General features: G+C 36.8%; 1 protein-coding gene and 1 long non-coding RNA gene across 5 annotated transcripts; one reads left to right on the top strand and one right to left on the bottom strand.

The window, feature by feature from the left end:
- The first annotated feature begins 26,186 nt into the window (after positions 1-26,186).
- LOC149217097 (uncharacterized) lies at positions 26,187-68,204 on the top strand. Of its 3 annotated transcripts, none has more exons than XR_016251233.1 (3): positions 26,187-26,465; positions 35,740-39,248; positions 67,042-68,204. It is a non-coding gene; the product is annotated as an uncharacterized LOC149217097 (long non-coding RNA). The 3 variants fall into 3 exon arrangements; XR_016251232.1 differs by having other exon boundaries at positions 67,236-68,202; XR_016251231.1 differs by lacking the exon at positions 67,042-68,204 and having other exon boundaries at positions 35,740-39,652.
- On the bottom strand, positions 40,340-60,931 carry LOC149217098 (putative LRR receptor-like serine/threonine-protein kinase At4g36180). Of its 2 annotated transcripts, none has more exons than XM_089392943.1 (2): positions 57,244-60,931; positions 40,340-57,102 (listed from the first exon to the last, which is right to left on the bottom strand). In XM_089392943.1, exons 1-2 carry the CDS (start codon positions 57,527-57,529, stop codon positions 57,083-57,085), a joined length of 306 nt encoding a protein of 101 aa, XP_089249069.1. In that variant the 5' UTR covers positions 57,530-60,931; the 3' UTR covers positions 40,340-57,082. The 2 variants fall into 2 exon arrangements, with proteins under 2 accessions (XP_089249069.1, XP_089249070.1); XM_089392944.1 differs by having other exon boundaries at positions 57,263-60,931.
- Positions 68,205-72,089: the final 3,885 nt, after the last annotated feature.

Here is a 72,089-nt window from a genome sequence, read left to right as displayed (position 1 = left end):
CCTGACACCCTTTCCTGATACACTTTTCTATCTAAGAGGTGGTTATTGGCTGAACCTGCATGGGCCTTGAAATGCCTTGCATCTCTTGCATTTCTCCCAGCTCATCCTTGTAGCAGATGGTTTTTGTTTTACAGTTTATAATGGACCAATGTTTTTCCAACCAGTCCATGCCTATCAACACGTCATATGATCCAAGGGGAAGTATGTTTAGGTTTGCCATCAAAGGCTGACCTGCTATTTCTAGAGGGCAGTTATTGACTCTGGCCAACACTCGTCTCTTTGCCCCTGTTGCCAGCTATACTAGCCAAGGGTTTTTAAATTTAACAGACTGTAATTTACATTGTTCCACAACCTTAGGACTAACATAACTTAATGTAGCTCCAGGATCAATTAAAACAGATATGGTACGATTAAAAATCTTACCTTCAAACTCCACCATAGTCGGCTGGTATTCTACCTGATGGTCTTCGAGAGCAGCATTAATTTTTGGAATGCTCCGGGCCACATTGCCTACTGTTGATGCCTTGTGGATTTGTGAAACTTGTTCGATGCCTTTACGATGAGGACAATTTTTAACGTAATGTGGCCCCCCACATCCCCAACATTACACTGGGGGTCTCACTCTCCCTTCGTTATCAAGTCTAGCAGTTTGCTCGCTGATTCTCGATTCAGATGGTGGCTTAATTCTGAGCTGGTTTTTATGCAGATTTCTATTGTTTTGCCCCTTGGGAAACCCTTTGCTAGTGCTGCCCCGATTTCCCTTATTTCCCATAGCAATCTTATAGCCTTTCTTGTTAATACACTTCCTGCCCAAAATTTCACCCTTTTGCTTGCTTTACTGGTAGCATATCCTGGCCTTCCATATAACTTCGTCCATTGTTTTTGGGTTATCGAACTCAATTCGCTCCCTCATTGCCATGGGTAAACTACTAATAAACGATTGCCTTTTCCTCTCGTATGTAGGGTACATATCGGAGCAAAGAGGTAAATCGGATGATAAATTCATCCATGGTTTGCTATCCAAGCCACAAGTCGTGAAATTCTCTTGCTTTCTCATCATAAAATTGTTCCGTTAAATATCTCTACTTGAAGTATTTTTGGAACTTATCCCAAGTTATATTTTGTTCGCTCACCCCTCGTACAATCTTGACCTCCTCCCACCACAAGGTGGCCTCCCTTGCATTTGGAATATAGCCAATCGGGCTTTTAGATTGTGATCGTACTCATATAATTGGAAGTATTTATTCATGTTAATAAGCCAGGCTTTGACTGCTTCTTCCAACTCTCCATCGAAGAGTGGTGATTTAATTTTCCAAAACTCCCCTTGCAGTTCTATACGCTGCCTCTTTGATGTTGGGTGCTCAGAGGCATTATCTGATTTCTCTTCTTGATTCTCTTCCCCACCTACTATTCCATCATGCTCCGTGTGATAACCCTATTCTTCATACCTACGTTCCTGTTCAGGGATGGCATTGTCTGAGGCTGATTCTGCTTATCAGACAGGCTCTTCATAATTTTTTCCTGTTCCAAGGTTAAACTTGCATTGTCCTCCTGTAAGCAGGCCATCTCACTCTTTAATTCCTGAACTGTTTCCAGTATTGCAAGATTTGTGTTACGAGCCTCCTCTCCTAACTGCACCCATACTTCAGGGGCAGGCCCTAAGCCAGTCATATCCCTGTTGGCACACTGTCCGTTCTTCTTATACACTGCTATTGTCTTGTTCCTCTGTACATAACAAGTGCATAAATCAATCAACAGTTAGAAATCCAAAAGTGAAAAATAACTAATTTTACAGTTCATTTGCCAGAGGTCACAGTTTTGTAACCTTGGCTCTAATACCACATGTTATATCTATGTTTCAAATGTAATAAAAATACCAAACTAAAAAAAATTACACGTAAAACATTAACATGACTATGACTATTTCAAGCGTTCTTGACTTATCTTTACCATGGTAATAGATTGATGGATTGTTTACAATAATCGGTTCATGGAATTTTTTTACAACTAAGTTATCTCTAATTGTTTCACAGACAGTCCACTGACAGTCTATTTAATTTGTCACTCTCACCACACTAGACACCTTAGCTCACACAATGAGCTTATCAGCCACCGAATGTTTGCATTTAATTCTCTGCCATGTTGAATTAATTTGACATTGCAGCTGCGCCGGTACTCCTCGGGATCCTTCACCGCGTCAACGGTGGTGATTATGAGTTTTCAATCCCACAGTTGGGCACTCTCCAGAAGGCTTTCAGGTCTGACTTGTTGGGTTATGCAGTTCATTTGCTTCCTCCTTACTTGGCGCCATGCTCAGCTCTCTTCCACCTATTGCAGATTACTCGGCCGACAGCCTTCGAACTCCATGTTGTCGACATGCCTCAAATGCAGCTAAGGGGTTACTTATCCATGGTATCTGCGATACCTATCCGGTTACCAGGTGAAGGTTTCCCATTTTTTGTTTCTGTTTTGCTATGTTTTATCTTATTTCAGGCTTGTCTTCTGATACATTTGACCCACAACCCTCTGCAGGTTTGGTGAAGGTGGAATTGAGGGTCACGAGCTGCAACAATGGTGTGGCCTTACCTGGCTTCGCGCTCAGAAGTTTCCTGGGTAAGTTCCTCAGCATCCCTGCCTGTATTTTGTCCGAAAAGAAAGAGTTTCTCAGGTTCAAGTTTGCAGATTTAGGTTTACCAATTCTGCGAAGCTAGATCTGGCTTGTGACCTGGAACTGAAAGGAATTTCCATGTTCGCGCTACTCTCCAGTTTCCTAGTTTTCTGGTGGAGGTCTTCTCTTCTGAAAAAGTTGTAGACATTTTTCTAAAATCGATCTTGTCTATGGTTATTTAAGACTATGGCCCTGTAATTGAGACAGCGCCAGAAGTTGTTTAAGTTTGCCATGTTGCTGATTTAATGCAAAATTATCTTTTTCTTTGAAAATATAACTGTATGATCGTTTCTTTTTCTTTCCATGGCTAATAATTTCAGTTGGCTAACGACACTGCTATTTTTCAGTACTTTTGTACAGTTTTGTGAAAGTTGTTTGTTCTAAGCGCATATGTTCGCCATTTTTAATAATCATGTTTAATTATGTTATAGCAGTATTGAGCTTGAGTTTGGGTTCAATTTTACCTTTGCTGAAAGGTGTAGAGTATAGGGTTTCTTCCTCCAAAGTTATGATTCTTGAGGCTTCATGAATCTAGGCGCAAGCTTAAACAATGTTATTATGTGATACTTAGGGTCTCGATTCCTGTGTATGGGTTTCAGGAAGGTTCTACAGGGTTACAAAATTACCAAATTCGTGGTCTCTGTCTGTAAAACCGCCACCCATTCAGATTTAGGAAAAGACCCAGTTTAATTTTCGGAAGCTCGTTCTCTGTTTTCTGGTTCGAGCTTGCTAGCCATTTTATCTGATAGGATAGTTGCCCAATCCATGACAAAGGAGTTTATCGCTGCTTCTATCAATGGAACCATTTCAATAGAAAATTTGGCAGAATTGGGGCTTCCAAAGAGTCTACATTATCATAGTAGCGACATAAAAATATGGATATGCTAAGGAGTCCATAGAGTACATACCAGAAGATTCATGTTTTTGCTTGTTAGGAAAGTGTCTCCATTGCTTGATAGGGTTTGATTCTACCTGATTCTCCTTAGCGAAAGCTTCCAGGAATGATTTGTTGTAGTGTCGTTGGGGATTTGGCAAGTGATACATTCTCTTGACATCTTCAGGTTTGAATGATCCGAACATCCTTCCATCACATGTGAAGAAAGCTTTGTCCGTTATGTTAATGCACTCGATTACCCATCTCACTAGATCATTATATGGTAAAACTTTTGCACGGGCTGCTATTCGATGGAGGAAAGAGCTGGCCAAATCACTAAGCGTGTTTTTTGTTTCATCGGTTCCATTAGTTGTTTCTTCTTCTTCTATCTCCTTCGGATTTTCACTTTCAAGCAAAGAATATATACCTTTCCATGAGATCTTACTAAGGCCTTGATAGGTAGTATCTGAGATTAACACCAATTTTCCTTGTCCTTCTTCCACTCTAAGGGGAGCATTTTTCTTTCGAGATTTCTTAGACATCTTGACTAACTGCATGATTCTAGATTTACACTGCAAAATGAGAAAGAGGAGCGTGATAGGCGAAAAACTTTGAGAGCAGGTAATACAACTAATTACAGACTAAAAGCAATTATGCACATTAGATGCAAAAGATATCACATTGTACATAGTCACAAAGGATGAAATCCTTAAAGGACTGTAACCGTAACTGTGTCTTAATGCTCTACCGTAACTTCATAACGTGAAACTTTAATGCCAAATTAATACATGTCGCATCACAAGTTTTCCAACGGTCCTTTTAGAACAGGTGTCATAACTTTAGGATTTTGCGATTAGCGATTGTATTATTTTAATATTTGTGGAACCATCGCACATCGCAAATTGAGAGTTACAAGCGTTATGTTCGAAAGAATTCTTTTTATTCTTGCGATTGCGATGAATGATGAGCTGGCACGTAGAGTTGGCGGGTTCCTTTTCAAACTTAGCAAAACATGTTTTTCCTTTATAATTTATTTATCCCTATATCGCGTGTCTTCATAGTATATATTATTTGCTTTTATTGGGAGCGCGATATGCGATATGCGATCACGATAGTTGTATCGCATTACAAAGTTTCAACGGAGTGTTTTCAATGTTTTCCTATGGATCGGCGATATGCGATTGCGATAGACTTATCATATCACAAGGTTTCAACGAAATGCTAGAAGTTATTCCTTGGGATTAACGATATGCGAAATGTGATAGTTATATCACATCGTATGTTTATAAATGGATCATTCCAATTAAAAATTAGCAATGAGGGATTTGCGATCACTTTGATCGCAACACAGCTTTTCAAATGGATGTTCATTGGTCTTAAACAATTGCGATGAGCGATGAGCGGTTCCAAATACTCATAAAGCAATTTTTATATGAGAAGTATGGAAAATCTGTTTTATTCAAAAAAAATTATTGCTCTTTATATCCTAAAGGGGATCTATTTCTTATTTAGCATCTTTAGACTAAGATTAAAAATTTGAAATGGGGGGGCGGTTGTTGTATAGCACAACAATTGGCGATTCATTGGCAGATCCAGTTACCTCTGAATAAAATAATGAAATTTCTAACACTTCCTTAAGTAGAATCAATTGAGGAAAACGAAACTATCTTTGAATTGATTAGATAAAAAATTTACTCTGAATAAAACAAAGATATCAATTTTGCAATTTCTTTTACAAACCCTTATCATAAAATAAAAACATTTTTGGTTTCTTCAAGCTTTGATTGGTTGTTAAAGATAAAGTAGGGGGCTTCTCCAACTTAGCTTTTAAATTTACTCTTTTGTCACAGATAGTGCCACTAATGCCGGCAAACATCTATAGTCTCGACACGGCTACCTTTTAACCATCAATTTATTCATTGTCCCATCCATCTAAGATTATAATCTTTTAAAGATAAATCCAGAAAGATATATCTACATATATTTTCATTTTTTATTTTTTTTACTCTTTTCTTTTTTCATTTCTGGATAAAATCCATTGTCCTGGTTTGGGAGCCAGAAGATGACAATGCCATTCACCGATTGTAATTGAATTGAACAAGTTGGCCTGTAATGAGACCCTTTGTCTTATGATTATAAGCCATTACCTTGTTTTGGTATGCAGTGTTGGTAATTTCAGTTTAATTAGTTCCCTATGATCATGGTAAGCGGGCTCGTAACGAGACCTCTTATCTTTTAAATAAGATATATTTTAGAATTACACTCTGAAAAATCATAAACCTAGTGGATGGGGTGAATGCTTGACTCCTTAAGAGTTTATGGATGACAATTATAGAGTTGTAGGTGCTTAGCTGAATGAAGTCTTTATCTTTTCATAAATACCTTTCCCAACTGATAAAACTCAAAATGATTTACAGTGTTTTAAAGGTTTGAAAGATTTCACAAATTTAAAGAGGATTTCAGAGTTTGATGTTTTTATCTAATTTCCAAAATTGTAACCCTTTCCTTGAAAGTTTCTACTTTTTTAAAAGCAAGTATTCATAATATCCTTTCAAAGAGCTTTTCAATAGTAGAAAGCTAATGGTAGACTATTTACAACATTATTTTCTAAAAGAAACCAAAATTTGCATAAAGAATATGTACAAATAAGAAGAGGTTACCTTCTTAAGAAAAGAATTTCATTAAGGTAAGCCCATTCAGAGGAAGAGAATCTATCTTTCCTGATAAGTCTTGCAATAGAAACGTTAATGAGCCTATCTTTTCAATGATCTGAAATGGTCCAAGCCACATCTTCTGAAATTTGGTATGTTTACCTTTGTCTTCATGTGCTTTGTCCCATTTCAAAATGAAATCACCAATCTATAATGTTTTTGAGCCAGCAGAACTTGCATCAAAAGAAGATTTAATGACTTGATGATGTCTAGCATGAGTAATTTTGGCCTTTTCTCTTTCCTCATCCAATTTAAGAATTTGATCAAACCTTAATTGAATAGAGGAAGAAGGAGTTTCTTCAGTGAATTGTACTAGGGCTAGAGATGGGAGTGCTAAATTTGGTGGAATTGCAGCTTCTTTCCCATACACTAATTTAAAAAGAGAAGTACCTATTGAGGCCTTCTAAGTTATACGATCTTCCCATAATGCAAATATTAAAGATTATGCCAATTTTTTTGGTTTTGATCAATAGTTCTTTTAATAATATTGATGAGATTTTTGTTAGTTGACTTTGCTAAGACATTTCCTTGAGGATAGTAATTTGCAGAGTATTTTAACTTAAAATCTCTCTTAAGAGCAAATTCAACTATAGTATTTCCAGAAAAATAAGATGCATTATCAAATATAAGCGCGTTAGGTAAACCAAACCTTGTAATGATGAACTGATCTGTAAATTCAATAATAGCATCAGAATTGGCTACCTTTAGTGGAATTGCTTCTACCCACTTTGTGAAGTAGTCTGTGGCCGTGAGGATGTATCTGTGTTTCTTGGAAGAATGTGGAACGATCTCTCCTATAATATCAAGTCCCCACCATTCAAATGGTTGCTCAATGTTCATTGATTGTAAAGGAAAGGTTGGTTTCCTTTGTCTTCCACTAGTAGTTTGGCATATCTTACATTTCCTCACGTAGTCATGGGCATCTTTGAACAAAGTCGGCCAATAATATCCAACATGTAGTATCTTGTGGGCTGTAATGTCTCCTCTAAAATGTCCACCTGCTGGGCCATCACGCAATTTCTGCAAAACCATTTGTGCTTCAGCTTTTTCAAGGCATCTTAATAAAATCGAATCATAGTTTCCCCTGAATAACATATTATTAATGATTTCAAAGTGTTTGGCTTTTAACCTTAAGGCACGTTTGTTTTTGTAGCTGAATTTAGTGGGAGCATATCCATTTTTTAAGTAAAATATCAAATCAGCATATTGATATTCAGAGTCAATGATACTTATCTCGTTTACTTGTGTAGTACTATCTGAATCTTCATGATCTGGTATATTGGAAGCTCCTGCCAATAACCTACAAAAACCTTGCCCTCTAACAATTTTCGCTAGTTTAATATCAATGTCATACTCTTGTAAAGTTGTTACTTAGTTAGCTCTTTTTTCTCCTACTTCTCTTTGAACTAGCAATTGTCTCAATGCGGAGAATGAGACTATTACTTTAGTGTGTGTTTTTAGGAGGAATGGCCTAAAGTGTTTGATAGACTTAAATACAACGAAAGCTTGTTTCTCAACTTCAGAATAATTGAGCTCAGCGCCCTGCAAATTAGAACTAAAGAAAGATATGGGTGCTTCTACTTGCTGATCATTGATCTGTGCTAAAACAATAGCATAAGATGTTTTAGTGGCCAAAGTATACAAAATAAAATGACTAGGAAAATTCGGAGTATTTAATGCAAGAGCATTAATGATTGCTTGTTTGATCGAGTCAAAAGCCTCTTTTTTGTTATGTCCCCATTTGAAGACTGAATTTTTCTTAATCATGGATTGCAAGGGCAAAACAATATGAGAACAATTAGGAACAAATCTTTTCATAAAATTTATATGTCCCAAAAATGATTGCATAGATTTCTTATTATCTGGCAAAGGGATATCAGAAATTTCTTTTATCCTATCAGGATCAATGTATATGCCATTTTTAGATACAATAAGCCCTAAAAGTTTGCCTTCATTAAGAGCAAAGAATGATTTATTGCTATTTAAGGAAATCCCATATTTTTTGCAACGTTCAAAGATCTGTTTTAAATCATGCAGATGATTGCTCTTTTTCTTAGAATAGACAATTATGTCATCTAAGTAAACAACGACTATCCTATTGATCAAACCTTTGAAGGCTATACCCATCGCTTGTTGGAAAGTAGCTCCAGCATTTATTAAACCAAAAGGCATTTTCTTATAAGCATATGTTCCCCATTTGGTTCTGAATGTAGTTTTTAATCTATCGTCTGGATGTACTAGGATCTGATTGTATCCTGAAAAACCATCAAGAAAAGACATTAACTCTGAGGCAACTACTGATTGAAGTATCTGCTTCACTGTTGGTAATGGGAAATTATCTTTCTGACATGCTTTGTAGAGATTCCTAAAATCTATGAAAATCCTTATATCACCATTCTTTTTCCTCATAGGTACTAAATTTGATACCCACTTAGAATGTCTGACAGGAAAGATTATTTTGGCTTTAAGGAGTTTATTCAACTTTGCTTTGATTTGACTTTCAAGATTTGGGTGAATTTTCCTTAGTTTCTGTTGAACAGTTTTCTCAACAGAAATCATTGGAATTGTGTGTTGAATGATAGAGGTATCATAAGTTTTCAGATCTTCATAATTCCAAGCGAAAACATTTTTTTATTTCTTCAATAATCTGATGAAAGCAAATATTTCATCTGATGAAAGTCCAACTCCTAGATTGACATTTTGTGGTTTGGCCTCAGTGCCGAGATTTATTAATTCAAACCTTAAAGTTGAACTTTGAAGTTTTGCATTAGTGACCATTTTGAATCTATCCTTAATATCGTAAAGATCTTCTAACTTGACCACAGATTTAGGAATAGGATTTTCATTGAGTCTCATCGATAAATTGATCGTCATAAGATCCTTCAGAAGTTAAGCAAATTTAAGATATCATCATCGTGATTGAACACACACCATTTGGTGACATTATCTGGGATAGATGGCCGAAAAATAAATTCAATAGAAAATCTATCTAGACTATAATCCTCAGATGGAAGGAGTTTAGAAGCAACATTAGCTAAGATATCTATTGCTGCATTTTGTGATCTAGGAATAGGAGAAATGTCAAATGCCAGAAAATGAGTTATGATATCTTGAATACGTGATTGATAATGTTTCAGATGCCCCTAAAGACAATGAATAGTATTTCTCACTTATTTAATGACAATTTCAAAATCACCAAATACCTTCAGATATTGGAAAATTCAAGCCTATTGCTTTATAGAGCCCTTGAATCAATGTTTCATATTCTGTAGTATTGTTGGTACACTCAAATTTTAATCGACATGATAAAATCATTTTTCCTCTTTCTGGACTGACTAAACTACATCCTGCTCCTGCACTATCATTAGATTTAGATCCATCAAAATACAAAGATCAAAATAAAGGCTTATTTACAAGTTCATCTGCAACACTAACACACTTTGAAGTATCGGTATGGGAGAAATTTTTGATTTGTGATATGACACTATTAATAGGAAAAGGACATTATTGAGCATCAAAATTCCCAAAAGATGATTCAGCCGAATAGTTTCCAAGAATGTTATTATTGAAGGCTATAGGTTGATTTTCTTCTTCAAACTCAGTTACTGTGTGAGTCAAATGTTTTTCGCAATCAATTCTGATTTGATTTGGTTTCCCATTATAGGGAAGCCACATGTGAGACCAATCAGTCGAAATATAACCGTGAAGTTTTTCGAACCAATCTCTGTTAAGGATCAAACCATAAAACTCAGGGATGTCAGCAATTAATATATCAATTCTTTGGACAACCCTAGGATCAGCTGATAATCTGATAGTAACTAAATTTATTTCTCCTAAAACTTGAACCTTAGTTTGATCTAATTGAACAATATGAACTGCAGACTTTTGGGGTTCAATATTTAACTTGGAGCAAACTGAGGCTGGCATTATGTTTGATGAAGCCCCTGAATCAATCAAGCAATTATGCAAATTTCTATTGTAGATCTCATAAGTCAAGAGAAAAGGAGGAGTGTGCGAATTTGACCTATCCCCAATTAAAACGACATCGGTAGCATCCACCTTATCAGATGGTGGCTTACCTGATCCTCTAGTAGCCTTGGATAATACACTAGTTGGAAGAGGAGAAGAAGGTACTGCATTTAATTCTTTAAGTAGCAATTTTTGTTGATGCTTGAGCTTGCTAAGTTTAGGCAGAGAAATATTTGCTCGAGTCTTCTTCATATCTTCCACTATGTTATAATCCATGGAATCTGAAACTACCAGTGTTTTAGATGATGAGGGAGGAGTGGATGAAGATGGTTGATTGTGGGGAGACGCAACTGGAGCTTTCTTTGTGGGAACTTTCTCTTTAGGAACATGATTTGAATTTTTCTTCTTTTGATTTGCTTGATTAGGCTCTACTATACTTTTACTTTCGGTGTTTACCGACAGAGCTCCCTGTTCACTTTCATTATCAGAGTTGGGTAGCATAAAGTCCCACATTCCATGACATTCAACTGTTTCATCTTCTTCCATTTCTTCAGCTAATAAAATTGTATCTTCATCTTCATCATCATCCAGATCAAATTCTGCATTAGATATAGCATTAGGTGGTTTAGGATCAGTTGGTTGATTTCTTTTAAAGTTCCTAAATGGTCTTTTTGTAGAAGTTTTAGCTACCTACTTTTTATTTTAACCATTTCATTAGACATAGTTTTAAGAACTTTTTGTAAGCCTTCCATGTCATATGGATCCTTGGTTGCTTTCTTCTTTGAATCATCTCTAAAGGTAACTTTCTTGGATTTCCTTTCTTCTAGAGCGTTTTTCTTTTCCAAAGCGAGGATATGTTTTTCAACAGCTATTGCTTCCTTCATATTTTCTGCTAATGTTGGTTTAGCAGCCCTATCAACGAAGATGGCTATGTTTGAAGGCAGAGCAGAAACGTACCATTCATTTCGAACCTCCTCACTATGCTTGGATGTCGTAGGTATTTTATTCAACAGCTTATTGAAGAGTGAGTTGAACTCTTTAATGGGCTCATTTGATTCGGCTTTTAGGTTGGAGAGGTCATTAATCAAAGTTGTTGTAGACCTATCATCTCCAAACTTAGTTAGAAATTGCTCTTGGAAAGCATCCCAGCTATTGATAGACCCTCGTGGTAATGAAAAGTACCACGATCCTGCCGCTCCTTGTAGAGTGTATGGAAATAGTCTAACAACAACATCTTCTTCCGTTACTCCATTCAAGTTGATTGATAACATGAAATTGTTTATATGTTCTTCCGCTAACATGCCATTGTCAGGATTAAATTTAGGTAGCCATTTTTCAAGATGTGCTGGCAATTGGGTCAAAGGTGCAGGCATTCTGATAGCTCTTGGGTTGGTCCATGGCCTTGGTTGAGGTTGATTATGTGCCATTGTTGAGCTAATAGTAGAAGAGGGTGACGAAGCAGTTGAAAGCAATTGGGTAGAGGATGTTGACGCTCCTGTACTTGTTTGGACTATGAGCTGAAGTTGGGAAACAGATGTATGACCTTGTAATGGTATGGATGGAATGGACGATGATGAGGACAAAGTCTCACTGTTAGATTCTGATGGTGTCTTTCTAGCCCTTTTTCGACTTGGTAGAGGGAATTCAACTAGTGGGATACCAAGCTTTTCACTCTTTGACCTAGTAAGCGGCTGCGATGGGATATATTGTGAAGTAACACTACCTTGGGATAACTCAGACTCTTCTTGGGATATTGAAATCCCCTGGAGTTTATGAATCAAAGATTGTACTTCAGGAGGTTCAAGAGAAGAATTGTCTGGCATTTTTAGTGTTTCAGTAGTGGGTGTTGTATTTTTCTTTTCAACTTCTCACTTAGGAATAGGAGATTTAGAATGCGAAGGAGAAGCTGGAGGAGATGGTGAGGGAGTTTTACTCTTAGAATGGCTTGTAGATTTAGATTTACTCGCCATTCATAGTTAGGCCCTCCTTCTAGTGCAAAAAATGTTGATGCCTCTAAAATCGTAGCACTAACATTGAGGGATAACCACTCGGTCCGGACCTTAGTGCAGCTCCTCCGTTTGGTATGGTGGCTCTGACTGGATATTATGGGATCAGTTTCCCAATAAAGTATGATTTGATGAATGGGTGTTTTAAATGTATAAAAAGATGATAGGTGGTTTAATCTATAAGCTCTAAAATATACAGATATATCTATATGACCCGGGTGATCTCATAATAATGCGATTTTTGATGATTCCTAGCAAACAAATGGTAATATAGATTATTCACTTATCTACAGAAAGGTGTATTTAAATGATGATTACTTTGAATAAGAAATTAAACAAAGTAATGTGAAAACATGTCGCATGACATACTAATATTTATTGTTGACATATGTATATAATATAACAATTCTAGATCATTCAAAAGTGAAATAATACAGAGTTGCTTGAAACATGAGAATATATCAACAATAACAAATCAATGGAATGCTAATTACATAAAACAAGACAGAAAGAACAACGATAGAAGTACCATATGTATTTGGGTCTCGTTATGCAAGTAACAATCTGGTTCAATCTTCTTATTCCGAAAACTCCACGAAGATACAAAAATGCAAGTCTTTATGAAGCTCTTTTACAAAAAGTCTGAAACCTCGATCCACGGCTTATAAAAAATAAATTAAGAAGTGCAGAACTGCAAACTTCTCAAGTCTAGTTTTATACAAATTGAGGACTCTTAAAATAACATGAAATGGTTTTTATAATAAAATTAAAAACAAATTGTCCACAAAAATTGCTAAGAGTTGTTGGAACTACCTTCATCAAAATATGGGATTTGAATTTCAAAAATAGAATTGCGATAGCCTTTGAAGAGATTCATCACATCTATTTCTTCTCTTGTATCCTCAACCGACAAATTGAGAGCATGTTTTGGATTTCTGGAGGATGACTCATCCTGGAGTGTAACTGTCCTGTGTATGTGGCATCTAAAATCTCGGGCATCATGCGATCAACGACATCAACAAGGTACTTGATAGTCATATGTTGGCTGTGTGGCTTGACCAAAAAGGACCAAAACACGTCCCAATTAAGGCTTTGTACTCTGTTGAGCTTTTCCTCCTTGGTGTCCAAATCTTGCTTCCATTGATTCTCTAAAACTTTCTCCTTTGGAAGATTTCCTGGGGAACAATCAGAAATTAAATTGGCACCATATAAGTTATCATTCACCAGCTCAATAACATTATTCATTATAGCTCTGGCCCTGGAGGTAGCTCTTTCTGCTTTTATCAACTATGTTTCCCATTCTGAAAACAATATCTCTTTATGAGACTCTTGAATTTTAGGTAATTTAGCAGCTCTTCCTTCTTCTGTGTTTTGCCAGGAGAGGTAATTTGTGACTTTATCATCCGCATCTTCAAATTCTAACCTAGTATTAACTGCTTGGTCAATCAGTGATGTCGTTGTGATGCATAATGGATCAATAAGAGATATATTCTGGCAGAGTAGATTTAGCTGTTGAGATAAAGCCTTATTTGCTTCTAGGGCTTCCTTCTTAAACTCCTCAACCTTGGGATAATCTTTGAACTGTTCTATAGAGAGTTGTAACTGTGTGATTTGCTCTTCTTTAGTTTTAATCTCTTGCTGATGTGTCAATTTAAGTTGCTCGAGCTCTTGAGACAGCTGTTGTTGTCTTTGAATGGCCTGCTGGTCAATTTTCTGTTTTTCCAAGTTTAATTGTTCTTTAAGCTGCTCATTCTTCTGTTTCTCTACTGTTAACTGTTCCTCAAGCCGATTAATCTTATGTTGCTCTATTGTTGACTATTCTTCAAGCTGATTAATCTTTTGATCCTTTTCTTTGATCAATTGGCTAACTTCAGTTGCCTTATCAATTATAGCAGCTGTTTATGCCCCTACAAATTGAGATAACTTAGTCAAATCCTTAGAAGGATTGACCTCTGAATCCTTCCATATAACATTCATAAATTCAGATTGAGGAGTTGTGGATGATGTCTGGTCTATTTTCATCTTTTTCATTTACCTCTTGACTGCAACCCTGTGTTTTGGGCTGTAAAACACATTCAAGGGTGCAATTTCCTCAATATTCAATGTAATCTCTCCTGAAGGATTTTCAGGGTATTATTTCTATCTCTTTTTGAGTTGTTTCTTTGCTGGGTGTCCCTTCAATCACAATAACAGGAATAATGGGTCGTTGTGTTCCGAGAGACACTGATGTGATAATGTTTTGAGGATCATTTTGACTTTTGATTTGTTGATCGAATTGCTCCCATTCTTTAGTCAATATGGGATCAATGTGAACATCAATGCTTAGTGGTTCACTGGCCTTATCACTTGTTTCACCTTCTCTAGAATTTTTTTCTATAACCTGCTCTCCACTATGCTCTACGTGCTGAATGATTGGTGTAGTATTTAATAAATCCAGAGGTACTATCAATAACCTTTGTTTCCTGTATTCCATGAATTTGTCCATTTTCCTAGCTCCCAATTTGAATTTTGCCAGGTGACTTACTATTGAGAATAACTCTACTGAAGCAAATAAGTCATCAAACTCATCTTCCTCATGTAGGATTCTACTAACTTTCACTTGAGTGGTGAAATTGAAAGCAACCTTATTTGGATCATATTGTCTTTTAGGGATAACCACTAGACTCATATCCTTTGTTTTCTTTGCTTCTTTCTCGGCATGCTTGAAATCATGCAATGAGTAGGTTCCGCAGCGAAGAGGAAAGGGAGTCCACAACTGTTTCTTGGAGTCTTTAAGGTTTCTAGACATCCCTTTTTTCCACTATCTGGTAGGCTACTTCCCTGGCTAATAGCTTATCGTGAATGTAAAGTGGAAGGACACGAGGATCTGTAATACTACCAAAAACCCTAATATAGGTGAACCTCTCTTCCTTGAACCAACTGCCGATTGAGGTTAAATCAATGCTAGCCTCGTTAGACAGCCGAGGAGCAGGTTTATTAAAGATAGCTTGATGGACAGGTAAAATGAAACCATGGCAAATCCTGTATAAATGATTCTTGTATTTAGACTTCCATAAGTATTTATGGTAAATATGAATGGGGGTTGGATCCTGAACAATCCATTTCCAACCTAGGATGGGAAAGTCAGAATTAAAACAAATTGTGTCCATTATGTAAGCACTCATATAGAATGGGGGCACAACTCGGGTAGTGACAAATCTGTTCTTTCTATAATCCAGTATTTGACTAGCCATTTTATCCGATAGGATAGTTGCCCAATCCATGACAAAGGAGTTTATCGCTGCTTCTATCAATGGAACCATTTCAATAGAAAATCTAGCAGAATCGGGGCTTCCAAAGAGTCTACATATCATAGTAGCAACATAACAATATGGAGATGCTAAGGAGTCCACAGAGTACATACCAGAAGATTCATGTTTGTGCTTGTTAGGAAAGTGTCTCCATTGCTTGATAGGGTCTGATTCTATCTGATTCTCCTTGGCGAAAGCTTCCAGGAATGATTTGTTGTAGTGTCGTTAGGGATTTGGCAAGTGATACATTCTCTTGACATCTTCAGGTTTGAATGATCCGAACATCCTTCCATCAACTGTGAAGAAAGCTCTGTCTGTTATGTTAATGCTCTCGATTACCCATCTCACTAGATCATTATATGGTAAAAATTTTGCACGAGCTGCTATTCGATGGAGGAAAGAGCTGGCCAAATCACTGAGCGTGTTTTCTGTTTCATCGGTTCCATCAGTTGTTGCTTCTTCTTCTATCTCCTTCGGATTTTCACAGTGAAGCAAAGAATATATGCCTTCCCATGAGATCTTACCAAGGCCTTGACAGGTAGTATCTGAGATTAACACCAATTTTCCTTGTCCTTCTTCCACTATAAGGGAAGCCTTTGTCTTTCAAGATTTCTTAGACATCTTGACTAACTGCGTGATTCTAGATTTACACTGCAAAATGAGAAAGAGGAGCGTGATAGGCGAAAAACTTTGAGAGCAGGTAATACAACTAATTACAGACTAAAAGCAGTTATGCGCATTAGATGCAAAAGATCTCACATTGTACATAGTCACAAAGGATGAAATCCTTAAATGGTTGTAACCATAACTACCTCTTAATGCTTTACCTTAACTTCATAACGTGAAACTTTAATGCCGAATTAATATATGTCGCATTGCAAGTTTTCCAATGGTCCTTTTAGAATAGGTGCCGTAACTCTGCGATTTTGCGATTAGCGATTGTATTATTTTAATATTTGTGGAACCATCGCATATTGCAAATCGGGAGTTACAAGCGCTATGTTCGAAAGAATTCTTTGTATTGTTGCGATTGCGATGAGTGATGAGCTGGCATGTAGAGTTGGCGGGTTCCTTTTCAAACTTGGCAAATCATGTTTTTCCTTTATAATTGATTTATCCCTATATCGCGTGTCTTCATAGTATATATTACTTGCTTTTATTGGGAGCGCGATATGCGATCGCGATAGTTATATCGCATCGCAAAGTTTCAACGGAGTGGTTTCAATGTTTTCGTATGGATTGGCGATATGCGATTGCGATAGCCTTATCGCATCGCAAGGTTTCAACGAAATACCATAAGTTATTCCTTGGGATTAACGATATGCGAAATGCGATAGTTATATCACATCGTATGTTTATAAATGGATCATTTCAATTAAAACTTTGCAATGAGGGATTTGCGATGACTTTGATCGCATCGCAAATTTTCAAATGGATGTTCATTGGTCTTAAACAATTGCGATTTGCAACGAGCGGTTCCAAATACTCGTAAAGAAACTTTTATATGAAAAGTATGGAAAATCTATTTTATTCAAAAAGTTTTATTGCTTTTTATATCCTAAAGGGGACCTATTTCTTATTTAGCATTTTTAGACTGAGATTAAAATTTTGAAATGGGGGGGGGGGGAAGGGCATTGTTGTATAGCACAACAAGACCTTGACTAGACCCCTACTAGTCATGACAGACATTTCGTCAAACATAACAAGAATATGTTAACTACAAGTGTAAATAACATATCTAAGCATAAGGGTCTCATACTTATCTGAGATTCACCATGACGCATTGATACCTCAACACATTAACTTCCATTCCCTCCATTATACCATAGATACATTGTTCATTCATATATAAGGAGAAACATGATGAGAGCCATACATAGTTGTTGTCATAAAACATATACATAACCAACATAATAGGGACAAAAATACCAATTAACTCATCACCATATAAACCTCGTATAATCCAGTATAATGATGATAGAAATGCAAGGAGAAATAACCCCTTATTGATGATGCAAAATCCAACCCGGGATGGGACTTCCACATTCCACCCGACTGTAGAATGGCTAAGCCAAATCTCTCTTCATCCATTCATCTCTACGCCATATTCCAAGCATGAATGTGGGATCTCATTGAACAATCAAAGGAGTCCAAAGGTTAAACCACCTCCATCTTCACGAAATCGTGATCACACCAAATCCGGTGCTTTGATCACAACCGAACCGAACTTGGAATGCCATCCGGAATCTATCACTATCCTTGAGGAATTTTTCATCTCCTTGTCTCTCAAGCTTTACCACAATCTAATATCGGATCACTAGGCCCTAAACTAAGACCAGTCTCTCAGGATTTACCGCAATCCAAACCCAAAACACTAGGCCCTAAACCGAAACTCTTCCCTCGGGATTTATTGTGTATCCCACCAAAACCGGTCAAGGAATTCCTAGGCCTTTGGGAATGAAACTTGAGACCAACTCCACCACGGATTTTGAAATCCATGTAGCAAACCAAAGTTCAAAAACCAAAATAAACATCCCAACACCATGGCTTCCAGAAAAAGGCAAGGCTAGGTTGAAAACCACTATTATAACCCGGCAAAACCATGCCACCGACAACAAGAGAACCATACACCAACATGCAAAGCCATGCATGTCCAAACCAATTAAGAAATCAGACATGCAATATGTTACCCGAAAGCATTTCTTCTAAAGCTGCTTGATCTTGCTTTTCCTCCCTTGATCCTTGCTTTCCTTCCTTTCCCTTTGTTTGATTTTCCTTCCTTGCTTGAAAGCTAGAATGCTCCAAGGAAACTCTAAAAGACCAAGAGTGAGAAAGAGAGGGAATAATGAGAGAGCTCCAAAACTTGAATTGACAAAAGGTTACACTAACCAAGCCCGAGTTAAGAGCCTGCCAACTAATCCTCATAATCCTTTTTATTAATGAGGCCTCTATTTTCTTCATTTTCCATTATTTTCCTCCTCACAATGTGACTTATGACCTTTCACCTTACTTTTATCCTAATTTCTTTTATTTTCATAAATAAATGTGCCAAAAATGCCTTTTTTGCTTTTAATGCCTTTTGTCTTTCCCTTTTCCAATTTCCTTAGCCATAATAAACCGAATGAACACCCATGCCAGGATGTCCTACCCAACATTCATCTTGGAATACGTGTCCCTTACCGTGGTCTGATTTTGCCTTTATTTACTTTATTATATGGAATTTTCACCAGGGCTGTTATAGAATCCTTCCCCTTGGGGAACACCGTCCTCGTTCCACACCAAGACCTCGGCAAAACCGCTGAAAAACAAACATACTGCCCATGGAGCTTTATAACATAGCTCATTGCAATATTTACAATGACCATCTGCTAAAACATGGCAAACATACTGTTTACTGGAGCTTTACAACACAACTCATTATGGTATTTACAATAACAACCACATTTGCTTCACCCAACAAATAATCATACTGTTTATGAACCTTTATAAATCCAACTCGATATAGTATTTACAATAATATACACATATATACATTTGCTCGACCAACAAATAAAAGTATATGATGCTTGCATCCGCAACAAGGGAATCTAGAGGTTCACACCTCCACTCCCAAAAGTAGTACCAGGATTCACCTCCTTCCCAGGAAGTCTAGAATCCACTACCACAATCAAAGCTGCATCCAATGTCCAGTGCTACAATTCTGCACCACTTGTGTTCTCAGTGAATAATTACCGACTCATTGTTCTAGGGTGCACTCCCAATGTGCATATGATTCCATCTGGAAATGCTAATGACCAAAACAAATATATTCACGACCTTCCCTTCTTTGCTACACAGTCCCTCGGGAAATCCGGTCACCCCCTTCCATGTAGTTACTCACCTTCCAAGTTTTGTGAAGTCCCCTAACTTAGGCGATCCATCCCTTGACAAGGCTTCCTCGCATCGGAAGATACAAAACCAAGGCATGCCCCCGCCTCAAAACCATCACATTGGTCATAGCATGCTCATGGAAATCAATGGACACTATTAGGTACCAATGTCCCACAATGGCTCTGCTTCTAAAGTGCTTTACTAGCATACCACTGAATGTTCCAATTCCTTTCACTGTTGCTGCTAATTGTTGCAGTCGATTTCAACCACCCAACTGGGCTTGTTCATGCATTCCTGTTCCAAGCACACAACTTCCATTAGCTTAAAAATAAATTGAAATAACTTCAAATCATACCTCATTGGTAGCTTGTCAATAAGTTACACTTGCAATCCTATTTACTCTTGTTGCAATAACTCAAACTAGCATCTTTGACCAAGTCAACAAGTATAAAAATATCACATCAAGTTAGCTCAAACACAACCATCATAGCTAAAAATCATAAGTCACATGTAACCACCCTAAACTAAAATCATAAATCACATGTAATCATCATAGACCATAATCATAAATCACATGCATAATAACACTGAAATAAAATACTCATACTTATCCTTTCATCAATCCTTAGCTTCTACCTTTGTTCTTATTTTGTACGCACACCGGATCAGTTGCCACACCCAATAAACACCCAATGCCTTCTCCTCAACCATGTGCATATACACATAGTGTGTATCACAGACATACGACTACACATGTCATATAACACCATGCAATATATGCATCTACACCAGTACCATATGTACCACATGTACACAGTACCACATGTACACTGCAACCACCTACACAACATCACATGTACATGGCACCACCTACAGAATGCCACATGTACATTACACCACCTATACAATGCATACACAATACCACATGTACATAGTACCACATGCATGACATTACATGTACGCAACGCCACATGCAGAACATGTACACAACACTCCCTACACACAACGCCACTTGTACAACATGTACACAACACTACATGCACACAACACCATATGTACATAGTGCCACATGTACAACATGCATGTAACACCACCTGTACATAGCATCATCTGTACACACCACCGCATATGCAATATCCACATAAAAATACATGCACATAACATCACATATGCAACATGTGCACAACAATAGTACCACAATTCCAAAACCACATTGTCTTTACCAAGCAACCTTCCTTCCAATGTCTTATCCATGCTTGTTCCAACATGTTGCAGACCACACTGCTTTAATTTTGTTGTTGTATACCTTGGTATGACATGTCCATAACATAGACATAATATAATCACATAAAATCAACTCATAAGCATATGATACTGACCTTATATGTTTGTCATGGCTACTTTTCGCAATTGATTCCTCGCAAGACCAAGAACCTCTTCGTGCCATTCGTCTGCGTAAGCAATCATTCCTCCACAAGGACGATTCTTGATGACCTTGTTAGACAATGACATATATACATACATATATAATCATTAGCATAAAACAATCCTCATTTTGTCAGACAACGACATATATACATATGTGTATACATATATAAACATTAGCATAATCATAACACAATTACTATATAACATAAGGTCTAGGTTAAGAGAACTTACTTCATTCATGCACAACATTGAGAACAATCATTCCCAACATAGCCAAGGCATATGCCACCTCATATCCATTTACTTTACCTTTTCTAGTTACCTTTCACATGTCTATACTGCCATCGTCTATTTACTATTATGGCCCAACCAGTCCAACCACTGTCATAGTCTTACCTTCCGCTACACTTATTCATGCACAAAGCTTCATCTGAGTCTTACATTACTTGCTGGGTACCACACAACTTTCCTTGAGCTCCATTAACTCTTCCTCTTTCCCAAACCAATTCCTAAGACTCAAAACATAAAAGGCAAGGCAAGAAACAAACAAGAAGAAAACCATGAAAACCAATAACGGTACGACACCGTGACAAAGTGGCATAATTATGCACCAGACACAAGCAAAATCGCAAATCAAGCGCAACAATCGCAAAAGACCAAAAGCACTAGACTAACAATAGACACCATGATTCAATCCCCATGGTTTCCAAGGAGAGCTCAACCTGAGCCTTCTTCAAGATTTCATGGAAATTTCTTTGCCATGCAATCCCCTACATTGTACCGCCATAAACACATAACTGTCAGTGCATAAATAAATATAACAATAAACCAAATGCCTTATCTTGTTGTGCCAAACACATTGCCTTGTAGCTGAACACATCCCTGTCATCTCTCAAGGGACTACAATTCCCTTGATAAATCCACTTTTAACTATAGACTAGCTAATATACCTGTCAATTGCATGTCCATGAATATAGCACATATCCACATAATTTCAGACAAATCAAGGTTAATAAGACATCTTGTGTGCAAAGTACTCATTCGTTTGGAACTAGGGTTTCCAAACATAGCCAAAAGGAATCCTTCCCCAATTCCTTTCCTTTACCTTTTACCTTGCTGCAATCGAGGCTTACTATGTATTGTCACATCACCCAATTGTTTGTTATATAAACACATCAACTATTACCTTGTCATGCTAATATCAAGCATGTTTCCTACAACTGCTCACACATGTCAACCACATGTTCCAAATATCAAAACAAACATATCTATTAATTTGAAATCAACCTTTACAAACAATCATTACATAATCCATAGTCAACTCATAGTCATTAGACATAATGCTACAATTATCAACTACATTCAAGTACATATCAACTGTCTCAACACATATGTGAGTGCACTCATCTTAAAACAAGACCATTTGAACACATATTCATATTATGCAATTCATCAAACGTTCAACCAACTTGCAAACATACCATGTTAAATAAATCAACTAGACGACATAATCAAATCGTCAAGCCCCAAATATACAACATAAGCGAGCTCATACCTTACTGTATCTCAGGGGAGGCTATCTTGTATGCACAATCAATTCAAATTATTATGATATAACTTCACAACATATCAACTTAAACATAAATAAGATCATGCTATCCATAACAACCAGTAACTAACATGCTCACATCTTAACTCTTAAACAATTATCATTTATGCATAGCAATCACACATGTACGATCGGTCTAGATTAGTACAACATAATACAACATAATAAGTTGACTTATACCTGAATGTCGTAACCCTAACCATTAGCATAGGCCAATCCAACTTAGTGTGATACATATAACATCAAGATATAAATGTTATAACCCTAATCATCAAGCTAACTATCATTTAACAATAACATGTTAACCTATAAGATACTTCATCAATAGCATATAACATAATCATCAAGTTATCTAATATAACAAAACAATAGCAATGCATACAACTACAGGTTACTATCATTCTTGATTATTCGACACATGTGCATATAACTACACTAAACAACTAACACCCGTCATGAATGTAACCATAACATCAAAAGACATGTACATAAACCTAATGCATATAAAAATCCTTAACTTACTTACTTGCATGCTGAACATGCAAACCTGTATGATGATCTTCTCTTGCCTCGAGGTCCAATGCTGCAACTTCACTTTGAGGATCTGCACCTCTTGCTCTATCTCAGCCAACACATTAGCATCCTAACATACCAATAACATCATGATAACCTAAATTGCATACCATAACTTCACAAGGCATGTTTGACCTATATTTCATGCATAACTCTAACCAAAACCATGCATGCATAACAACTGCATATAGACATATAACACATGAGTACAAAACCATATGCACATTATTCTAGCTAGAGTCTAGTCATCAACACATGACCATATCAACTACATAAACCATGACCTCACACATGAAAATAACAACCACATCACGTGCACTTGAAAACATGTGAACATTGACGTGCATAACCAATGCATATTCAACCCTCACACATGAAGACATACTCCACGACAACACCTTCAACTTTCACATGGCAACATCACCATAACCATCATCCACATCATGTAAATGTAACAAACACATGTAATGAAAGTGTGAGAGACACACATGAAACTGACATGCATGCGTGACCAACACATAGCCCATCCAGTCTGAGGGGTGAACCATGCTCTCATACCACTCTGTAACACCCCCTCCTCCAGATCTACCCAAGCAACTAGCTAATTGGGGTAAACATAAACATGCGACGAGAGAGGCCACTATAAGGGATTCAACCTCCTTGGTGACCTTAAGAAAATTGAACCAACGAAACACATCAATCAAATGGACTGGACCTTGACTGGACCCCTACTAGCCATGACAAACATTTCGTCAAACATATCACGAATATGTAAACTATAGGTGTAAATAATAGATGTGAGCATAGGTCTCATACTCATACGCGATTCACTATGAAACATTGACGACTCAACACATTAACTGCCATTCTATCCATTAGACCATAGATACGTTGTTCATTCACATACAAGGAGAAACAGGATGAGAGCCATACATAGCCGCTCTCATAAAACATATACGTAACCAACATAATAGGGACATAAATACTAATGAACTCACCGCCATATAAACCTCATAGAATCCAGTATAATGCTCATATAAATACAAGGACAAATAACCTCTTATTGATGATGCAAAATCCAACCCAGGATGGGACTTCCACGTTCCATCCAACTGTAGAATGGCTAAGCCAAATCTATTTTCAGCCATTCACCCCCGTGCCATATTCCAAGCATGAATGTGGGATCTCATAGACAAACCAATCCAAGAACAACCAAGGGAATCCAGAGGTTAAACCACCTTGACCCTCACCAAATCGTGATCACACCAAACTCGGTGCTCCGATCACAACATAACCAAACTTGGAATGCCATTCAGAATCCATCACTATCCTTAAGGAATTTTCCATCTCCTTGTATCTCATGCTTCACCCCAATCCAATCCTGGATCACTAGGCCCTAAATCGAGACCAGTGTCTTAGGGTTTACCACAATCCAAATCTGGATCACTAGGCCTTAAGCTGAGACTCCTCCCTCAGGCTTTATCGTGTATCCCGCCAAAACTGGTCAAATGATTCCTAGGCCTTTGGGAATGAAACTTGAGACCACCTTCGCCCCGGATTCTGAAATCTATCCGACAAACCAAAGCTCAAAAACCAAAATAGACATCCCAACACCATGGTATCCGAAAAAAGATAAGGCAAGGCTGAAAACCACTGTCATAACCCGACAAAACCATGCCACTGACAACAAGAGAACCATACACCAACATGCAAAGTCATGCATGTCCAAACCAATTAAGGAATCACACATGCAAAATGTTACTTGCAAGTATTCTTGCTAAAGCTGCTTGATCCTGCTTTTCCTCCCTTGATCCTTGCTTTCCTTTCTTTCCCTTTGCTTGCTTTTCCTTCCTTGCTCGAAAGTTAGAGTGCTCCAAGGAAACTCTAAGTGACCAAGAGTAAGAGAGAGAGAATAATGAGAGAGCTCCAAAACTTGAACTGACAAAATGTTACACTGACCAAGCCTGAGCCAAGAACCTGCCAACTAATCCTCCTAAGCCTTTTTATTAATGAGGCATCTATTTTCTTCATTTTCCTCCTCACATACAACCTGTGACTTTTCACCTTACTTTTCTCCTAATTTCTTTTATTTTCATAAATAAATGTGCCCTAAATTCCTTTGCCATTTTCCTTAATCATGATAAACCGAATGAACGCCCACACCAAGATGTCGTGCCCAACATTCAGGATGTCGTGCCCAACATTCAACTTGGAATACGTGTCCCTTACATGTGGTCTTATTTTGTCTTTATTTACTTTATTACATGGAATTTTCACTAGGGCTATTACACCGTGTGGGCACGCTGTGTCACGACCACACCAGCGAAAGAGCGACAGGTCGAGTACAGGTGGTTTGTGTCACTACGACACGACAATTCAGTAAACTGAACGAGAGTTCGGGTGGTAGTTTGGTGGGTCGATTGAGTGGGAAACAATGTGTAGGAGTTGCATGACAGTGTTGACATTCGCACAGAGTCACGACAGTACCATTGATGCACGAGTTTTGGACAACAATTGTGTAGGCCATTCAGAAGCTGCACGAATTGGACAAATTTGTGAAGCTTTATAAAATTGTACATTACTGAATTATAATTGATTGAGCAGACTTATATTCGGGAGTTGCCCCTCCCTTATAATATGTGTGTACACTGTTGAATTATGTTTATTTCTGTTGCATATGAAGATTAATTGATGAAAGATAAATAAAATGATTTCCGTTGCATAATAACACTTAGTGAAAATTAATTAAATGTTGAGTAAACATAATCCATAAACTCAAATAATGGTGAAACTAAAAAATTCAATAGTGTCACACCCACTTATATATGATTGAAAAACACCATAAACAAAAGGGAATGACACACCTCCCACTCATCCTCCCCTAAAACCAAATAAATACATTACTAAACATTAAGAAACAAGTTTAATTTATATTTAAATTAAAGAGTCGTGACACCTCCCACTCATCCTCCCCTAAAACCAAATAAATACATTACCAAACATTAAGAAATAAGTTTAATTTATATTTAAATTAAAAATTCTCAAAAAAAGGGCCAAATTATAATTCCATCTGATTTGATTAATGATATTAGGATGATGTCATGAAATAGACTATATTTATGGAAATTAAAAAAAACAATAACAAGAGGGACCACCTATTTTCTCACAGATCCCTACATTTGTGATTACATGATTTGAGCAGGTCACATGCATTGAGCCACTTTTCTCGATAAATTGTAGGCCAGGGTGAGCGTATTTCGATAGGGTTAACAAAGGAGATAGGGTTTTGGCCTGGATTTCCAATCGCTTATCCCATGGGATGGATTCTGGCCGCGGATTTCCAGACGGTTAGGCCAAGAGGAATGGTTTTAGCTGCGGATTTCCGAAGCTTTTCAGCTTGCTAGAAAGAGTTTGGGCGTTGTTATGCCGTTTGGGGGTTCAAGTCGCGGATTTCCCAGACGTATGAGGTAAAATTTCCCAGATCCCTTATAAAAGTTGTTATTAAATTCGTTTAAAGCTTTTCCACCTAGGAAGTCTTGTGTATTTTCTCGGTTTCTGTTGAGAGATTATTTTCTGTGCGAAATTAGTGTTTTGAAGCATGGATCGTAACACGACTACGTTTCTCAGTGATTGGATCCCGAAGCTAGATTATGAGTCCATTTTTTTTAGGACTGTTTTATATGTGCGAAGCTTGTTAAACACTCATTACAGGGTGGTTTATTTATTTTATCCTATAAATTTAAAGGTGTATATGTTCTTTGTATTTTAGTCAGCTTTTATTTTGTAATGGAGTCAAAAACCTATGGCTTTTGGTTTGTTTTGTACGAGGAATCTTAGAAGAGACCTATGTGCTCTGTATGAATATTGTTTGCGAGGACCTTCACCCATCTGTTTTTTTTTGCAGCGTTTCCTTAGTTTAGTGATTCGCATGGTCTTAATAAGAAGGATTTCCTGGGTTTTCTTACAAATTATTTTTATGAGTCTGATGATCTTCGGGTGGTTTGTTTCCTATATTATTCCTAACAGGTTCACATTCTAGTTTTTATCCCTCCTGTAATCATTGTTGCTTTCACGGGAAACCATATTCTGCTATTTGCAGAAAGGTATATCGTTACAATCCAAAATAACTGTTCATCGTCCATGCTCGTAATATTGTAATTGTCCTGCCAGACTACGAGTACAAGGAGACGGTCAGGGTACACAGTATGCCGCTCTTTGAAAAAGGTGGACGGGGTTAGGTTAAGTGAACATATGACATTAAATATTGACCATAATTTATAACTGATATTAGTGTAAATGGTAATGAATTGGTTTCATTTTTATGCTCAGATCATTTTCGTTTTCGCCATTCATGTGGATCCTTCATTATTCAACAACACTTTTTCTCAAAATGTTCAACCCATGCCCTAGCTCTTACATTTTATTTTTTAATTATTATTATCTTTTATGTTCATTTGCCTTAACTACCATCTCCAAATTTATTTATCCTATTATTAGGCTACTAATCAACAAATATATTTTTTCCCCAATAATATATTCATATTATGTTGACCATACTTTATTATTATTATTTTTCTGATTTATTGTATTTTATTATGACACCTTTTGGCTAATTTAAAAACTTATTTAATAGATTGCTTATTTTATGCCTAGTATTTTTTATTTTTATTTTTATTTAATAAGCTATTTCCTTAGGTGACTTGTGTTTTCAATGAAGAATTTTTATGGGCACGGTTGACTTCGCGCTGATGAACGTGTCAAGGTCGACAAACCATTGAAAGAAAGAAAGAAAGAAAAAGAGAAATTATTTTAATGTCCACGAGGCTAAAGATAGCCTATGGGACAGATTGCTTCTTTATCTGCTTGATGTATTCGACCCTTTTTCTGTGAAGCTTCACAATAAATGCTCCCAACTTTTCGACAAACCCCTCGCTGAATAGATTATCCCAAGAGCTAGCTGCCAACATATCTGCATAACTTTCCCTGTTATCTTTGAAGGCCTCACATTCTAAAATGAAATGTTTTTCTGTTTCCACTTTTCCGGAAGAACAAAAAATGCATACCCTTTCCTCCCACACTTCTTTTGGCCTTTTCCAACACCCTGTTTCACATCGGAGTTGATGAGAATTAGTCCTTAACTGAGCAATAAGAATTTTGGCTCTCTAAGAGATATTGGCCTCTATGTATGCTTTTGGTTGATGATTATGAGTGGGATTAAACACTTCAATATAGTAATTTTTCTTTTTTCCTAGATCTTTATCCCAAGTATGTTTGTGGAACTTTTCCATAACAAAAGCTTTTATCTCTTTGCTGTTTATGGGACACGCGTTCAAGCAAATACCCCATTTAATAAACCATTTGTTATTTTGCTGCATCCAAGTTTTTTTGCTCTTGCACAATCTATCATTAAAGACAACCTTAGGCCATCTGCCCTCTTCCATTTGCTCAATTGTTTTAAATACCCTATGACTCGCACCATAGCAATTGCTTCAATAGGAGCAGTCACTGTTTCACTTAACAAGATATCATAAGGAACTGCACTTTTAATCTTAAATTTGTTTGTAATCAAATGCTTCTGAATTTTCCCAATTTATCTCCACTGCATGTCGGAGGTACTGCTAGCCCACAGTTACTAGAAGCCTAAAAAGAGTTTGAGTGGTCTTCTAGTCCCATAACTCTGCATCTCTACACCTATTTTGGAAAGCATAAAATGCTTTCCAACCCCCCAAAGTTTTTTTCTTTTTACGACCATTCCAGCTTAGATTTTTGTTGAAGTCAATTCTGAGGTATTTGTAATCCGCAACTTCTTCTAGATTGTTGCCTTCAAAGTAAAACTTGCTGGTTATGTTTTCTTTTGTTAGAGAATACCACTACTTGCGTTTTGCTGATATTGACTTGCATCCCCACACTTCTACAAAAATGCTCAAGGGATAGTAAGTTCTCTTGCAAACCAAGAGCCGATTTAGCAATCAAAATAAGATCATCTGCATACAAAAGAAACCTTATAACAAACTTGCACAAATAGATACCATCACCCCCTTGCGAATTTAACCACTCCTCAAGCTTGTCGATATATAAACCAAAAAGGCTAGGAGACAGTGGGCAACCTTGCTTGACCCCGATATCGCTTCTAAAACTTTCAGAAATGATTGTTGAAGTTCTAGTTTTGACTTTTACCTCTTCATACAGCCTATGCACAACTGCTCTCAAACGTTTAGGAACCCCAAGTTCCTCCATTCTCTGCCAAAGTTTGTCCCTAGGAACCGAGTCAAAGGCTTTTCTGAAATCAACAAAGCAACAAAAGACTTCTTTCTTTTTCTCCCAAACTTTTTCAATGATGTGCCTTAAAGTTATGCAATGATCAACTGTAGAATGCTTAGGTCTAAAACCTGCTTGCCCTTTAGCACGCTTATCTCTTTCTTCTGCCCACTTGCTAATTTTGTTTTTAGCATGCTTCCAAATAACTTTGCAAACAAAGGGTTTATCATGATGGTCCTATAATTGGAGGGATTATTGACGTCACCGCTCTTGAAAAGAGGTATTGCTAGACTAGTTGTCCAATCTATGGGGAGCCCTTGTTGTATGATGTTGTAGAAGATTTTTGTAATGTGAGGTGCACGAATTTTTGAGCCCCACTTTAGATATTCTACTTGGAGTTGAACTAAGTCTTTTGCTTTTCCAACAACCAACTTCTTGATACCCATCTCTACCTCTTTTACTGTGAAGAGTTCAGTATCAATGTTGACTAAGGGGGGAGGGTCAACCTTGGGAACCTGCTCATAGAGTCGTCTTGTATAGTCAAATCATTTGGAAGCTGTAATATTATTTCCAATTTTTATCTTTTTTGGTTGGAGCTCCTTCTAAAAAAATTTGGGATTATTTTTCCCAAGGAAGATTAGTTCTTCCCTCCTTGAAACCATGAAATCAGCCTTTTTCTTGCTTAATAACTGCTTGTAAGTTTTGAGCTTTATGTTATCCTTGTTTGACTCTTTCCACATTCTCCTTGCCTTTTTGCATTTCTTGTCAAACCAAGCATTAACCAGAAAGAAAATTGTTTTAGACTTCTTATTTTTTGCTCTTTTGCACTTTGCAAGTGCGCATTGAATTAAATGTGTTAATTAATGACTACGAAGGCTGTGAATTTTAATTTTCTCTTTCTCAAAGAACTTCTCTAGTGTCATTTTGAAGGTATTACAATTTTCTGGGGTCAAAAGAATTTTGCCCTGTGGGAGATTTTGTTGGATATGCTGAATTTTTGACTCTAATTCTTTCTTTCCAATCCAACAGAAACATAAATATATTGGCTTGTGATCTGATTTCAAATCCCAGAGCTGATCTCAAACCAAAACTTCTTCCATTTTCTCACACAAACCATGTGAGCAAATTACATAATCTACCACACTTGCTCCATTGTAAGTATTGCAAGTGAAATTACCAGACTTTGCCCATCTAGTCAAGCCATTACAAATGACTAAATCAAAGGCACACATAGAATAAGCTCTTGTTCACCAAAGAGATTGCAGCCCTTGTCCTCTGAAATTTTTTCCCACTGATGATTACTTTCTTCTGTCAGCCAAATAGGGTCACAATCATCTTTACAACAAAGAATGCTAGCTTGCTCAGTTGCAGTCCTAGCATTGAAATCACCCACTATAAGGACTTACCTAACTGCGAATATGTTGCAATATCTTTTAAAGCTGCAAAGGGATCTTTTTGGTCAAGCCCTCTACCTTTGTAGATTTTTGAAACCTGTGGCGCAAAATAGAATGCTGCAATTTTGATGTGGTTTCCATTTTCTGATATTTTAAACCTAGTGTTCCACGGGGACTTGCCCCCCCCCTAGGGGTCTAGTTTCCTCACTCCCCCGCGCTTCGGGGACTTGGGGACTAGAAGGGGGCGTTTCCCCACGCTCCCAAAAATGAGGAAACTCAGGGGGATGTGCCAGGGGGTGTTTCCCTTCCCTGAGGGGGCGTTTCCTAAAAGGGGGACGTGGGGGGGCGAGGGGGGACATGGCACATTAAAAACCATTTAAATTAATTAAACGCTGAATTTAATCTTTAATTAAGAGTTAATTAACGTTTAGTGTTTTGGAAAATGGCGGTTTCATGTTATAAAAACGACACCCGAGCCATGAACAACACACTCACAGCCTTTGCAAGTTTGCTGAGTGCTCCACTCACTATTTCACTGTTTGGATTTCTGATTCATCATTCCAGAACTCCTCCCTCTCTCTGGTCGAGCGTCCTAAAAGCAGCAACTCCCATCGAGCATCGTGCGAGCAACACCTCCCTGAGCAGCGCTGCGTGTTGAGGATCGGACTGCTACAGCGGAACATGTTAGTAACAGACTAACAGTTCAATAAGTGATATAACAGTATAACTTATAAGTCTCCAACAGATCAATAGTGCGCATTGTTTGGTGTGTCTTGACTGCTGTTTTAACTTTTTTTTTAAGCGACAATGCTATCGTAACTTCCAGCCATCAGTTCTCCCATAGAGTCACCATGGTCTCAAAAGAAACCAGGTTTTCATGTTTCAGTTATAAATTAAAAATTTGAAATATATTATGCAGGGTTTCATATGACGCCCGACGGCCTTGTCTACGGCCACACTGGTTTTCATATGACGAACTTGTCTCGATTTGTTTTTATGATTTATCATTGCACAATACATCAGCCCTTTCCAAATCATTAGGCGTGTGAATGAAGTTTGGGCAATCATCAGAGTGTCTGTCTTAGAGCAGTGTCCACTGTCAACCAAATAGGCTAGCCGCTATTCATATATTAATATTATCAGTTGAAAATCTACGGCCTGCCTAACTAATATCAATATAAAATTTATTGCTGTGAAGTAGCCCTGAAAATTGAAATCGGTTTGCTTTTGTGATGCGTGTGTACTGTTGGTGTAGTTAGAGTTAAATTACAATGTTTTTCCATGGTTAAATCATAAATGCCCTTCTACACCTTGCCCAGTCAACTTTGGTATGATTGAGCAATATTGCTAATAATGTATATGACAACGCTCATACTGATGCCAATTAAGCTAGAAGCTTTTATAAAAACATGATTGCGGCTCTAAAATATATGAACCGTTTCAACTTTCAAATATATTATATAACACAAAGGTTTGGATGAAATTTATCCATCTAAATATGAAACATTGTTTCTCGCCTGTCTTAGAGCTTATCCTAATACTCCATTATATAGTCTTTTACACAGCCTGCAAACTTATGAAGATGTTGATTTCCACACAATACAAAAAAACAGAAACTTTGGTTTTATTGAAAATAATCCATTGTCAAGGCCTCATGTCAAAAGATATTCAAATGTCAAATGATATTCATATCAATGATCATGCTTTGCAGCTTTTCAATTCAAACCAAATTGGCAAATTGTCATAGTGGACTCAATTAATAAATTATATTTTATATTTATAAATTTTTAAGACCCTGACGCTCCCCCACGTTTCCTAAAAAAAGGTAGGGAGATTTTTCATAGGCCGCTCCCGCGCCCCCTCGCTCCCTCGCCCCCTCGTCCCGGAACCTTGGTGGAACACTGTTTAAACCAAATGAATTGCTTATTTGAGTCTTCTTTTTCTAACTAAATGAGACGACCTCTTTCTCCCTTACTAAAACCAAGATACCCCTGTGCCCTTTGCCATTCCCTGCTGTCTTGTTACACACTGCCATCTTCCAGATTCCAGTATCCTTTAAACAAGGTGTCTTGCACCCTTAATGCTCATGTGTTTATATGAAGCAAATTATGTCTCTATTTTCCGCAATAGGCCCTAACGCAGGTCCTCGTTTCCATGGGTAACCTCTGTAGTTCCAACAAACTAATCTTAAGGAAACCTGGGTATGACTTGATTGCTATTTATTTTGACATGCAAGACTCACATTTGAGTCTTTGTCCTTGTTTTCCCATACCGACCTTGCTTTCTGATTTCCTGTTGAAGAGTTTGTTGCCTCTTCTTAATATCATCTTGCTGCTCTGTTCTGGAAGGAGGTGCAAATTATGGTATGAGACTGTGTGGAGGAGTGTGGACCACACTAGACATAAAGTAAGAGGTACTTGAACAATTAAGCAGAGCACTCAAATGGACGAGTGAGATGATGCACGTCGATCATTGGCACATGAAGGTCCCACCATACACTCAATCTAGTAAAACAAGTCCTTAACATTTCAAAAGCAAGGCTTGTTATAAGCGTGCGTGGTGATGCAGGGATAGGACCCGATGTGATACACGTGGTCTTACCCTTCTTCCCATTGGTGTGATGTTGCCCCACTTCATAGGTCAACTCGATGGTCAGACCCCAAAGTAAATGCAAGTGCGAAAGCCGAGGCAACGAAAATATTGTTGACGGATAATGACTGTCAAGTGGTCGACATGTGTACAAACATATGAGATGCGACATTGGTGCGGGATCATTGAATCCATACACATGGATGGGTCGACAACCAATAAATGAATGCTAAGTGGCATTAGAAGGTTGGCCAGGTGGCAATGACATGTGACTGCCACATGGCCAAGGCAGTGATGTGGTGTCCTTTCATTGTCCACATCACAATGGTCACATCTTTTAATTTGTGAGTCAGGTTGAAGCAAAACATTATATCACTGTAATCGTCTCAATGAGATGAATGCAATGGTGATGTCACACTGAACCCATACACATGGATGGGTCGACAACCACTAAATGAATGCCAAGTGGCATTAGAAGGTTGGCCAGGTGGCAATGACATGTGACTGCCACATGGCCAAGGCAGTGATGTGGTGTCCTTTCATTCACCGCATCACAATGGTCCACTAATTTTGAATGAGACATCATTCTTTAGCTTTTATTCTTGTATGTTTATTTTCAAAGGAACACAGGTGAAAACCAATTACGGTCTCTTTTGAATTAAGATAATTTACCAGGCAAGCGCAATCAAGCATTTTGAATAATAAGTCAGTGGGTTTCTTCTCAGAGAAAAAGTGAAGGATAGACCAGTGGCTCGAACTTTAATGAGAAGGATGGATCATGTAGGGAAAGTGGCAAGTGAAACCTTCGTCAGTTTCTGCCCTGTTGGTGTCCACTTTTCAATGTTTATGGGTGGGCAGAAGATGCAAGGGAAGGGTTCCCAGTTGATGATGATGTTGGCTTATTTGGTAGTAGTAAAGTTATGGCTCGGATAAAACTTCAGTTAAGATTGCCCACTTTGAAGTTATTAGTGGGTTCACAGTTGGAGAACAAAGAGTTAATTTGAATCCTGCTCAACTTTCAAACTGCATGATGAAGGCTTTTAATATTTACTTTCAACTAGCTCCATGTTCGATAAGCTTACATTAAATTTAAGATTGAAGTTAGTATTCTCTAGCAAGAGTGACATTTTGGATCTTTGCAATGATTTTGTCCTTTCCATTCATATTAATTTGAATCCTGCTCAACTTCTGTTGAATGATTTTAGTATTTACTTTCATCTAGCCCCATGTTACATTACATTTAAGATTGAAGTTAGTATTCTCTAGAAAGAGTGGCATTTTGGATCTTTGTAATGATTTTATCCTTTCCATTCATATTAATTTGAATCCTGCTCAACTTCCAAATTTGCATGCAGAAGGCTTTTAATATTTACTTTTAACTAGCTCCATCTTACATTCCATTAAGATTGAAGTTAGTATTCTCTAGCAAAAGTGGCATTTTGGATCTTTGGATGGATCATCTAGTGAACAGTGGCAGGGGCAACCTTCGTCAGTTTCTGCCTTGTTGGTGTCCAATTTTCACTGTTTATGGGTGGGCTGCAGATGCAAGGGAAGGGTTCCCAGTTGATGATGGTGTTGGCTTATTTGGTAGTAGTAAAGTTATGGCTGGTATAAAACCTTAAGTTAAGATTGCCCACTTTGAAGTTCTTACTGGGTTCATAGTTGGAGAAAAAAGAAAGTTAATTTGGATCCTGCTCAACTTCCAAATTTGCATGCTGAAAGCTTTTAATATTTACTTACAACTAGCTCCATGTTTCATAATCTTACATTCCATTTAAGATTGAAGTTAGTATTCTCTAGCAAGAGTGGCATTTTGGATCTTTTCAATGATTTTATCCTTTCCATTCACAATTTGAATCCTGCTCTACTTATGCTGAAGGCTTTTAGTATTTACTTTCAACTAGCTCCATGTTACATTCCATTTAAGGTTGAAGTTAGTATTCTCTAGCAAGAGTGGCATTTTGGATCTTTGAAATGATTTTATCCTTTCCATTCATATTAATTTGAATCCTGCTCAAATCCTATAGAAATCCTATGGTAGACTGAAAGTCTGTCTCACATTCAGAATTTTGGTTATTTTCAACCCAAATTGTCGAAATACCATAATAAGTGGTTTTGTTGGCACCTAAAGACATGCATGGAGAAGCTTCTTGTTGCGAAGAGTTATATTACATCTTTGTAATGACTAGACCTGTTTCAAAAGAACAAATATATTAAGTTTCTGGCTTTTGACTTAAGTTATCTTTAGACATATGGTTGTCTTGTTCTTCAACTTCTGTAGGTTCTTATTTGGTTTTCCCTCAACCGTAAAATTGTTGATTATATGTTAATCTTTGAATCAAAAGCTAATCAAATGTTTATCTTATCAAACTTTCTTATTTCTTGTCATTAAGCTGTAAAAACAAGGTGGCATCTGTTTCTTTCTAATAGAAACCTGAAGTATCAATGGTTTGCTATATCCATGAATGAGGCCTCTCTAACTATTGAGCACTTCTTGCAGGTGATCAGTGAAGAAGATTCTGCAAAGAAATACAATTTCAATACCTGCACCTCCTAGCTCTTTGGGTGACATTACGTAGTTTGAAACCTGTAATTAATAGCTATGGGTCTGAAGCATCCTCTTTAGCCATATAAAGCTGCTGCTCTTAACAGGATGAACTATTCAGTCAAAAGGAAAAATCAATCCAATTGGTAATCTTAATGATCAAGTTAAACAAACAACACTGAAAATACAATAGGATACAGAGTCATTAAACAGCACTGTAAAAACTGTGTCATATGATATATCTGTTCCTTTCTAATAGAAATCTGGAATAGCCATATCTCATGCCTCTAATTATCAAGAAATTCCACACTTCCTTAGCAAAGAAGGATTTCTGAATGATAATGCCACCAACACTATACCTAATGGATATTCATATCTTTGTTTGCAAATGTTCCTAGTGTCTTTGGGTGCCATTACATGGTTTGATAGCTGTAATCATAAGTGATAGGGCTGAAACATCTTCTTTGGCCATTTAAAATTACAGCACTTATCAGGGTGGGTGCCATTACATGGTTTGATAGCTGTAATCATAAGTGATAGGGCGGAAGCATCTTCTTTGGCCATTTAAAATTGCAACACTTATCAGGGTGAACTGTCATGCGAAAGGAAAATCAATCCAAGTGTTAATTTTAATGACCTAGCTAACTATGAGCCCTGTCTTTTGTGGAGACTGCCAGCCATATATGTAGATAGATTGATAGATGTTAGTGTGAGAAACTACACTGCATTTTATTGAGTGAAGGAACGAATGCAGAGGATGTGATTACATGGTAGGCAGTGACTGTGCCTAGTATCTACAGACTTTCTAGATATAAACTTGATTTGCATATCAAATTTGTCAGACAGATGCACCTTTTTGGAATGAAATCCAGAACTTGTCATCACGGAAGGAATAAGATTAGCTGGACTTCATGGAGAGAGAGGTGTGCCCAAGACTATAGTTGTACTGTGTTTGCTAATGAAAATGGAATGAGAATATAGTATATCGGAGTAGGAGCCATGATAGAAGGAAAAGATATAGCAGTAGAAGTGCCAGAAGGAAAAGATATAGGAGTCAAAGTGTGATCAATGTTCTCCAAACAGTGAACTTACACTGCTATATCTTCACCTCCTTGCAATTTTACCAACGATCACCAATTCATAGAGCAATTGCCTGGTCTTCTGACTAAACATGTATTGGTCACTTGGTTTTTGATATCCTCCAACCACCTTTTTTATTGTTATCAAGAATGACATTCTTACATTGCTTTCTCTGGCTCCAATTGAAATCAAAATCTACACAATTGAGCATGACATATAGTCAAGGGAAACTGCTCTCTGGGACTTTCCAGAGAGCAGGAGCATGGCATAAGGAAAATATATAGCAGTAAAAGTTCCAGAAGGAAAAGATATTGCAGTCAAATTGCACTCATTGTTCTCCCAACAGTGAGCGGTGAGCTTTTACTGCTATATATTTTCCTCCTTGCAATTTTACCAATGATCACCAATCCAAATAACACTTGTCAAATCCTCTGATTAAACATGCACTGGTCACTTGGTTTCTGATATCTTTTCCTTTTAGCAGTAGAAGCACCAGGAGGAAAAGATATAGCAGTCAAAGTGTGCTCATTGTTCTCCAAACAGTGAGTTTTTACTGCTATATCTTCTCTTCCTCGCAATTTTACCAACGATCACCAATCCATAGAGCACTTGCCCAGTCTTCTGACTAAACATGTATTGGTCACTTTGTTTTCGATATCCTCCAACCACTTCTTTTATTGTGATTAAGAATGACATTCTTACATTGCTTTCTCTGGCTCAAATTGAAATTAAAATCTACACAATTGAGCGCGACAGATAGTCAAGGGAGCATGGCATAAGTAAAAGATATAGCAGTAAAAGTGCCAGAAGGAAAATATATATTAGGCAAAGTGTACTCATTGTTCTCTAAACAGTGAGCTTTTACTGTTATATATTTTCCTCGCAATTTTACCAATGGTCACCAATCCAAAGAACACTTTCCCAATCTTCTGATTAAACATGCATTGGTCACTTGAGTTTTGATATCCTCCAACTGCTCATTTTATTGTGATCAAGGATGGCATTCTTACATTGCTCTTTCTACCGCTCAAGTTGAAATGCAAAATCTACACAATTGACCCTGACAGAAAGTGAAGGAAACCACCTCTGGGTCATTCCAGTGTGACTGGAGTGGGGCAGGTTGGAGCTGTTATCACTCCACTCCATTTCTTCCCTGTTCTAATTTGTTCACGGCGCATTTGAGTTCACCCAAAGATATGGAGTGGGGTGACAACATCTCCAACTTCCCCATGTAAGAAGGACAGAACATGGACAAAGACAGTATGGGTTGGATAGTTTGCAGAGGAGCTGAGGACAGTGCTGCCATAATCAAAATCAGGACATCTTCAAATGGCTTCTGGTAAGCATTGATATCTCAAGCTTTTATATGCCATTAAATTCTAGCATTTAATTGTCTCAAACATTGAAATGAAGAAGAGAAAAGCATATAGAAAAATACATAGAGAAAAACACATGCATATATGTTTTGATAAAAACAACGTGACATTCTTACATTGCTTTCTCTGGCTCAAATTGAAATCAAAATTTACAAAATTGAGCGTGACAGCTAGTCAAGGGAGCATGGCATAAGTAAAAGATATAGCAGTAAAAGTGCCAGAAGGAAAATATATATCAGGCAAAGTACACTCATTGTTCTCCAAACAGTGAGCTTTTACTGTTATATATTTTCCTCCTTGCAATTTTACCAGTGATCACCAATCCAAAGAACACTTGCCCTATGTTTTGATAAAAACAATGTGACATTCTTACATTGCTTTCTCTGGCTCAAATTGAAATCAAAATTTACAAATTTGAGTGTGACAGCTAGTCAAGGTAGCATGGAATAAGTAAAAGATATAGCAGTAAAAGTGCCAGAAGGAAAATATATATCAGGCAAAGTGTACTCATTGTTCTCCAATCATTGAGCTTTTACTGTTATATATTTTCCTCCTTGCAATTTTACCATTGATCATCAATCCAAACAACACTTGCCCAATCTTCTGATTAAACATGCATTGGTCACTTGATTTCTGATATCCTCCAACCGCTCATTTTATTGTGATAAAGGATGGCATTCTTACATTACCCTTTCTACTGTTCAAGTTGAAATGCAAAATCTACACAATCGTCCCTGACAGAAAGTGAAGGAAACCACCTCTGGGTCATTCCAGTGTGACTGGAGTAGGGCAGGTTGGAGCTGTTATCACTCCACTCCATTTCTTCCCTGTTCTAATTTGTTGACGGGGCATTTGAGTTCACCCAAAGATATGGAATGGGGTGATAACATCTCCAACTTCCCCATGTAAGGACAGTGCATGGACAGGCGGTATGGGTTGGATAGTTTGCAGAGGAGCTGAGGACAGTGCTGCCATAATCAAAATCAGGACATCTTCAAATGGCTTCTGGTAAGCGTAGATATCTCAAGCTTTTATATGCCATTAAATTCTAGCATTTAATTATCTCAAACATTGAAATGAAGAAGAAAAAAGCATATAGAAAAATAAATAGAGAAAAACACATGCATTGTATGTTTTGATAAAAGCAACGTGAAATTTTGTAAGTTACAAGGAAATGATATTCCTACTCGCATTTCCATGTTTCCGTAAATGCATTGAAAAATATATCCATATGTTTTGTATGTCATAATAATATGTTTTCCATGTTCAATATGAACAAAGAAACGCATGGTCATGTTTCGTGAACAAAATATTCCAATGGTGCAATCGTGCTCGTCCAGAAAAGCAGGGTCATGTATTTTTGTATGTTCCATAAAAACAAAGAAATGCATATTTATATTCTGTGAACAAAATATTCTAAGAATGGACTCGTGCTTTTATATAAAGCAAGAGAAGTATAGTATATCATATGTTGTATGTTACATTGTAATCTATTTTTGCACGTTATTTCAATGTAGAGAAGTTATATTTTTCCTTTGTTCTTCTCTAGTTCCTTCATACAAATTTAAATTACAACTTTTTGTCTTCATACCTTGCTCTTATTTTTGATGTTTAAATTATTAAAACTACTTATTTTGAGATTAGTTTATTTTCATATATATATATATATATATATAAAAACTACTTGTTTTGAGATTAATTTGTTATTATAAATGTGGATATTTATATTATTTAAAATGATTGTTTCATGAAACAATATATGTGGAATATTTATTCTCACAAAAAGGCCCATGTGGAAAATGAGTTGCAATAAAGTTCAGAGAACTTCTGTAAACAATCATCATTTTACCCATTGTTCTTCTCTAGTTCCTTCATACTAATTTAAATTGTAACACTTCTGTAAACAATCATCATTTTACCCATTGTTCTTCTCTAGTTCCTTCATACAAATTTAAATTGTAACTTTTTGTCTTCATACCTTGCTCTTATTTTTGACGTTTAATTATTAAAACTACTTTAGTTTATTTTGGTAAATGTATATATATATATATATATATATATTAAAAACTACTTGTTTTGAGATTAATTTGTTATTATAAATGTGGATATTTATATTATTTAAAATAGCTGTTTCATGAAACAATATAATGTGGAATATTTATTCTCTAGACTCTATGCTTCTTTTTTTCATTGAACAATTTGTTTTCCAAGGAAAAACGCATTTTTTTGTGCAGCATCATCAAATGGAAATTGTGTTTGGTATTTCCTCTTGGGCTCACAAAAGGCTCATGTGAAAAATAAGTTGTAATAAACCTCTGTAAATAGTCATATCGACACATACCTTAGATGATCATAATTGGTTAGACATTACAATGCCTCAATATGTGTGGACAATAGAGGATAGCTATTGAGTTATTAGAGACATGAGAAATTGCAGATAATCTTTCTCTGGGAATTCCTTATAACAATCAATACCTATCTCATATTCTGATCCCCTTTTTTGATATTTAGAGAATTCACTTTTTGATGAAATTCCTAGTAAATACTCTAACAAGAGAACGTGGCAAATTTCCCTCCCAACTCCAAAACATGAAAAAGGAATGGTGCCATCTAAGTTCCTCATTGCTTTTCCAATTAATCTACTCCAGAACAACATTAATAAAGTTTATCTTTAGCCAATTGATGATGCTAGGCCCAATTGCCTCCTTGAACTGCAAGCAATGATTATCGGAGAAAGATTGAGCCACATTTTCCACACTTTACCAAGATCCCCTTGACATAGTCCACGAAAATAACACATTTTTTTTATATGTTAAAATTGGCAACTAGGGCCAAACTCCATGTGGGTCATGTTATTAATGGCAACTAATATTTTGCTTGGATCTAGGATTGATCTAATGATCATCTGATTCCAATAAGTATTCGTGGAGATATAAACAAGGTCGGCCAGCAACCAAATAAGCCCCACATGTGCTCAACGTTTTAGTATAAATAGAGGTGCCTTGAAAGTCATTTGGACACACTCACTTGTTAACTCTTCCTCTCTACTTGTCTTTGGGTTTTGGTGAGACGGGAGATCCTAAGGGATAATGTTGCGCTAATGGAGAAATGTTCTACGCTATTTAGAGGGAGTGCCCTAGGCTCTACGTTGCCCTCATGAAGAAGCCCTAGATGTAGGAGGAAAGGGAGATCTAGCACGGTGAAGGAGGCCTAACACTCGACCCTAACATAGTCATATCATGCCCTAATCTATACAGTGTTCTGGAAGGGTTTGAGACAACCCTTAGACGCAGCAAAAGAGATACCCTAACAGGAATAAGGAGGCTCCCATTCGCTGCCCTAACTTGCCCTCATACACTGTCCAAAGGAGCCCTTATACGTTGCCCTAATCTGCTGTCATAAGGAGGCCTTAAGTATGCCCTAGTTGCAAATCTAAGGTAGGGTTACAACTAAGTTCAATGTGCCCTAGCCGCAGATCTAAATGGAGACTTAGCCGCAGATGAAGGAGAGCTCTAGTAGTGGTTAAGGGAGAGGTCTGGGCGCAGTTAAAGGATGCCTAAATCCGCAGCAAAGAGAGGCTAGATCCACAACAAATGAGGAGACCTATACGTAGCTAGGAGAGGAGGCCTAATCTACAGTTAAGAGGAGCTCCTATACCTTATCAAAGGCAAGTCCTAATCTGTCGTCAAACATAGCCAAGATCTGCATCATAAATCTAAGTGTGTTGTAGGTGACAACATGGAAATGTATGTTGTAGTGATCAATACATGGACAGCAAGGTACATCATGTCTATATAGGACAACTGCAAGCATGGTGACAATGGGACAACAATGAAGCTTGGTGGAGTAAGCAAATTGGACAACTGCAAGCATGATGACAATGGGAAATATATTGAGATAACTATGAAAATTGAATTAAATTGCTCTAAGCATAGAACATACCTAAACTTAACATTTTATCTATAGATACTTCGTTGACTATCCTTGGAGCTTTGTGCTTTGCAATAGACTTATTCCCTTCATAGGAGAACCTTACTTGATGAGTTATTTGAAAAGGAGGAACAATAATGTCTTGAAATATCTTCAACTTTTGCGCAAGCCAAAGTAGCCATGAGATAACTAGCAAGAGCATTGTGTGACCTTATAGAGATTTGTGATTCCTCCAAGATATTTTTATGCTAGGCACAACACCACCAATAAAAGACAATCTTTCCAGATCTCTTTGGTAAATAGATAGTGAATTAGGGGATGATCCACAAAGTCTTCTGCAACATTACATAATGTGCATGTACCCAACCCTTGCCTGGACCAATTCTGTGATGTGTTGTTCCATGTCAAAATTTTCGTATTTGAAGCTTAATCGAAAGAAGAGTTTGATATTGAGTTGTAACTTCATTTTATTCTCCATGTACTTTTCCACCACCACACCTTGTTCCTTGATCCTTGTTGATAAACATGGCTTTATGCTCATGCTTTCCAGTATATTCCCTTGGAACTGTACTCATAGAGCACGACAATCTTTTTGCCTTCTCCTTCCCCGAAGACTGATAGAGCTTGGTTGTAATCATTAAGACGACAGTCTGTCTTCTTTCCCTCAAGTCTGATAGAGCTTAGTTGTAATCATTGAGCACAAGTCTTCCTCTTCCTAGTCTCATAATGTTTAGTTGTAATCAATGTGTGTAATCCTCCTAATCTTGCTCCCCTTGCCTTCCGAGATCAATATAGAAGCTGACTTTCAACCATGTGCTATAAATTAGATTGATTTGGATTCCTAACATGTGCCAAAGAAAAAATCCTTTTTAAATGAAGCATTTCTATTAAGATATTTGAAGGTCTAACTTGTATTGTGTAGAAATTTTTGTGATATAGTAGTTTAATGCAAATTAAAAATTTCACCTCTTTGACCATAGGTTTGCAATCTTCTTGGAAATCCATGCCAAGGAGTTTTGATTCCAGCCCTCGAGCAAAAATCTTATTGTGCATAAACCAGATCTAAAAAGCTTTGATCAATCTTCTTCTATTTCATTGTTAAATCGGTTATGTCAAATCAACAACATGTATATATTTGTAAATAATGAATCATGAAGAACATAGATGGCTTGAAAGAAAATATGCAATTTACACAAACATTGAACAACCAAAAACTTCATTAATTTGCCTAAGGTAAAGTTGTAAACCATAGTCTTATAACAAGGTTGGTGCAATCCACTATTTCTCCAAACCATAACTAGGAGAAATCAAGAAAAACCTTAGCTTAACAAAGGTGTGAAACATGCATTAATCAATAAAGATGTTAATTTTAGGTATTTTCTATGCTTAGAGCAATTTATTTCAATTTTCATAGTTAGCTCAATATCTCTTCCAGATTGGCAATCACATAAGCATTAAAGTAAACTGCAGATATAACATAAACATAAATCGCAGAAGACAAGCCAAGACAAGAGGACACAAGATGTGGCGCTAGCCAGGGCCAAACCCCAATGTGGGGAAACCCTTGATCAATTCTTCTTATATGTTCTTCAATAGTTCAACAGAGAAAGAGAGAGAGATAGTAAATTTACAACAGAAGTCAACACTTTGACTTATCTAGATAAGAGAATAGATCATCTCTAAGAAGATACATGAGATTAGTTGAAGATATGCTGCTTCAACTGATTCTCCAAGGTGACTCCTCCACCTATCATTGTGCTGCATCTCGTCGTCACCCTGCACCATGCTGCACCCATCATCACAATGCTGGACCTTATGACCATGTTGTACACATCATATTGTTGCACCTTGCTGCATTGTTGTCCCAGTGTTTAGAATTGTTGTACCTTGTGCCACTGCAGCACCATGTTGTCACGCATGTGCTTGTTGCACCAAGTACCATACTGCTGTCCCAATGTGGTTGCAACATTATGCTTGCTGCACCTTGTTGTTGTTGCTATAACATGTACCATACTATTGCAACACCATTAACTTGCTGCACTAAATACTAGATGTCCCATGTATCATTGCTACACAATGTCACAATGTCATTGACCATTGTGCTGTCACATCGTTGTGTTGTCCAATGAGTTTGCAACACGATGTACCTTTGCTGCCATGTCACAATGTCATTGCTGTCCATGCATCTTTGCAGCACTATGTAGCCTTGTTGGCCATGCATCTTTGTAGCGCTTATGTAGCCTTGTTGTCCATGCATCTTTGCATCACTTATGTAGCCTTGCTGTCCATACATCTTTGCAGCACTATCTAGTCTCGCTGTCCATGCATCTTTACAACACTTACGTAGCCTTGCTATCCATGCATCTTTGCAGCACTATCTAGCCTTGATGTACATGCATCTTCGCAGCACTTACGTAGACTTGCTGTCCATGCATCTTTGCAACACTTATGTAGCCTTACTGTCCATGCATTTTTGCAGCTCTAAACTGTACCTAGAAACAACGTTTAGGGCTGCCTTAGAACAACGTTTAGGGCTGCCTTTAGGACAAAATTTAGGGTTGCCTTAGAACAACGTTGAGGGCTACCTTTAGGATAACGTTAGGGCTGCCTTAGAACAACGTTTAGGGCTGCCTTCTTTGTTATGGCTTGGGCAACCTCTTTTCCTCCAACGTCTAGGGCTTCCACTCCAGATTTCTCTTCCACTAAAACCCAAGACAAGTGGAGAGAAATCAAGATATAAGTGTGTGTAGAAATGACTATGAAGTCATCTCCTTTTATACTAAAACGTTGAGCGCATGTGGGGTTCATTTGGTTGCTGGCCAACCTTGACGAATTATCTTATAACACAAATAAATTCATAACTCCATGAATACTTACCGGAATCGGATGATCTTTAGATCAATCCTACACCTCTCAATGGGAGGAGTCCAATAAAAATATCAGTTGCCATCAATAAGATTACCCACATGGAGTTTGGCCCTAGTTGCCAATTTTAACACTCCCTCTCAACTAGGGAGAATTCCATCCGCTGATCCATTTGTCTGACTGTACTATCTCTGCCATCAGTGCCCTACACTACTCTGCTCTGCTCTGATGAGCTCTGTTTTGTTCTGCTTTGCTCTACTGAGCTCTACTCTGTTGAACCATGAAGAAGAAGAATTGATCGAGAATGTCTCATACCATTCTCTATGGACCCGAAGTCATTTCCATATGAAAAGGGTGTGTCATACCACTCTTACTGATCCGAAGTCAACTTCATTTATCCCAGATCAGTTTCATTGATCCTAGATCAATGGAGGTCATCCTAGCATATAGGGAGTACGGTAGATACAACGATGCGTCCATCGATAGTACTACTAATGGTCTCTAACCCCATTTCCCTACTCATTGATCAGATGAGAGGTACTTCTCATGAGTCCCAGACTGCATGGGTAGGATGCCTCAACAGGAGAACGAATCATCCTATCCCACAGTCGCCATGGGAGAACTAATCATCCCGGCCCCCAGGAGAACTAATCATCCTGTTCCATAGTCCCCATGGGAGAACTGATCATCCCGACCCACAGGAGAACTAATCATGCTGTTCGACAGTCTCCACGGGATATCACAGGGAAGGTTGAGCCATTCACCCTATACACAACGCACCATTAGGGGAGGGTGAGTCGTCCTATGGTTGCGTGTTGCTCCAGTGAGTACCCCAAGCCCCTCGGAGCTCCCAGAGCTCAATGCATGCAACATGAAGGACCCTTATAAGAAGGTCTCTCAACGAATCCAAGTCGTTCGGGAAAGTCACAGATTTGACCTTTTCCCGGGGCTTTGACAAAAAGTTTGCGACTTGTACATGAGTTTCAATGCGATGAAGCCTCCTCGCTCATCGACTTACCATATCCGAGATAAGGTAGTATCTGATGTCTATATGTTGGAGCAATCATCGAATATGGGATTCCTCAACAATCGAATCCCCCCTTGGTTGTTATAGAGGATCATAGTGGTATTCATCATGTGTACAAAACAACTCACTGAAGAGCTTGCACAACTAGGCAGCTTCATACGAGATCATACTCGTAGCTATGTATTCGGTCTCGGTGGTGCTTATAGCAACCGACTTTTGCTTCTTGCTCATCCACGACATCGAAGCAAAATCCAAAGAGAACCAACACTGAGAAGTGCTCTAGTGATCCTCCACACTGCTTGCCTAGTCAACATTCGAATAATCATTCTGCTTCATATTTTCGCCAGTGTATCTCAATCTATGAGAGATTGTGCCCTGAAGATATCTCCAAAGATTCTTGGCACCAATCCAATGAGGCTCAATCAAACATGAGCTCACTATGCTAGCTGCAAAACATATATCCAGACATAAGTTCACCAAGAACATCAATGCGAATGAGTTTATGAAACTCAGAGGCACTTACCAAATTTGGTCCGGCATCACTATCATATAACTTTTGAAAGTTAAGGTCCATGGGGTAGTCACGGGCTTGCAGTTTACTATTCCACATCCGGAATCCTACTCCCTCTTATTTCTGCAAATGAGAGGGTCTGCACCTGTCAGAAATAGGTCGTCCTCAGAAGGTGTCGGTATGAGAGGTCTATCATCCACAATCTTTGAGCAATTGTTTGGATCAGTTTCACTCCTAGTGAATCTCAGCTTCATCAAATTGTTATTAATCATCTCATACTATGACCGGGGTGTTTTGCTTCAAGCCATAGAGGGCTTTCTTCCACCTGTATACATGAGATTCCTGATCATGAATCTCAAACTCCTCGGGTTGTTCCAAACTTGTGGACCTGCTACATTAGGGGAATGGTCCCCTTGTAAGATTTTCCCTTGTTACATCTCGAACATGTACCTTTATGCTCTTCTTGAATTCAGGCATCCCTGTTACCATCTGACTCACGTCAGGTAGGGCCCCATAATAAGTAGACCTCTAGTGCTATAGATGAGATGTGACAACTGACATGGTCTCCAATGGACCATCTTGCAATTTGATACAAATTTCCAACCTTGAACCCATGAGTAAAAGCATCTTAAAAAATTCTGTTTTCAAACACGTACCTTTTCATTGATGAATGACACCATGAAACCTTTGACTTCCATTGCCGAAATGGACACCAGGTTCTTCTTGCGATCAAGTACATAAAGAGATTCTTTTAAATGAATCGAGTTACCCTCATTTAATCTAGGGGTAACATTCCCTACACCCTTTCCGGGATAGGTGGCATCAACTCCAAGTATAATCCCACGATTGTTTCCATCTCTAGTAAATTAGAGAGATCACCCTTCTATCCGATGAAGTGCCTTGAAGCACTACAATCAATAAGCTAGATTCCCAAAGAATCTGAAGGAGAGAGTGAATACAAGATAACACTTCTTTATCTTATCAAAAACAACATTTGATTCTTCATACCTGGGGTTCCTTGCTTTCTTGAAGAGTCTTCTGTTTCCTTGATGACCTGTATTACCTGTCATTCCTCTGATCATCGAAGATGTCCTTGGAATGATTGTTATCTTCATTAAAGTGATGTGTCCCTACCATCCGGACACTCCTTCGCATAATGGCCGAACTTATTACTACCAAGGCATCTGCCTTTCCTTCCACCCTTAGATCGAAACTTCCCATTGAAGTGATCTTTAGGTGGGCCATTAGAAGCTTCCGTTATGCCATTCTGATAATATTATCTGCTTCGACTTCACCCTTGGCGAATTTGAAGAGGGATGAGGAATACATTGATCTGTTTGTCCTTTCCAAATTGTCTTCGATGATTGCTCTTTCACTCTTGCTTGGGCTTTATCTTCACCTCAGCTCTGATACCATGTTAATTTTAGGTATTTTCTATGCTTAGAGCAATTTATTTCAATTTTCATGGTTAGCTCAATATCTCTTCTAGATTAGCAATCACATCAGCGTTAAAGTAAAATGCAGATAGAACATAAACATAAATCGCAAAAGACAAGACAAGACAAGAGGACACAAGATGTGGCGCTAGCCAGGGACAAACCCCAATGTGGGGAAACCCTTGATCAATTCTTATATATTCTTCAATAGTTTAGCAGAGAGAGACAGAGATAGTACATTTACAACAGAAGTCAACACTTTGACTTATCTAGGTAGAGAATAGATCATCTCTAAGAAGATGATACATGAGATCAGTTGAAGACATGCTGCTTTAATTGATTCTCCGAGGTGACTCTTTTACCTATCATTGTGCTGCATCTCGTCGTCACCCTGCACCTCATTGCACCATGTTGCACCCATCATCATAATGCTGGACCTTATGACCATGTTGTACACATCATACTGCTGCATCTTATGCTGCATTGTTGTCCCAGTGTTTAGCATTGTTATACGTTGTGCCATTGTAGCACCATGTTGTCACCCATGTGCTTGCTGCACCAAGTACCACACTGTTGCCCCAATGCGCTTGCAACATTATGCTTGTTGTACCTTCTTGTTGTTGCTGTCCCATGTACCATATTATTGCAGCGCCATGAACTTGCTGCACTAAATACTAGATGTCCCATGTATCTTTGTTGCACAATGTCACAATATCATTAATCATTGTGCTGTCCCATGCTGTCCCATCATTGTGTTGTCCAATGAGTTTGCAGCACCATGTACCTTTGCTGGCATGCCACAATGTCATTGTTGTCCATGCATCTTTGCAGCACTATGTAGCCTTGTTGTCCATGCATCTTTGCAGCACTTACGTAGCCTTGTTGTCCATGCATCTTTACTGCACTATCTAGTCTTGCTGTCCATCCATCTTTGCAGCACTATCTATCCTTGCTGTCCTTGCATCTTTGCAACACTATCTAGCCTTGTTGTCCATGCACCTTTGCAACACTTATGTATCCTTACTGTCCATGCATCTTTGCAGCACTTATGTAGCCTTGTTGTCCATGCATCTTTGCATCTCTAAACCGTACCTAGAAACAACGTTTAGCGCTGCCTTTAAGACAGCATTTAGGGTTGCCTTAGAACAATGTTTAGGGCTGCCTTTAGGACAACATTTATGGTTGACTTAGAACAACGTATAGGCTGCCTTTAGGATAGGGTTAGGGTTGCCTTAGAACAACGTTTAGGGTTGCCTTCTTTGCTGCGGCTAGGGCAACGTCTTTTCCTCCAACATCTAGGGCTTCCACTCCTAGATTTCTCTTCCAGTAAAACCCAAGAAAAGTGGAGAGAAATCAAGATGGAAGTGTGTGTAGAAATGACTATCAAGTCATCTCTTTTTATACTAAAACGTTGAGCACATGTGGGGTTTATTTGGTTGCTGGCTGACCTTGACGAATTGTCTTATAACACAAATAAATTCATAACTCCATGAATACTTATCGGAATCGGATGTTCTTTAAATCATTCCTACACTTCTCGATGAGAAACAACGTTTAGGGCTGCCTTTAGGACAGCATTTAGGGCTGCCTTAGAACAATGTTTAGGGTTGCCTTAAAACAATGTTTAGGGCTGCCTTTAGGACAACATTTAGGGCTGACTTAGAACAACGTTTAGGGTGCCTTTAGGATAGCGTTAGAGCTGCCTTAGAACAACGTTTAGGGCTGCCTTCTTTGCTACGGCTAGGGCAACCTCTTTTCCTCCAACGTCTAGGGCTTCCATTCCTAGATTTCTCTTCCACTAAAACCCAAGACAAGTGGAGAGAAATCAAGATAGAAGTGTGTGTAGAAATGACTATCAAGTCATCTCTTTTTATACTAAAACGTTGAGCACATGTGGGGTTTATTTGGTTGTTGGCCGACCTTGACGAATTGTCTTATGACACAAATAAATTCATAACTCCATGAATACTTATCGGAATTGGATGATCTTTAGATCATTCTTACACTTGTCGATTAGAAGAGTCCAAGAAAAATATCAGCTACCATAAATAAGATGACCTGCATGGAGTTTGGCCATAGTTTCCAATTTTAACAGATGTCCACCAAATCCATATGTTGCATTCTTCTTTTTAATCATACACTTAGGGTTTCATCTCAAAATCTTAATTTTAGATGTCCATAGATGTTTTAATTTAAATTTGCTCCAAGAAGATCATGAAGCCCTCATGACTCAATGAAGCCCTAGTGACTCCAAGAGAGAGACACCATGTTGAAATGAAACTTCAGAGAGAAGATCATGAAGCCCTCATGACTACATGAAGCACCCCTAGTGACTCCAAGAGAGAGACACACCATGCACAAGTGAAACTAAAGAGAGAAGATGACTAGTGCACTAAAATCACATTTTTACAAAAGAGTGAAATAAGAATGAACATAATGATATTAACAGAGACTATCTCCATTCTCTTTATATATGGGAGGTAAGGGAAGCTAACAATATGATGTGGGCAAATGCCCTTTGAAGTGACCTATAATAAAAACACATGTAGGCTCATACAAGTTAAGCACTCCATTTTAGGGGTGAACATGCCAAGCTGCAAGGGGAGATGTTTTACACAACAAGGGCTCCAAGACAATGTAGCAAGGTGTGTCCACTGCAAAACCTAATATTGACTTCATGAATGGAAGAAACCAATGTGACATGACTAGCATATCCCAGAAGTTATTTTCACCCTAACTAAGATTTGGGTGCTCCTATATGCTTTCAAGCCTCTTTGAATTTGGAAGGTTCATCCAACCTTCCAACTAGTATCTACATGTGCTATTGTCAACAAGTAACTTGTAAAATACACCCTCTCTCCCCTCTCTAGCTTAGGACTAGCTACACTACAGTGATTGATTGTGGATTTCTATCCCTTAAAAGCATTTCTCCATTGTATATTTGTCATCTCAGATGCTGAAAAAGGTATAATCTTCTGATAATTCATTTGCATTGCTATCCTTTCTTGGAACATCCCCTTGAAGAATATTCTCTTGCGGTATTTCATTTATTTTACTATCCTCGCAAAGAAGAAAGAACATTAGATTCAAGTTAACATTGCGCTCTCAGATATTGTTCTGAAGATATTGTACCAGATCCTTATTATTTAGGTGTTGGAAAAGAAATTGAGCTAACACCTCTCGAAGGACATGTGGCATCATCGCGAATCTCCATACTCGTGCTTCCCTTGTTGCTAAATCTTCTTGAATAAAGGCATACTATATGTCGTGTGTTGAATCTCCATTGTCCATATGCCATCCAATCGTAGACATAGTGTTAATTCAAACAATAACTCATGGAAAAGGCAATCTCCATTTAAGAATTAATCTCTCCACGTCATGTAATTCTAGTTGCAACCTATTTCATACCTTTTTTTCTTCTTCAATGGGCATTGGTTGGTCTAATGTCTCATCTTGTGACTTGTTTTGTACTTATCCCTTATTCTGGTAGTCTTCTTTGTTGCTCTTTTTTGTCTTCTTAACGAGACCCATAACTTCTACTTCTTTAATTGCTCGCTGTACAAGATCAGGCGAAAACTTTGGAAACTTTGGCAAAATTTCTTGAGCGTAAACACCCTAAAATAGAGCAATGTACAGAGACTCCTCATCCTTCATTGTCGTTCAAGCGTTGACCAATTGATCTCACTAATCTTGGTCAGATAGCCTTACTATAGTATTTTTTCCTTGGTCATATGAATCATTGAATGATGGTTTGCAAAAGCATTTGTCTAGAAGCATAAGAGTTTTGAATAACTCAACCAAAGCTGCAATTGCAACTTAATTTCTTGTTGCACAAGATCAACTCAAAGCTTTGGAAATAAGGGAAATGTACATCAATTCCTCGTCTTCCATTGCTGTTTGTTTCAATTGATCTTTCAGTTCACTAATCTCGGTCAAATAGCTTGTCATAGTATTTTTCTTGCTTGGATGAATGAACACTGCTTTTGGAATAAAGCATTTGGAATATCTCAACCAAGGCTTCAATTGTAATTTAATTTCTTCTTTCACAAGATCAAGTCAAAGCTTTTAGAAATTTGGGCAAAAATTGGAATAAAGCATTTGGAATATCTCAACCAAGGCTTCAATTGCAATTTAATTTCTTCTCTCACTAGATCAATTCAAAGCTTTTAGAAATATGGGCAAAATTTGGAATAAAGCATTTGGAATATCTCAACCAAGGTTTCAATTGCAATTTAATTTCTTCTTTCACAAGATCAATTCAAAGCTTTTAGAATATGGGCAAAATTTCTTCAGTGCAAACACCCTGAGAAAACAATGTACATTGACTCCTCATCCTCCATATATTGAGTACAAACATAGTTATATATTACAAATATTTAAAAAAATAAAAAACCATTTTAACATGGTTATTTTAACCATTATTAAATATAAACTTAAGTTAGGGTTTAAAAGAAGAAGAAGAAAGAATTAAATTTATCTTCTTAACTATAAATAAATAAAACTAGCAATTGTTCCAAAAGGTACAAAGAGAGGCCGATAGGATTATTAAATTAGAATTGTTGAATTTCTCTAGAAGAGATGTTGGTTCAAGCCTACAAGGAGCAAAGAGATTTGATGTTTGGAGTTCTATGCTTTTTGGACACCATATTCCTTTAAATACAACTTAATTTTTTAGAAAAGTTCAAGCCCAATGCAGTAAACAGTTCTGCCATGATATTGACAAATTCAAAGTAAACTGGTATACAAGAGAATGTACCAAGCTAAACCACAAGTTACACATCTTCAGACCTGAAAAAGTACATAACAATGGTTTGTCAAATCAATAACGATATCATAATTGCTTTTCCTTCCACATACATGCAATTGCTCCAAAGGGGAGTGCAAAAGCAATCTCCTATAAAAATGGACCTCTATATCTAAAAACAAGATCTTAGCCATGAGCAAAAAGAATAGAAAGGTCTGAGGACCATAAAGCCACAGCCATGAGGATATCATAGCCTACTGGTGTTGTCTGATGAATGAACCGTGAAGGGGGAAGCTCTGGTCCGTGACAACTGCTTTCTTTCACACAACTACCGAAGGGAGAAGAGAAGAAAACATGACATCTAGAATAAGGCTGGAAAGAAGAACTCGGATCAGCTCTGTGTATTAAGACAGCAGCAAAATCTTACTACCAAAACCTGCTAACAGAGCCTTTTGATATCTCAAATCCCAATAGCAGACTAAACATGGGTTTTCGTCCAGGAAGAACTGAGATCAGTTGTGTACTCAAAGGAAATAGGTAAGGGCCCCAGGCCTGTTGGTTTCCCTATTGATTTCTACCAAAAGCTGTGGCACATTATTAGTAGGGACCTTTTAGCAGCTGCTGAGAAATCTAGGGTGTCTGGAAAGATACTGAAGGGTATCAATTCACCTTTTTCTTCACACTCAAAAGTAGAAAGTAGAAATGGGGAAATATTTTTTTTAGGTTCATCCAAAAATAAAATAACAAAGGGGATTCAAGCAAGAACCCTCCATACAAAACAGTACCCAGAAGAACAAATGTGTCAGGAAAACAGTGAAGGTTTTGAATTCAGTGTCAAATTTTAGAATAGAGAAAACAAAATAACTTATGAGTTCACTTGACCTTCACTGCCAATTTTGGTTAAGAAGTAATTCAGCGCCCAAAGATCATCCAATTGTACACAATCTCTCGTATAATTGTCTACAACCTCTAAAGTTCTCCTAATTGGATAGTGGTACTGGTGTCTAAGAAGAGTGACACCCTTGCATTTCTCATGAAAATGATCAAGCTGTCCTAACATAGAGAAAAACTACAAAACAACCATCATGTGACTTGCTTAACAGACATGAAACTTACATCAGAGATTGATGGGTTTTCACATATTACTTTCACTGAAATAGAGAAGAGATGGTGAGAAAGACTTGATATTATGTATTATTCTGTTTTTCAATAAGTATGGTCAACGTTTTTTTCCTTAGTTAATGTCCATGTGGATAAAAATACTAAACTTCACTGTGGCTATCCTATTATGTATCATTTTTTACTTCATTTCATGTTATCTTATAGATTGAACTTTGGCATTTTCTAAGAGTTGCCTTTGCACTCCCACATTGTACTCATATTAATGGTATCCTTCAATGTACTCATATTAATGGTATCCTTCAATCTCATTGACCTATTTATGGTTATTTGTTAAACATTAATAAAATTATATTTGCACTCCCACATTGTATTCATACTAGTTATACCCTTCAATCTCATTCACCTATTTATGGTTATTTGTTAGACTCATACTATTTGTATCCTTCAGTCCCATTCACCTATTTATGGTTATTTGTTAGGCATTAATAAAATTATATTATGTTACTTTATGGAGCATTTTCATTTGATTTACTGTGGATTCGTGTTACCACTCCCACATTGTACTAATACTAATTGTATCCTTGTCCCATTGACCTATTTATGATAATTTGTGGGACATTAATAAAATTAGATCATCTTATCTTACCGAGCATTTTCTTCTGACTTACTGTGGATTCTTGTAGATCACTCCTCGAGTTCAAATAATTTCCAACCACCAGCTAATTTAAATGGGATCATTTTTCATAGTTGTAGCTTTTTGCTTGATTAGCATGATCAGTGTCATGCCAGTTTCCTTGAAATTAGTTACAGCGTGAAGCTCAACATGAAAGAAAAGAGATACGTCCCACTAAATAAACTGATACAACAGAACAAACATAGTAAATAGTAATACAGTGAGACCTCATGCATGCAGAATTACAAGAGGGCTGGAAGGCTCACTTATAATTGCCAAGACAAGTAGATACCATTTAATTTTCATGTGAGTCATATATATGATGAAAAGAATAAATTAAAAAGATAGTTTACCCATAAAGATATGCAGAAACCTAATTCCCAAATGGGTTAACCATCACATACATTATCCAGCTGCGAACTACCGTGGCGGTGGGAATGTGAAATACATACTTGGAACCATAATAACCATCACATACATTATCCAGCTGTGAACTACCGTGGCGGTGGGAATGTGAAATACATACTTGGAACCATAACCATTAGTTTGCAATTACATCTTTCAAACCCTTCGATCAACCTTGTCTATCTCCTGATATTTATGTAATAACTCAAATTCGGCAACAATACTCCAATAATTTGTATTTTATGTGATCTGGTTTTGCGCAATCTGAGTTGCGGCTCGAACATCCATATTTTTAAATGAAACTTTGTTTGCTTTCATGTATTTCCCAGGTCATTTGCAGGGTCGAGAAGTAAGCAGAAATGTAAACTTTTTTTATTTGAATTAATGCTGCATCTAACCTCTCGAACTTGGCTAACTTATAATCAAAGGCTTAATACTCTCCAGTGTTTGAACCCGGGTCGTTAAGGTAGCGGTCGTCTGCCTCGATAGCTACCACAGACCGACGGACCAGAGAAGCATAATTTTGTTCCTTATTTCCATCCTTTTTGATTCGTGAATTGTTTGGCTGCACTTTTCTTGTTGCTGTTACTTGATTCAAGTTTGTTACCTGTTATATATATTGTCTAAGTTTCAGCACTTTGTATTTTGCGTGCGTGGTGTTAAAATTCACAAGACTCACAGATTACATGCGGCAAAGATATTGGCCCGCAACACTTTATTTTGCATATATTATTATCCCGCATCTACACATCAAACATTGCGCGCGCTTTGCCTATCTATGCTCATGCGGATCCAATCATCCATGTGGATTCTTATCACAGACAAAAACATGGCCAAGAAAACAAATGAAGGCACCCTTGAAACGTAAATATTTTAGTTTGAATTACTTAACACTCCCACTCAGTCAAACATTTACCTGAACTCAGGCAATGTTGTAGTTCAATCCGAAGCCACCTTTGCAATATTGCAATTTTGTCCTTCTGAAAAGCTTTCTCTCATGCATTATCTAAAATTGACCCAATCTCACAAAATTCCACCTGTGCATTTTGCTTCTTCACTTGGTGAACTAAGTGGATTGTCATGGCAATGCAGCTCTGGCTGTCACATCTCAAAACTGTGGGACTCAACTGCCCCGTTTCAAAATCTGCAATCAACTCTCCTGACCAGACTAGCTGCTTGATTTCATAAAAAGCTGCTAGGTACTCTGCTTCCGCACTCAAAAGAGAAATATTGGACTGCTTCCTACTGGCCTATGAGACGATTCCACCCTTCTATTTGAAGCAGTAATCTCATGTAGGCCCACGACATCAAAATCTCTTGCCCATCCACATCACAATATCTGATTAGCGGCAATGCATCGTCCAAACTTCCACTGATGTGATGCTGAAGTCCGTTGGACATAAAATACTTGAAAATCTGCTAAACTGCTGTTGACTATTGTGAATAAGGACCTTTCAAGAATTTAACTATATTACTGATAGCATATGTGATATCAGGTCTCACACCTGAAAAATTGCTTAATTGCAGCCCAATATTACAATCTATAACTACTCAAGATTTGACTAACATTGCCGAAGACATATTGCAATATCAAGGCTCGTTGTTATGTTCCAAAACTTTTAATCTGATCCTTTTGTAATTTTAAAATTGTTTTGAAATAAAAATCTGGAAACTGAAAGTGCCAACAGCAGCATCAACAGAAATAAAACAACAGTAATGATTTTACCAGCAACAGTAGATTGAGTACTAACAGCAGACAATTCTTGCAATTTGCCAACTGTAAATCTTATAGCAGATTCCGGCAGCACTAACAGAAGGACCAAACTGTGTAAAAGATTCTGCTAAGGCATTTTGAATATCTTCGTAGCAATAAAATACAAAAAAACAGTGTCAGTCAACAAAATGTTTACCTGCGAGGGATGAATCCACATTGACAATCCCTTTTTCCTTGCCCTATGCACTCACTGTATACGAAGGTGTAATTACGCCGTTTACTCCATCTTTAACATCTCCACTTTACAGGAATTTCTCCTCCAGAAAAACGCTTCGATGCTAGCCATATTCAACAGTGACATTGGCAGGCCCGGTTTCTCTGGCTTTCTGTGCAACGAGGGATCTATGCTGCCGCCTCAGCATGGATGAAGAGGATCTAATTTAAAAAAACAAGAAACCACCTCTCAGCGTCGATGAAGAGGGTCTAATTCAGAGGAATTAATTTAAAAAGCCAAGAAACATGGATTGAGAGGATCTAATTTATTGTAAATCAAGAAACCGCCTCAGCATGGATGACCTTCAAGCATGAACACCACCTCTGTCATGAATGGCCTGTCCAGAGGATCAGGGGCTGTGCACAGAAGAGCCACTTTCACTGCCAGCAGAAACTCCTCCCACTCTGAAGATTGTGGATCCAGTTCCAAAAGGCTTGGATCAAACAGCTCTGAAATCTGCCCTGTTTGAAGCTGTCTCTTCACCCATTTCACTATATCTTCGTCCTGGGTGAACATGACCGACCTCCTACCAGTAAGAAGTTCCAACAATACAATTCCGAAGCTGTAGACATCAGATTCTTTTGTCATCTGCCCCGTTGAATTTATTTCAGGAGAAACTTACCCCAGAGAGCCAGCAGGGGTGGGTGCAGATGAAGAGGGATCTGCTGGAATGGCTGCCAGTCTGAACACGATTCCATACCTGGTTCTGCTCAGTACATGTTCTTCATCAAAATGCCTTGTGGCTTCCAGAGCATTGGCGTAAGAAATTGGGTTGTAGAACATGATCAGTTTATTCTCTTGGTCATCATTGGTTTTTCTCAGTCGCCGTCTCTTGCGCTCCATTTTCACAAGAGAAATCACCAAGCAGGCTGTGGCGCTGACAAGAAACAGTGCCCCGCATGCCACAGTTATGGCGATTAACAGTATCCCGCTTTCCATGCCGATGTATGAGATATTTTACTTGAACATATGTCAATTAGAGCAGATAAACACAGGTCAGATATCAACTAAACCAGATGCGCCAGATGTTTATGTGAGAATCAAAAGGACGACGAAATGCTCTTTCAAAGGAAGGCCTATCGGCCTAATTAATTAATTATTAAATTGATGTAATCATTCTTTTAAACCATTATTATTAAATATAAAAACCATACCCTAAAAGATGAATTACCAACGTCATATATTGAGGATATTAAGGAGTAAAAACAGTGATATAATTAGATTTTGATTTCTAATCCTATTTAATGATATATATTTTATTTATTTATCATACCTCTTTATACCTATTTTATATTTATTTATTTACCATACATATTTTATAAATATGGTATTTGACCCATGGTATTAATAATTATTTGTTCCATGGTATTAGGCCCATAGGCTTCACCTAAATAAAACATATTTTTCTAGTTATGGAATAAATATAAAAGGAGGTTTTATTTATTTACCATACATCTTTTTTGAGTGTTTGTAAACCTCTTTATATTTTAAATTTATTTTGTGTTTATACATATTAATAATTAGATCGATTTTTAAATTGGACCTACATTAGATTACAAATGTTAAATGTTAAACATTACGTTTACATTTACATTTACATGTTTACATGTTCACATTTTTATGTGAGATCTACCCCTATATTGGGTTGCTTACATTGACATTTACGTTTTACGTTTACATGTTTAGGTTTTTATGTGAGATCTACCCCCATACTGGGCTGTAGAGCACCTTTTACAAACTCATTATATCTTCCATATGACATAGTTGTAGATTCTAGAAGTGTGGCTAGCATTAAGGTGGATAATGATGGTAAATGGGTTTATATTGTAGAGGTAGAGCACCTTTGGGTGTAATTACAACCCGTTTAAAGATTTCACAAACTCATTATATATTCCATATTACATAGTTGTAGATTCTAGAAGTGTGGCTAGCATTAAGGTAGATAATGATGGTAAATGGGGTTATATTGTAGAGGCGCTGGCTTCTGTGATATTGAGTTATGGTAGGAATTGTGTGGAGTACCATGCTAAAACCCTTATTAAGGATGTTGTGATTAGTGTCCCACCCTTTCTTAGGCCAAGCTTTGAGGATTGATATCATTCAATTATCTAAGATTGTTGTCATTGATACATTATTGTTGATTAACAAGTATTTTGGTGAGCCATTCAATATGGGATTGATAAGGATTTCACAAATGCATCTTGACATGATGTGTTTTATGACATTGGATCTAACGACAATTATGCCACTCTTGTTTATTTCTCAACATATACCACAAAGGAGTATGGGAAGAGTGTTTCCACTGCAATTTTGACCACTGGTGTTTTAATTGTAATACAAGAAAATTCACACCAATTTATGAATATTACGGGTGAGTATCAATTTTAGTTGCATATAGATGGATCTTTTTATTGTCTAATTCTTCTATATTTATTATAAATTTTGTTGTTGGGAAGGTTATTTCAAAATTTGAATTAAAATATTATAACATGGCAAAAGGCTTGATGGAGTTATTTGTTTAACTAAATGATTTCAAGATGGCAGCCAATAATTTAGTATTGGTATTACTTTTAGGCATGTAAGTTACAATCACAACTGAATTTAGTTGTAGGTTCCTCACACTTTAACTTTGAAACTAAAATATATAATTTCATGTTATCATGTGATGCTTCCATATCTATAATATTTTTTTTTCTAGTTTCCTCGTTCATTTCATATCAGTTTTAAATATGGAGGGATGATTATTTGTTAGCCTAACGTAGGTCAAAGATGTAAGATGGGAGACGAAACTTGGGGGTAAACTATGGGAATGTGTCTTGTTCAACATTTTTAGCATTAATTTAATCGATAAGTTGGGAATTAGATGGATATGTGGAAACCTCCTAAGACAATGTCTATGTTGAATAAACAACTTAAGAGAAGGAAGGAAATTCTTAGTGCTAATACTAAGGCCTATTTCTCAATAGAATCAATTTACTAGGATTGTGATTTCAGGTTGGTTCTTGTTATAAGCTCTTACATTTGTTATGTCTCACTTATATGCTTGCCTTTTGAATATCCTTTTTCAAAGGATAATTATTAACCTATTTATGTTTCTCAACCATATCATAAATCTGAATATTTGATAGTCCACAATGTGACATAAGTTTTCAATAGACACCACAATTGACATAAGTTTTAGTACATGTACATTTTCATAGTCATCTATTGTAACTTCCAATAGGCATTACATTACACCATTAGGAATAATTCTTCATTTTATATGTTATAACATTTTTGTCATCTATATATATACTCAAGTTGTATGTATAGAAAGTAGGTTAACGAGATTGATGAAGTAGAAAAAAAAGAAAAATCCTCAAAACAACTGCAAAAATTTTTCTTTTTTGTAGAAATGCAATTTTGATTTAGTCATGAACATGCCAATGAGTTTTTTACATCTCCTATTTTAATTTATCAATCTAAAATATGTAGTATCATTAGAGTAAACATATTTTCAAAATTTAATTTAAAAAAAAATAGCATACACTTCATAAAATATTTGCTTTGATTATTTGCAAATAATTTTTTGTTTGTAATAAAATTACATATATAAGTCTAACCAAATAGCTCAAGCTAAAATTTGAGTTGCCAAAAACTAGAGGAATGAGAGCTAAAATCAACACACACATACACAGATATATAGAAATTTGTCAAAGAAAAATAATTTGAAAAAGAAAACAAAATGTTAAATTATATATATCTAGTCAATTAAGGTTATCTATAGTGGTTTGGAGGATGGATTTTATGATCAAAATAGAAAAGCAATAGATGCGAAGTTACATACTTTTGAATTGTTTAGAAATTTTATTGTGGATTGGTCCATAGCAAAACTATAGAGAATCCTAAAATTTTGACCATACCTTCCATTAAAGACACAAATTTTGACAAACTAAAAAACAATTATAATTTAAATTTGAGAATTATCACCATTGTTCTTTGAGTTATATAAGCAAAATACTATAGAATTCAATCATTTATTGAAGAAAAATGATTACTAAATTTTTGAAATATTTCTCAAAAACACATAACTAAATAATTTAACTCTATAAAAACTTTTGATGTTTTAATAAATTCAAAATTTACATATATACATTTGGTATGAATAAATTAAACTATTTAATACATTTTTTATTAATATATTCAAATATATTTAAAATATTTAAATATATGACAGAGACTTGGACGTTTTAATAAATTCAAAATTTACATATATATTTTATTGTTAAGAATAAATTAAACTATTTAATACATTTTTTATTAATATATTCAAATATATTTAAAATATTTAAATATATGACAGAGACAACTGAGTGTTAAAAATCATTTTTTTAAAATAATTTATATAACTTTAACATTCGATCTAGGTTTGAAGACAAACATAGATGGAGAAAAATCACCAGGAACTTCCGCCCAGTGGACATTTGGGAAGCTATTTCCATATATTTTGATTTAAACAATAAACAAGAAGCTTATTTCCACAACCAATCCCATATTTAATGCACACCAAATCATCCATTCCTTGAAAATCAAACCTTAAACTTAGACTTTGATATTCATAGACAAGAACCTTTTCCCTAATATAAATTGTGGCATTCTGGAAATCTCTATCATCTCTATGTGTGAGTAGTCTAAAAGTTGCTTGTCAATCTCAAATATGATAATATCACTAGAATTGAATATGTAAGAAGCTAGAAGCACTCGTAAACACAAGGAAATGACATGAAAGATGACAACTCGTTTTTAAAGTTAAATGTTTGAAAGGAATTTCCACCCCACTCCTCCGATGCAAGAAATCCTTCAACACAATCAATTCCTCTCGCATAGTCCAAAATTCTCTGGCATGCATCTGTCCATTCTCCCATGGCTACCACATGGATTCCACAACTTGAGATTTGAATCATAAACTTCTACTCTTCGCTCGTCCACTCTACCATGGCTACCACATAAGTGGTTGAGGTTATATTTTTTATTTAAGAAGGAAAGGTACAATCTTGTCTAGTTGTTTGTGATTTCCAATCTTTTCTAGGTGTTTGTGAAGAAACACTAAGCCATAAATTCTAATGAGTTCTTGTGATGGAACAAAATAAGCGATGGTTTCTGGTTGGGAGGTTGTGTTTGTGATGAAACACTAAGCCATAAAATCTAATGAGGTCTTGTGATGCAACATAATAAGCCATGGTTTCTGGTTGGGAGGTTCTTAGCAGGGAAGCTTAATTAGTGAACACAATGTTATGAAGTTTGAATTCCCATTTGTCAAGAATAGAAAAAAGAACGGGGTTATATATGAATTAGCTTGAAGAACATATTCTTTTAAGGTAAAAAAAAAATTATGTTTTTTTCTATGTCCTAGGGTCACACGAGAGATACAATGGAGAGTTATTTCCACACAAGATGAAGACATTAAGCATTTTTTTATACAACTAAATCACATGTTAGTAAACCTATATATTTTTATACTCCAAATGCATAGAAAAACAAAATTATAGACCATTTATATCAATGAGATCACGCATCCTACCTCCAAAATAGATAATATAAATAAGTTACACAATAAATCCTTAAAGAATTATAGAACTTACTACAAATACCTAAATGCATGCATGCATACCAAATCACCCTTCCTCATAAATTACATGTTTATTTATGTATTTCTTTCACATTTAACCCAATATGTGGCCCCACTACTTGTCATATTGCAATGCCCTCCTTGTAAAGCCTTTGTCCTCAAAGAATTTTAGTTAAGGGTGTTACATGTGATGAAACCAAATAATCGGATATCCTTATATTTCTATATTTCTCTTGTGGTTATCATGTTCTATCCTTCCAAACTTAGTTTCTCTTGGATTTATTCAATAATAGTTGGTTTTTACATAATTCTTCTAGCATTGACTCCATGTATTATTGTTGTGACTTCTCCAATTCATAGTAGTTGTCTTTAACCTCCATAATATTGATATTGACCTTTTTGACTTCCTTAATAATGTTGATAGCAATAAAATTCTTTGAATTTTTTCTTGGTAATGATATACCAATAAGGTTCCAATTTGAATTATTTCCCTCTCTTTGCATAACCAATCCACTTAAATATTTTTCATAGACAATTGTGATGTAGAGACCACATCGGGAATTCACTCATAAAAAGAAACACAAACTTTATTAAATTAATTTCTCTCCAAAATTGGGTTTACAAATGAATTACATAACAATTTATTCTTGAGTAAGAAAACTCTTGAATTCCTCAAAGAGAAAACTCATTCCTGGATGTTTTGAGGAAGTTGAGAAAAATCCTCTCAATTCTAGGAATCTATGCTAACTACTTAATATCTAATCAACTCTAGAAGTCTCCATAAAATCTAGACTTTCTAGAACATTCCAAATGAAATAAATTCATAAATACAAATAAGAGATGCCCTTACATCATACTATCAGTGAGGAAAATATATATTCTTATGTTTTCCTTCTCGAGTCCTTCAATACTGATACGATATTTTGAAATCTTTGTTGGTGTCATCCAAGTAGCATCTTTGACTGCTTGATTCTTGAATTTAACCAAGTATTGAAAATACTCTTTATTCTTCGTCTTTTTAGCCACACTTTTATCAATGATTGATTTAGTCTACTTTACTAGTGCTGAAGGTAGTTGTTTATCTCACTAAATTTTATATTAGTAGGTGAATCTACAGGATCATTTATTGGTTCCTTTAAGGGGTATAGATTTGAAACATTAAAGATTGGTGAGATACCAAAGACTTTGGGTAGTTCTATTTCAAAGCATTCGAGGAAAATTTCCTCAAAATTTTTTATGGTTTGATCTTTTTCAGTTTTAACTTATTATATTCCCCTTTAGGAAATGTTGCTTTCCAAAAATGTGCCACAACCAAGTCTCCAACATCAAAGTCCAAGTTTCTTCTTTTGGAGTCTTCTCTTCATTTATATTCGTTGCTACTTTCTTGTAATTGCTGCTTGACTTGGTCTTTTATTTCTTGGATATTGGCTGCAAAATCTTCACCATTTGCACTTCTAAATTCTTTTCTTCCCATCTCCTTACCTCGTAAATTCCTCTTGTATGCATTCCATAAATAATTTGGAATGGACTTAACCCTGTGCTTCTCTTAGGTGAGTTGTTATATGCAAATTCTGCCCAAGTAAGTACCCGATCCCATTGTCACTTCTATTTACCACCTTTCTCTGACAATCAGTGTGGGGATGATATGTTGAACTAAGAATAAGATTGGTTCTTAACGTTTTCCATAAATTTCTCCAAAAATGGCCCACAAACCCGGTGTCTCTGTCAAAAATAATACTTGTAGGTAATCCGTGCAATCTAACTATTTATTTGAAGAACAAGTTTGTTATGTTACTTGCATCAGTTGTCTTTTTATAAGCTATAAAGTGTGCCATTTTTAACAATCTATCAGCAACAAAAAATATTTAGTCACTTCCTCTTTGTGCTTTGGGCAATCCTAGTACAAAATCCATGCTTATAGAGTCCCACGGTAGCTTTGGTATTGGTAAAGGTTGATATGGTCTAGTGTTCTAACTTCTTCCTTTTGAATATTGACATATCCTGCATCTTTCAACAAATCTTCTTAAATATCCTTGCATGCGAAGCCAATAATAATTTTTTGTAACTATGCTACAGTTTTATTTTACCCAAAATGAACTGTGAAACCTCCACTATGTTTTTCTTTTAATAGATTTTCCCTCATTGAACATCTTGGAATGTATAACTATCTTCCTCTGAACATAAGGGATCATCTTTATACATATCTTTTAGTTCATCAAATCTTAAGACATTCACTTGGAATTCTTATAGAATTAAATTAATCCTGCGTATTGCATTTGCTACTTTATTTGATTGCCCACTTTTATGCTTGATAACAAATGTAAAATTTTGTGAGAATTAAATCCATTTAACATGTCTTTGACTCCTCAATTTTTTCTAATTGTTGATGTGTTGTAAATCATGATATCTGTGTAAAGGATGAATTATTTTGGCATAAGATAAATGTCTCCATTTTTTTTTTAAGTTTGTACAATGACATAGAATTCTTTTTCATAAGAAGAGTTTCTTCTTGGCTTCATTGAGTTTTTCACTATAGTAGGCTACTGCTCTTCCCTCGACTTAGATAAACTCCTATTACAGTTCCACTAGCATCAGTCTCAACCTAGAACAACTTGTTGAAATCTGGCAATGCTATAATAGGTTGTTTTGTAATCTTTTTCTTTAATAATTTGAAACTTTTATTAGCTTGTTCTGTCCAATGGAATGGTTTGTTTGTTTCTTTAATAGTTTCTACAATTGGAACACATATACCATTGAAATTTCTGATAATTTCTTTGTGAAAACTTTCCAATCCATGAAAAATTCTTACCTCTAGCCAATTGATTATCGCCTTCGCTTTTTCATGATGCATATTTAACCCTTCTTTTGAGATAAAAAAATCCAAATACAATAATTTTGTTTTCATGAAACTACACTTCTTTAAATTGATTAACAAATTTTCCTGTTGTAACTTTTTCAAAACCATATTAAGATGTCTTAGGTGTTTTTCTTTTGATTCACTATAAATTAAGATATCATCAAGATAAACTATAACATTTTTTCAAATGAATTATTTTAATACTTCATTCATTAACTTCATAAAGGTATTGGGAGCATTGGTAAGTCTGAAAGGCATTACCAACTATTTATATAGACCATTATTACTTTTAAATTTTGTTTTCCATTCATTAACTTCTCTGATTCCGATTTGATGACATCACTTTTTAAATCGATTTTAGAGAAATATGAAGCACCACTTAAACAGTCTATAAGATAATCAATACGAGGTAATGGAAACTTGTATGTGATTGTGATTTTGTTGATTGCTCGAGAATTTGTACACATTCCCCATCCACCATCCTTCTTTGGAGTTAACGCTATTGGAAAAATAAACAGACTTAAGTTTTCTTGGATGATATACTTATCCAAAAGTTCATCAACTTGATTTTTAATCTCTTCATTCTCCCTTGGAGTCATTTTGTAGGTTTCTTTGTTTGGAAGGTTGGAAACTGGAATTAGATCAATATGATGATTGATACTTCTAATGGGAGGAAAATTATCAAGCAAGTCATCCACTACAATATCAAATGAATTCATTCAACATATTTTTAATTTTTTCTCGAAGTCATTCCAATTTGTGCTTGTGAGGACTACCTTTGGCTTAACAATGAAAGCAAAATTTTTCTCCCCGTGCTTGAATCCTTAAAGGAACTCTTTTCCACTAATTACTATTACCTTGGATTGGTCTTCTTCTCGTGCTTTTTAATTCTTCAAAGGAAAGAGTACATGTTTTTCTCCATCCTTTTCAAAAAGTATAGGTGTTGCTCCTTCCATCAATGTATTGCTTTCCTGTCACAATGCCATAGTCTTCCAAGCAAATTATGACGCACATCAATAGGCATAACATCACAAAGAACTTTATCTTTATAGAATCCTATCTGGAAATCCACTTCACATTGTTCATTAAATAATATCTGATGTCCCTTTCGCAACTATGAGACTTTGTAGGGAGTAGGATATTTAGTTTTCCTTAAATTTAACTTTCTACCATTTCTGTGGATACTAGATTATGGTAACTCCCACTATCAATAATTACTTTACAACATTTTCCTTCTGATTCACAGAGAATTTTGAACAATGTTTTCCTTTGTGTAAGTTCCTTGACTTCTTTAGGAGACTTTAATAAAGCTCTTTTCATCATTAAGGATTCACTAGTTTAAGGTGCATTTTCATGTGTAGAGGATTGTATACTTTCTGAATTAATTTGTGCCATATGTATGCTACCCTAACTAGAAAATATTTCGAGACATTCATCAGATTTATGGCCAATCTTATTACATGTATAAAATATTACCACAAAAGATTGACCTCTACCTCTTTGATATGGACTTTGTTATTTGAAATCTCCTCTTGATGATGATTCTACTTGATGTGAAATGTTGCCTTCTTCTTTTTGAATGAGAAATTTCCTCCTCCCTTGGCGCCATGGTCGGCTCTCTTCCTCCTCTTGCAGATTTCTCGGTCGGCAGCCTTCGAATTCCATGATATCGACATGCCTCAGATGCAGTCGAGGGGTTACTTATCTGTGGTATCTGCGATACCCAGCCGGTTACCACGCGAGGTTTCCCATTTTTTGTTTCCTTTTTGCTATGTTTTATCTGATTTCAGGCTTGTCTTCTGATATATTTGACTCGCAACCCTCTGCAGGTTTGGTGAAGGTGGAACCGAGGGTCACGAGTTGCAACGATGGTGTGGCCTTACCTGGCTTGGCGCTTAGAAGTTTCTCGGGTAAGCTCCTTGGCATCCCTGCCTGGATTTTGTCCGAAAAGAAAGGTTTCTCGGGTTCAAGTTTGCAGATTTAGGTTTAACAATTCTGCAAAGCTAGATTTGGCTTCTGACCTGGAACTGAAAGGAATTTCCATGTTCGCGCTACTCTCCAGTTTCCTAGTTTTCTGATGGAGGTCTTCTCTTCTGAAAAAGTTGTAGACATTTTTCTAAAATCGAGCCTGTCTATGGTTATTTAAGACTATGGCCCTGTAATTGAGACTGCACTGTAAATTTGTTCATTTCTTCATTCTGGACATGTCTTGTTTTGTTTTGTGACAAGGACAGAAGTTTTTTTAAGTTTTCCATGTTGCCGATTTAATGTGGAATTATCTTTTTCTTGGAAAATATAACTGTGTGATCGTTTCTTTTTCTTTCCATGGCTAATAATTTCAGTTAGTTAACAACACTGTTATTTTCTAGTATGTCTGTACAGTTTTGTGAAAGTTGTTTGTTTTGAGGGCACATGTCAACCATTTTTAATAATCATGTTTAATTCTATTATAGCAGTACTGAGCTTGAGTTTGGGTTTAATTTTACCTTTGTTGAAAGGTGTAGAGTATAGGGTTTCTTCTGCCAAGGTTATGATTCTTGAGGCTTCAAGAATCTAGGCACGAGCTTAAACATTGTTATTATGTGATACTTAGGGTCTCGATTCTTGTGTATGGGTTTTAGGAAGGATCTACAGGGTTACAAAATTACAAAATTCGTGGTCTTCGTCTGTAAAATTGCCACCCAATTCGGCTTTAGGAAAAGACCCTGTTTAATTTTTGGAAGCTCATTCTCTGTTTTCTAGTTCAAGCTTGCTCACTGCTACATTCATGTATTAGTGCTATTTGTACACTAGCAACCTCAGTGATTTATCCCGGTTATAGTTTACTTGGTTCTTAGCTCGCCTAGGTGCAGGATTTACATGGGTTCTTGATTTCATACAAATAATTATGTTACACTGAATTCTTAATGTTAAGTTTATACACGCTCTCATATTACATAGAATTCTTATGTTAAGCATTATACATATACTTAATTTGCACAGAATTCTTATAAGTCTTTAACCAGTTTGTACATACCTCACCAATATTCTTTTAACAATACATAACTGCTTACACAGTCACTAATGCTACAGTTAGTGTCAGCGTGCCAGAGCTAACCTGTTCTGGTCAGATAGTCTTTCTCTGCCGCTTTTGCTCACAGTAAACAATTAAATCTATGTTACCCAATTAATTATTTTGTTTTTCTACGGTATTGAGTTTCGATATAATGGTATCCATTCCACATGAATTATAAACCCTATTGACACTGTGTTTCAGACACATATAAATTGAGAGCTCGCTCTCTCTGCAACACTCACATTTACCCAAAGCACAACAGTATCTATCACAGAATAGTGGTCGTAAGTGCTGCTTACCTGTGTTTTCCTAAGCAGTAGATTCCAACGATCACAATGACCTTTTCATTCTCTGCTTGTCTTCCTCCTCATAATGAGATTCGTCTTCAAGACCAAATCCCCCCCCAAGCTTGTTTGCAAGACTACAGTCTTCAACAATTTTTTCGCACTCAGTGCCAATGCTATCTAATCCTTACCATACGTAGCATTCCCCCTTTCTCCACCGTCTGTCCCTACAACACGGTTTTTCCCTCCCCTCACCCCTTTCTCCTTGGGGTGTTTCAGAGTTAGGGGAGGCAGTTAGGGTTTTTCCGACAACTGGCTCTTTCCAACTTCTTTCATGAGAAGTTACAAAATCTGTTATTACTCAATAATTTTTTAACTTAAGAAAATTAATAATATTCAACCAAATAGAGAATGACAATATTATCCAGTTTGTTTTCTTACAACGGTAAATAAAATATTTACATCTTCCCCCCATGAAATCAAACATCGTCCCGATGTTTTTCAGTCTCAAACAACTTTGGATAAGCTTCTTTCAAGAGCTGTTCATCCTCCCAGGTGGCCTCATCCAGTCCAAAGTGCTGCCATTGCACTTTAACCTGGGTGATGGCTCGTTTCTGCAGCGTTACTTCTCTCTGTTCGAGTATACTCAACAGTTTGACCAAGAATTCTCCTTCCGGTTCGACCTGAAACAATCGAATTAAAGTCAGTTTTTCCTTTAACATCACAATTAATTGGTCTACTTAAGATTTTTCTTTACCTGTACATCTTGCCCACTGACCATGTGCTTAGGATCATAAACGTATATTTTTAATACTAACACATGGAAGACATTGTGGACCCAAAAATGGCTTTGTAGGGCGAGTTGGAATGCTACTCACCCAACCCTTGCTAAAATTTGAAATGGTCCACAACACTGAGGTGCCAGCTTGGTGCCCCCACTCCATTGTAACGTACTCATTTTTTCTCGAATTCTCACATACACATGATCTCCCACTTGATACTCCTTATAATTTCTCTTCTTGTCGGCAAAATTCTTTCGCCTATCTTGAGCTGCCTTCAAGTTGGATTGTACCTTCTTGACCATTTCCTCCATCCCTTTTAACATTTTAGGCCCCAACATTATTTTGTCCTCTGGTCCCCCCCAGCTGGAGGGTGTGCGGCATTTCCGGCCGTACAGAACTTCAAACGGGCTCATCTGCAAGGAAGTGTGATAACCGTTGTTATACGCAAATTCGACCAAGTGCAGATAGTCTTCCCATTTAGAGGGTTGTTGCATTACGTATGACCTCAACATGTCTTCTACTACTTGATTCACCCGTTCGATTTGTCCGTCTATTTGGGGATAATAGGCAGTACTAATGTTTAATTGGGTCTCTAACCCTTCAAACAGAGTTTTCTAAAAGGTTGAGGTAAATTTCAGATCACGGTCAGAAATTATAGTTTTTGGTAACCCATGCAGCCTGAAAATGTTTTGCATAAAAATATGGGCAATCTGCACTGCTCTGTAAGTGGATTGTACTAGTATAAAATGAGTTGATTTGCTTAATTTGTCGACTACCACCATAATGGAATCGTGTTTCTTTTTTACTTGGGTAATCCTGTTATGAAATCTATAGAGATGGTTTCCCATTTCCACTCTAGAATTGGTATTGGATGTAATAATCCAACATGGTGTTGATGTTTTGCTTTAACTTGTTGACATTCCAGACAATGTGTTAAATATTCTGCTACATCTTTCTTCATACCCAGCCAATAGTGTTATATACCTAGGGGGGATAATATGGGGTACCAAGGGAGGTACCCAAGGTAATAATGTAATAATGGGATGGGCCATAGTAATAAATAAGGTGGTTAACCCATGTCATGTAAGGGACCACAAGTAGTTAATAATAATGTAATGGGCCCATGGTATTAGTTGATGGTATGAGGGAACCATGGTAATGACCCATGGTATTGTATGTATGAGGCCTATATAGAGGCTAGAGACTCCACTTGGAAGATAGTGAAGGATTTTTGTATGAACAGGCATATGGCTTGTGGAGTGTTCTCCTTCCTTAAGGAGTGAATGTATGGTGTTGCCCTACCTTAAGGGTCTTGATATCAATAAAGAATCATTTCATATTATTTTTGGGTTTATTTGCATTATCTTATATTTTCATATCTGATCTATAATATTCTTGGGTTAGAACTACAATATCAGAGCTACAACAAGTGGTATCATAGCTACAACAGACTCCAGGGTTCAAATCATATGGTGTTGCTCTATCTGTTGCCCTACCATAAGGGTTTTGATCTATAAAGAATCATTTCATATTATTTCTGGGTTTATTTGCATTATCTTATATTTTCATATCAGATCTATAATATTTCTGGGTTATATCCACAACAATTGGTATCAGAGCACTTTCTTGGGCAAACCGTGAAGAATTTTTTATTTTTATTTTTTACAAGGTTTCAGGGGCGGCGAGTTTGCAGATCAAATCTGTAAGTTTTCGTGCAAGATCTGTAAAATCTAATTGCAAATCTGGATTCTATGTGAAAAAATACCCGATTTCAAAAAAAAATCGGTCGAATCGGAGTCCGGATGAAGGAGATATCGCTGATTTAAAAATCAGTGGGGTTGTAGACAATTTTTCAGTGCAGCGAGTTTGCGGCACAGATCTAGACGTCCTGGTACTAGATCTGCAAAATCTAATTGCAGATCTGGATTCTTTGGGAAAAAATAACCAATTTAAAAAAAAAATCAGTTGAATCGGAGTCCGGATGAGGGAGATATCGCTGATTTAAAATCAGCTCTTTTTGCAGAAATTTTGGTGACGACGGGAGAGTAGCAGCACAGATCTGAAATTTCAAGTGCCTGGATCAAGATTTCTACCACATGGGCAGATGCAGAATGATTGTTCCATTTTTAAAAATAGGTTATAATGGAGATTCTGAGCAATATTGACGAAACTGTGACAATTTCAAATTTTCGCCAAAGTAAGTGAATTTTTTTTCAAACCCTCTTCATGAAAACTTTTATTGGAAAAGATGATAGCCCTACTATTGAAGAATTCATACAAAACCTAAAGAAAATATTTGAGGAGAGATGGAAGTTTATGGTACCACTTTTTTTGCAAGAAGAGGCCACCATATGGTGGAACTCACTGGGCCATATAGCCTTGTCCAAATTCTCGAATGAAGAAATGGAAAAACTCCTTATGGACAAATGGTCTCAGACTAGAAAACAAGATAAGGGGAAACATGTGGGGTTATTTCTTACTGGTATATCTTTATTGCAGGTTCATGGATTGATTCAGAAAGAGAAAATCATTGTTTCTATAAATCCGAGTTGCAAGCATAAT

The sequence above is a fragment of the Pinus tabuliformis genome, chromosome 1_1 (genome assembly GCF_031772625.1).
Source record: "Pinus tabuliformis cultivar Carrire ecotype Pingquan chromosome 1_1, CPIR1, whole genome shotgun sequence".
Classification (NCBI taxonomy): Eukaryota; Viridiplantae; Streptophyta; class Pinopsida; order Pinales; family Pinaceae; genus Pinus; species Pinus tabuliformis.
The sequence above is the reverse complement of the archived record's forward strand: the minus strand, read 5'-3'. Positions and strand labels throughout refer to the sequence as shown.

Bases quoted from the DNA above. Each gene is read 5' to 3' on its own strand.
- LOC149217098 (XM_089392943.1), bottom strand. From the start codon at position 57,529: ATGACAAAAGAATCTGATGTCTACAGCTTCGGAATTGTATTGTTGGAA. The intron at 57,103-57,243 runs GTCATCCATGCT...TTTTTAAATTAG, and splicing joins GGTGGTGTTCATGCTTGAAG to ATCCTCTTCATCCATGCTGA.